The following is a 72,089-nucleotide window of genomic DNA, read 5'->3' as shown; positions in this document are numbered from 1 at the left end:
TCTTGTTTAGTGCTTCTGGGATGGAGCCTTAAAATCTGCATGTATTTTTAGCTCTTTTTGATGCATATGTTGCTGAGATTTGCCCAGTCCTTGAGAAGCAGTGTTCTAGAACACTTCATTCTCTCTTTATCTGTATCTAATGTGCAGTGAAACTCATTTACCAAGTGTGTAATTTGTTACATTTTTGAAGTCTGGAAATTCTGTTTGATTCTTTTTGTGATTTATTATTCTCTGCCCTAGATGACAATCTTATATTTTAATTCTTTGGATAATGTTAAAGACATTTATTTTATATACATGTATATTTATTTCATTGTCTGTACCTCTGCTTTTGTTTCAGAGGTCTTTTTGTTTGTTCATTTTTGGGTTTTTTGGATGTTGTCTTCTCACATACCTGGTTATTTTTGTTTAAATACTGAAAATCATTTTTGAAACAAATGTATAGGTAATTTGGATTTCTAACTGATTCTGGAAAGATGCTTATGCAAAAGTAATCCTTAATCTCCTTAATCAAATAGGAGATTGACACGATTAAAAGCTGGATTTCCATCCCTGTGTAAACTGGTCTGTTCTCCATTTACCCTAATCCATTGTGTACAGTATTCTGTGTGTGGTTTACAAGGGCCATTTTCTTTGTGAAGCTTTGAACACATGGTTTTTAAACCTTAGTTCCATTAATGTATCAGTTCCTTGCTTATCTTCTCAGGATTTCTGCTGCCATTCATAGAATTGGTAAGTTCTTTTTTTCTAGGGAAAAAAAGGCAGCAAATTTTAGGCTCCTGGATTATAGCTTAAAATGTCCTTCTTTATTAGTTCTCTGATGCTTTACAACAGACTAAAAGATTTTACATCATTTTTATAGTAGTTCTCAGTGTGTTTATTGTTTAAAATTACCTGCTTAACCATTCCTAGAAGTTGAACTCATGGCTTCCGTGTTCACTTTTGAAAATGGTATCTTTGGATGAATAACTGCGTTAAAAATTTGTTATAAACCCAAGTCTTCAGTCTTTTCCTTTTTTCATGGTCTGTGGTTTGGAGTGAAGGCCTGGAAATTATTTGATCAATTCCCCAAGTTGAGTGAAATGCACAGCCAGTGTTTAAAACCCCTAGCATAACCATTCTTTTGCCAAATTATCTTCAATGTCACCTTGGTCATACAAATTTCCACACGATTGTAGTTTTTTTCCTTATCTTTTATCCTCTTCTGTTATCCCACCCCTCTCTCTGCTACATTATTACCTCTCTACTCGGTCTTTTTCTCTCTCCCCTATTGTAGGATAAATACTTAAGTTTCTCTGTAGTTGTCACTGTCATTGCTGGAGAGAGTCATTTAAATAAAGTATAAACTTATTTAATGTTGAAGACAAGTAGCTCTGTGAATAGGTGGCCAGAATCCATTCCACTTTGTTCTGCTTTTTTCTGGTCTAATCATGAATTCCTTCCTCTGCCCAAGGAAATAGAGAAATTCCCATGAAAGTGTCCCTGACATAACAGAAGAAAAACTGGGAAATTCACAAATATGTCGACAGTAACAACACAACCAATGGACCCCCCCCAAAAATCGAGAGAAATTAGAAAATACCTTAAAACAGGTGAAAACAAAAAACATAAACATGCTGTACCCAAACTTACGTGATACAATGAAGTATATACTCAGAGAAATGTATAGTTTTAAATGCCCATGTTAAAAATAAATACCTCAAGTCAATTAATCAGGAAGAATAAACTAAACACAAAATGAGTAGAAGGAAGGAAATAGTCAATATTATACTGGAGGTAGAGAATAGAAAGAGAAGAGAGAAAATAGATGGACCAAAATCATTTAAAAGGGTAACAAAATTGACAAAACCTTAGCTAGAGTGATCAGAAAGAAAAAAAAAAAAGGCCTCAAATTACTAAAATCAAAAATGAAAGTAAGGAAATTACTACAGACCTTAGTTCCAAAGATAGCACAGAATTGTACTCTTAAAAATGGTTAAAATGATGAATTTTATGTTATGTAGTTTTACCTCAGTAGAAAAGCCTGTATTTGTGTGGATTCATGAACTGTCTGTTTCCATTGATCTGTATGTCTTTCCTTTCATCAGTACCATATTATCTTGAGTGTCATAACTGTCACTTAATAGTAAGTCTTAAAATCAGATTTTCTTCTTTTCAAAAATATTTTTGCTATCCTAGTTCTTATCACTTTCTGTATAGAGTTTAAAATTAATGTGTCAATATACACAATAGGTAATACTGGGATTTTTATTGAAGTTGGGTTAAATCTATAGATTTTTTTGTTTTATTAAAGAATTGATATTATAACTCTATTGAGTCTTTCAATCCATTAGCATGATCTGTCTTTCCATTTATTTAGACTTTCAGACATCCTTTGTTTTCTTTCGTTAGCTTTTTTTAGTTTTAAGTATACAGTGCCTGCATATATTTCTTAGATTTGTATCAAGGTATTTCCTTTTTTAAAAAAAGAAGCTATTGTAAATGGTATTTAAAAAAAGAGTTGGCTTCTTATTTTTCATTAATATTCTATACATTACAATTTAATTTTTGTACATTAACTTTTATTGTACAACTTTGCTAAATTCACTTACTAATTCCAACTTTTTATAGATTCTGGAGATTTCTACTTTCATGATCATGTCATCATTTCCAATTTCTATGCTTTTTTCCCCCTCGCTTTATTGTACTGACTAGTCAATGTAGGATGTTGAGTAGGAGTGGTAAAACTTTTATATCCTTGCTTTGTTCTTGATTCTGGGATAAAACATTAAATCTTTTACTACTATGTATGATGTTAGCTGTAGATTTTTTCTGTAGATGCCCTTCATCAGATTAAGGAAGTCCCCTTGTATTCCTAATTGGCTAGAGTTTTTAATGATGGATATATTTTGAAAGTTTCAGGTTTCTTTTCTCCATCAGCTGATATAATCATGCGGTTTTGATTTTTTCTTAGTCCAGGGATCAACATACTGTGACCCACAGACCGAATCCTGCCCACTGGCTGTTTGTGTAGAGGCAGCAAGCTAAAACACATTTTTTACATTTTTTAACGGATTGTAAAGAGAAGAATAATATTCTGTAAAAAGTGTATGTCACCCACAAAGCTTAAAATATTTGCTGTTTTGTCCTTTACTGAAAAAAATTGCTGCATCATCCTTTAGTCAGTTAATACAATGGGTTACATCAGTGATGTCTCTTTAACTAGGTTTGCATCACGAGAAACCGCCCCCACCACTTGTTTGTGATGTAGTATTCCTTTTATAAATTTCTGGATTTAATTTGCTATAATTTTACTAGAAAATTGTATGTCTATTTTCATAAGATACTGATTTGTAATTTTCTTACAAGGTCTTTTAAGGCTAATACTGGCCTCAAAAATGAGTAGGGGATTGTCCCTTTTTTCTATTTTTTATTTAAAAATATTTTCTTAAGAGGCTGTGTTTATTTTGTGTTTATTTTTTGTTCATAGCAAAATTGAGCAGAAAATACAGAAGTTACCCCTTGCTCCCAGACATGTACAACCTCCCCCACTACCAATGCTTGTACCAGAGAGTACATTTGTATGTTATTGGATAATCAATCTAAATCGATACATCATTGGTACACTACACCAAAAGTCCATTAGGGTTCACTCTGTGGGTTTTTACAAATGTATAGTGACATGTATCACTATTATACTACCATATGGACTAGTTACACAGCCCTAAAAATCCTTTGTGCTCCACAGAGTTATTTCTTCCTCCCTCTTTCTGAACCCCTGGAAATCACTGGTCTTTTTACTGTCTGCGTAACTACCTGATCTAGAATTTCATATATTGGAATCATACAGTATGCAGCCATTTCAGATTGTCTTCTTCCATTTAGTAACAGGCATTTAAGTTTCTTCCATGTCTTTCCATGGCTTGAGAGCTCATTTCCTTTTAGTGCTGAATAATGTTACATTGCCTGGATGTACCACAGTTTACTTATTAATTCACCAAATGAAGGACAAGTTGGTTGCTTCCAAGTTTTTGAAATTGTGAATAAAGCTGCTATAAGCTTCCATGTGCAGGTTTTTGTATCCATGTGCAGGTACACAAGCTTTTAATTCCTTTGGGTAAATACCATGGGGTACAATTGCTGGATCGTGTGGTAGGAGTATGTTTAGTTTTGTTAAGAAACTGTCCAGCTGTCTCCCAAAGTGACTGTTCCATGTTTGCATTCCCACCAGCAAAGGGTGAAAGTTCTTGTTGTTCCACATCTTTGTCAGCATTTGGTGTTCTCAGTGTTACAGATGTCTGGCCATTCTGATAGGTACGTAGTGGTATCTTACTGTTGTTTTAGTTTAAAACTTTCTAACGGTATATAATGTTGAGCATTTTTTCATACGCTAATTTCTCATGTTTATCCTCTTCAGTGAGGTATCTGTTCAGGTCTATTGCCCATTTTTAAATCAGGTTATTTAATTTTAAGAGTTCTTTGTATATTGTGAATAACAGTCCTTTATTGAATAAATCTTTTGCAAATATTTTCTCTCAGTTTGTGGCTTGTTTTCTCATTCTCTTGCCAGTGTCTTTCACAGAGAAGAACTTTGTTGTTGTTGTTGTTGTTGTTGTTGTTGTTGTTGTTGTTGTTGTTGTTGTTGTTATGAGTGCACCTTATCAATTCTTTCTTTCATGGACTGTGCCTTTGGTGTTATATCTAAAAAGTCATCACCATACCGAGCACCATCTAGAATTTTTTCTATGTTACCTCCTAGGAATTTTATAATTTTGCATTTTACATTAAGGTCTATCATCCATTTTAATTTACTTTTTTTTGAAAGGTATAAGGTCTGTCTCTAGACTCAGGTTTTTTAATATGTGGATGTCTGGTTGTTCCACTGCCATTTGTTGAAGAGATTATCTTTTCTCCATTGTCGTACCTTTGTGATTCATCAAGATCAGTTCACTGTAGCTATTCTTTATCAAGTTGAGGGAGTTCCCCTCTATTCCTAACTTGCTGAGAGTTTTTCTATCAAGAATGAATGTTGAACTTTGTCAGACTTTTTTCTGTATGCACTGATATAATCATGTGGTTTTTGTCTTCTTTAGCTGCTAATGTAGTGGGTTGCACTAATGGATATCCAAATGTTAACCAACCTTGCATAACTGGGATTAATCTCACATAGTCTTGGTGTATAATTCTTTTCATATATTGTTGGTTTTGATTTGCTAATATTTTGTTGATGATTGTTGCATTTGTGTTCATGAGAGATAGTGGTCTGTAGTTTTCTTGTAAAGCCTATCAGGTTTTGGTGATGCTGGCCTCATAGAATGAATTTGGGGGTTTCCCTTATTTCAGTATCTTCTGTGTTTTCATACACATTTCAGAATGTTTTGTTGCAGTTTTGTGAAAAGTGCCATTGGTATTTTGATAGGTATTGCATTGAGTCTGCAGGTTTCCTTTGATTGTATGGTCATTTCAACAATATTAATACTTCCAGTACATTAACACAGTATACTTTTCCACACAAAAGACCTAAATAGCCAGTCTTGATAAAGAAGAACAAAGCTGGAGGTATCATGCTCCCTGACTTCAAACTATGCTACAAAGCTACACTCATCAAAACAGTATGGTAAAGGCTAACCTTTTCAACAAATAGTGCTGGGTCAATTGAATATCTATATGAAAGAAAGAATGTGACTTGACTCTTAACTTATACCATACGTGAAAACTGACTCCATATGGATTGCATACCTAAATGTGAAGAAAAAACAATTTGACTCTAGGCTAAAACATGAGAACCACTTCATGATACACACCTGATAGTTGAAATCTAAAAGATGAAAAAAGCAAGTGTTGGCATGAATGTGGAGCAGTAGCAAACCTCATACACTCTTGATGGGAGGGAGCATAAATTGGTCCAACCACTTTGGAACGTTCTTTGGCGGAGTGTACTTAAGCCAAACCCATGCATACCCTATGACCCAGCAATTCTACTCCTAGGTCTGTATCTATCACCAATATGCACATATACTTATTGAAAGACATGCACTAGAATATTCATAGCATTAATCGTAATAGTCCCAAGCTGGAAACTGTAAATATCTGTCAACAGTGGTGTGGGTAAACAAATTGAGACACACTAAACTACTACGCAGCAATGAGAATCAGATACCTATAACTGCATGTGATATGGATGAATCTGACAAAGACAACATGAAGGAAAATAAAACTACAGTTGATCCTTGAACAACACAGGGGTTAACCTGTGTGTAACTTACAGTCGGCCCTCTGTATCCATGGTTACTCTGCTTGTGTAGATTCAGTCAGCCACAGACTATGTAGTCCTGTACTATTTACTGTTGAAATATAGCCACATATAAGTGGACCCACAGTCCAAGACAGTGCGTTCTAGGGTCAGCTGTGTGTAGTATACCACATAACACACGATCTGATTTCATGCGTGCAAAGTACAAAACAAAGCAACACTAATCTGTGCTCTCAGATGTCAGGATGGTGGCTACCCTGAGAGGTCCAGGCTAGAGGGAAGTTGAGAGGGCTTTGGGGGTCCCAGTATTGTTCTCTTTCTTGATTAGAATGCTGACTTCATGAGTCTGACCAGATTGTGATATTTTGGGGGGCTTTAGACATGCAATACTGCATTTTTCTGTATGTACAGTATTTTTCAGTAGAATGTTTAAAAATGTTTCCACAGCACAGATGTGTCATAATTTATTCAAACTTTTCTGTATTTATTGGTCGTTTAATTGGTTTCAGCTTTTTACTTCTACAAATATTGTGAAGTAAAGATCTCCATACATATTTGATTCATGGTGGTCCCCTTTAAGAATAAATCATTCATATGTTAAGTGGCTGAAGTCTTCATGCTAAAATACATTGTGGTATTTCTTCCCCCCAAAAACGGGAAACTCAGATTTTCTTTTTCACTATCAATGTTTGTATTTTTCCTCTTACAGTCTCATGAGAATGTCTTGTCTTTTTCATTGTGTTTCATTTCATTTCCTCATTTATAATAGATTCAAGCATTTTGCTTTCATAGATGTTGCAGATACTTTCCCTAATATAGCTGCTCTACATTGAATTTGTTTATAGTAGACTTTCTATAAAACTTATGGTGATTTTAATTACACAGATACTTTCATACCATTCCTTTGAAGAGATGGAGGTAAATTCCTCTTTCAGCATGGACTGGGCTTTAATGACTTCCTTTTAATGAATAGTATGTGGTAAAGTGGCAGCCCTATGAAAAGGCTTACATGGAAAGGAGCTGAGGCCTCCAGCCAACAGACGTGTGTAAACTTTCATAGAAGTGGATTTTTCAGCCCCAGTCAAGCCTTCATATGACCACAGCCCTGGCCGATGACTTGACACCAAAGTAAAGCCACCCACCTAAGACACTCCCTAAAGCCTTGCCTTCAGAAGGGTGTGAGATAATAAGTATTTGCTCATTTAAACTGTTAAATTTTGTGATCAAAATTTCTGTACAACAGATAAGTAATACACAATTTTTAAACTTTTTATTTTGAAACACAGTATATGTGCAAAGAAGTAAATGAAACATAGATATACAATTCAGCAAAGTATTATAATGCAAACGTGAATGCAATGGTTATGAAATAGAAAATTGCAGGTCCCCAGAAAGAATATGCATGTTCTTTCAAGTTCAAAACCTCTTACTCCAGTTTGTATGCAATCATATTCTTGAATTTCATGGTAACCATTTATTTGCTTTGCCTTATGGTCATATCTCCTATGTTTATACCTGTGAACAATACAATTTAGTTTTGCTTATTTTTGAGTTGCATATTAATAGGACCTATGGAATCATAGATTTACTTTGTTATACCTTACTTCTTCTGTTCAACCTTCTGTAAGAGTCACCAGTGTTGCCCGTAGCTCTAGCTTGTTTGTCTGCATTACTGTAGAGTATTTCTGTTGTTTGATTCTACCACAGCATATTTTTCCATTTTACCTGTTAAATACTTTCTAATTTGGGATGACTCTGCTTGCTTTTACAATCCTGTTCATATTGTAATGGTTCACATGTGCAAGAGCTTCTCAGTGATATATATTCCTAGGAGTGGTGATATCTTTTTAAGATCTTGATTTCATTTTCCTCAAATCTGTATCCCCAAGTGGGATTGCTGGATCATTTAGTAATTGTAGCTTTAATTTTTTTTGAGGAAACTCCATACTGTTTTCCATAGTGGTTGCACCAGTTTATAGTCCCACCAACAGTGCACAAATGTTCCCTTTTCTCCACATTTTCACCAACACTTGCTATTTCTTGTCTTTTTTGTTGTTGTTGTTCTTTGTTTTCATTGAACTCAAAATAGCTAGTAACAAAAACATCTAAAAATATCTCCAACATTTGATTCTTCAGTCATTTTTGGTTGATGATATTTGATTATTTAGTTCCTGCTTGTTTCCATCATGGAGTAACACGTCTATCAAAATATATCTCTGAGAGTTTGCAGCAAGCTTTAAACCTGTGTATTTAGATCCTAACCCAAAACCATGATTTAGTTGTTAGCTTTAAATCTAAATTTTTTCTGCCACACAGAAGCTTATTAAACTAATAATCATAAATAAGCTAGCTATTAATTAGTTTTCAAGAAAATGCCCAAATACAGCACATACATATAGATTGCATATATCCTTTCATCCTTTACTACTCATATAATATGAATGTAAGGTGTACAGTGGAGTTACATCATAAACAAATTTAATTTACATTAATTCAGTATGTCAGGTCAGTGAAAAGGAAATAATGAGGACTAAGGAAAATAACAATAAAGCCATGGCTAGAAGAAGCTGAAACAAGTTTCAAAGGCGCAGTCAAGGAAATCGATACCTACTAAATTAACCCAAACTCTCTGACATACCGCTCTCACAAGTGGTGAAATTCACAGCCCCAGCTTATTTCTTGTCTTTTTGATAATAGCCATTCTGACAGGTGGAGGTGATATGTCACCGTGGTTTTGATTTGCATTTTCCTGATGATTAGTGATGCCAATTATCTGTTAGTCATTTGTACGTCTTCTTGGGAAAAATATCTACTGAGTTCTTCTCTCCAATTTTAAAATCAGATTGCTTTTATTTTGCTCTTGAATTGTATGAGTTCCTTATTTATTTTATTAATCCCTTATCTGATAGATGGTTTGCAAAGATATCATTCCATTCCATAGGCTGCCTTTTCATTTTGTTGATTGTATCTTTTGTTGTGCATCATTCTTTTAGTCTATTGTAGCCCCACTTATTATTATTATTTTGCTTTTGGATGGAATTTCACAGTGCTGGCCTCTTGACAGTTGAAATATCTTTTTAAGATCAGTAGTTTAAGGCTTAAAATCCTTTTTATGATTTAAGGGGCCTCGCTTACATTTAAAATGATACCCTAGGATACATTTTAAACTTTCACAGTGGGACTTTTCCAGATCTTGGCAAAGGCCTCAAACAGAGAAAGAGCTTTTCCTAACAGATGAGTGAGCTGGAGAGAGAGCAAAGCTGACACTTATCCCTGTTTTATTCCAGACCAGGATAGGCAGACAGCAGAACAGTGTGGTCCTGCAGAAGCTGAAGCCTGACACTCCTTACACCATCACCCTGTCCTCCCTGTGTTGTGATGTGGAAGGAGGTCGGATGACAGGAAGAGGCAAGACCAGTAAGTGAACCTGGATTCCTGTGGCTCTTTTAGTAACCATCATGGGGATGGAATCACATCTTCCACTGGAAAAATTGGGGTGACACAGTTTTGCTAAACTTTTAAAATGCATGTTAATAATGCTTTTCCTTTTTCTTTTTTTTTTTTTTTTTTGTCTCTTTTGGGGGTGGGGGTAATTATGTTTTATTTATTTTTTAGTGGAGGTACTGGGGATTGAACCCAGGACCTCATGCATACACTAAGCATACACTGTAGCCCTGAGCTATACCCTCCCCCCAAAGATCTAAATTGCTTTTAATATCCTTACTGGAGTTATCTGTCTTTGGTCTTGGAGAAAGGTGTTTATTACCTTCTAGGATAACACAGACAATTGAACAAACTCTGTTCCGAGGCTCAGAATGCTCTGAGGCCAAGATAACTTGTGGAGGGATGAGACATGTACCTGATGATCACAGACATTTTTTCCTTTATTCACTACTTCAGCAGGTATTTGTGGGGTGCCTACTAAAGGGATTCTGTGTTCTAGGGCTCCCAGGACCCATCAGTAAACCTGGGCTTCGTGCGTGCTCAGTTGTTAGGGTCACGCGTGGTGTGCTTTCTGTGCATTTCAGAACCTTTGAATACCGTGAGGAACCTTGGTGTATGACCCTTCCACCAGCACTTTGAATGTTCGCTGGGAGCATACAGAGCGAAGTCCTCGCCAGTACAAGCTCTTCTATGCACCCACAGCAGGTGGTCTGGAGGAACTGGTCACTATTTCCTGTAGGGAAAAGTGTGTGTTAGTTTCAGCTGTAGATTGCAAAGTGGAGATCAAGAGTTAACTAGTGTACCGTAGCGCTGAAGGAGTTCATGTTCCTTCTGTAGAACTTGACGGAGGGTAGTCAGTTGGGGCCTCAGTTCCTGGGTGATAGGGGCTTTTGGGGGACTGGGGCTGAGGGATCAAATCATTACAGGGGCTTTTCAAGAAGGAGCTGGCCATGTGCAGAGAGGCCTTCATCAACTCTTAGAACAGTTTGTATGGGGGCACATCCTTAGGTCCCAATAGTACAGAACCTGCTTCTTGACTTGGTCTTCAGTTAGTATTTTGAGTATTTGGTTGTTCAAAGTATTATTTCTTGTACAAGGTTTTCAAATCAAGTGCTTTACAGTTTATTAAAATCTTTAGGTGTCAATTCCTGGGAATACCAATGATACTGTTCTTAGGAATCTGCAGCCAGGTGCCCCAGACACCGTTACAGTGGTTCCCCTTTATCCTGAGGGCGATGGAGGGTGTACACCAGACACTGGAAGGACATGGAAGTAAGAAGGCAGACAAACTTAGTGTTTTCATGATGCATTTTGCTTTTTAGTTTAGCGTAAAGTTTAAAGTAGAAAGAAAGTTTGGGAAATACATAATGATGGAATAAAAATGTAACAATTAGACATAGTTTACCTTCCAACCCCCACCAATTGTTAATATTTTAGTGTATGAAATAAAAATTACATTCTTCTGAAGTGATAACTTCAGGATTTCTAAATGTGTTTACAGTTATCAGTATTCTCTGTCACTGACAAAAGTTCATGAGCTTTGCTTTGTGCTCAGAAAATTTGTACAAAGCAGTGTTTTGTCACTGGCTTTCAGTGTCAGTTGTTGAAATCTGCTGGTCGCGTTACTTGATAGCACATTTCTCTGCTGATGAAGTGCTTTTTGGCATTGAAAATCTCTGCTTTCATTTGCTATTAACATGTTGAGAAACCAGTTTATAGTGGTGTTACAATTCTTTGTAGTATTGTTTAAAGGCTTTGGTGCATACCTTTAAATATTTTTTTGGCTTAAAAATATACGTGCTGATGGCTCAAAGAAAGCAAGTATGGATGACTTCTTTTGGCAAAAGATTAGTGGTCTAGAAAAATGATGTTATTGCTAAAGTGGAGTTTGGAGATAACACATGGATTTAATTTGCATGTTTTTCTAAGTCCCTATTGGGGCAGTTAATTGAGACCTGAGTGTATCTTTGATTTCTCCCTATGTTTGCCTTTTCTTTGAATCACAGAAGACATTCAGTGTCTGTTGAATGAGAAGAAATGAATGATTGAAACCAGCTAATCTAGCTGCCCGGATTAGATGGGCGTCCCCCGTGTTGTCAGCTCTCATTTAGAGGCAGAGATGATAGAATCCTCTTGTCTCTCTCTCCATGACCTGTGCTGGAAAACTGAAGCTGCTTTTCCAGTTTCTCGCTCTTGCCCCTTGTCCCTTGTCCTTTTGTGGCCAACCCAGTATTACTACTTTTACTCCCTTGTTTTTATTGACAACAACTTAGCTTCCATAGAGACCAAGGCCCTAGTTAGCTGAGTTTGGCTAAATGTGGATTTGGAGAGTTTTCATCTGCTTTTGTGTGTAGATAATTCAAAGTTTGAGGAAGTCAGTATTTCTCCTACTACAGATCAGAAGTTTGGGGTAAGTGATAGTTTGCCATGTGTAAATAGGCATAAGAAATATGTGTTGCCTTTTCTTTTCTCAGTGGTGAGAAGACTGGCCAGAAATGTCCAAGTGTACAATCTGCCGAACAGCGGGGGTGTTGGCTGGACCCCGCCCCTGGCTGGTGCAGCAGCACTACGTGTGTGCGCTCCCCTGGCTGGCACGAGGCCCCCAGCACCTGTAAGTACTGTTGTCGGCTCAGAGCTGGGAGAATTTCATAGATTTTATGGCTCCTCCTGCTGTGGTTGCTGGCATAGGGCAGTAGATGAGTTGGTGTGGCCGTGGGCCACGTGCACACTCATTTCCTGATGAACTTAGCCTCATGTTTGTGTCATGCTTGGCAGCCTGTAGGAATGCAGGCCACAAACATGCCCACGTGCAATGCTTAAGTGATTGCTTTTGATGAATTAAATCATAAGGGTATCAACTGTAGGGTTAGTAAGCAAAAATGAATTTGGGGAAAATGCAAATTAGCTATATATGAGTTAAAAAACCCCAGTAGTAAATGCAAATCATTCACAGACCCTGTCAATATGGGCTTTCATTGTAACAGACACATCTTTGTTAGGAACCTTCTTGAAAGTTTGCCTTCATTGGCTCTTAACAGATTGTCAATCTATCTTAGTACTATTCCATTTTCTAAGTAGATTAAAAATACATACAGCAGAAATTACTAGTTTGAGTAGGAAGAGTATCAGAACACCAGTGGGCAAGTAAACTTACAAGGCTTTACAAAAAGAAGCAGGGACCATGAACAAAGATAAACACAACTTGAGCCTGTCCAAATGTTGACTTGCATCCTGTGTGTGGCAGGATGTGTTCAGACACCACTGCTCTTATCCACTGCCTGGAGTAGCTGTTTTAATAGAGAGATCTCTCCCCGAGAAGTGTATCTTAGGTGTACATGTCTCTTAACATTTGGGATGCTTTGGGGTCACTATCATAAGCCCTGGATGTTGTATGTGAGAACCTTCCCCAGGAACCTAAATGGGAGGTTGTTGAAGTTGCTAAGGGTCAAGTGTGAGCTCAAATTGAATGGAGAGGGAATTTATGAGAGTAAATTACATCCAGTGCTGTGGCCTGGGCAGATCTCACGAGGTAGCACAGAGGTTGGCTTCTGCTGTGTCTGGGCTCAGCCCTTTACTATAAACATTATAATACTGACTAATGAAAGACTCGGTAAGCATTTGGGTGGTCGTCAGACAGAATTTGTCAGGTCCTCCCCTCTAGATTGTGGTGCCAGGAAACACCCACACGGGGCACTTGGAGCAGCTGATTCCAGACACACCCTATTCTGGGGACATCATTGCCCACCACTCAGATGGAAGGGGAATCCCAGGGCCAAACACATGAGGCTGAAATCCTTTCGACCCAGTTCTCTTGTGACTCAGTGGGGAAGGCTGGACAGGTGGGTGGTGAGGGGGGTTGCTGAAAGCTGCCTCCACCTTGCGCAGGTGAGGGAAGGGCTCACGCCTACTTCTGCCCGGGTTCCCCACGTTCACATTCAGGCTGAAGGCCCTCTGGGCTGACTGAGTGTCACTGGGCCGTTTTCTCATCTGGGGCCTTTGTTAAGGAGGTTCCTTCCCTTCTCCTGCCCTGCAGTGGGTCTTCTCACCAACTGGGCACTTTTGAAATGGGAGGGCTTGGCCTCTTTTTCATTCAACAGGAAGTGGTCAGAGTAGTTGAAACCCCTTTCTCTCCCAGTCTGTACATTTAGGTTTCAACCTAGTCTCTGTCCCTAAAAGATCAGCATGTAACCATAGCTCTGAATGGAGCACTTTTTTTAACATTTTTTTTATTGACTTATAGTCAGTTTACAATGTTGTGTCAATTTCCAGTGTAGAGCACGATTTTTCACTTACACATGAACATACATATATTCATTGTCACATTCTCTTTTCTTGTGAGCTACCATAAGACATTGTATGTATTTCCCTGTGCTATACAGTATAATCTTGTTTATCTATTCTACATATGCCTGTCAGTATCTACAAATTTCGAACTCCCAATCTGTCCTTTCCTACCCCCCACCCCCTTGGCAACCACAAGTTTGTATTCTATGTCTGAGTCTTACTGTTTTGTATTTATATTTTGGTTTTTTTTTTTAAGATTCCACATATGAGTGATCTCACATGGTATTTTTCTTTCTCTTTCTGGCATACTTCCCCAGGAGAGAGGACAAGACCAGGAGAAGGCAGGACCAGGTGAGTGCAGGCCCAGGAGAGGGCTGGCCCAGGAGAGGGCAGGCCCAGCAGAGGGCAGCCCCAACAGCGTGCAGGCCCAGATGTGGGCAGGCCAGGAGAGGGCAGGTCCAGTAGAGGTCAGGCCCAGCAGAGGGCTGGCCCAGGTGAGGGAAGGTCCAGAAGCTGGCAGGACCAGGAGACAGCAGGCCCAGGGGAGGGCAGACAAAGAACAGGGAGGCCCTGGTGAGGGTATGCCTAGGAGAGTGTAGCCCCAGGAGAGGGCAGGTGCAGGAGAGTACAGGCCCAGGAGAGGGCAGGAACAGGAGAGGCTAAGCACAGGTGGGGGCAGGCCCAAGAGAAGGCTGGTCCAAGTGAGGGTAGGTCCAGGAGAGGGCAGGACCAGGTGAGGGCAGGCTGAGAGGGCAGGACTAGAAGGCAGGCCCAAGAGAAGGCAGGCAGAGGAGAGGGCAAGACAGGTGAGAGCAGGAACAGGAGAGGTCAAGCCCAAGTGAGAGCATGTCCAGGTAAGGTCAGACCCAGGTCATGGCAGGCCTAGGAGAGGGCTGGACCAAAAGAGGGCAGGTCCAGGGAAGGGTACGATCAGGAAAGGGCAGGCCCAGGGGAGGGCCGGCCCAGGAGAAGTCCAATTAAACTTCCAAGAGATGACGTTGAGAGGCAATGGGTATTTGAGTCTGGAATACAGGAGGGAGGTCTGGATTGGAAATAGCAGTTTGGAAGTTACTGACTTGTAGATAATACATAAAGCCCTAAGGCTGATGTGGGTGGCAGCAGAAAATAGTAGAGGCCAGAAGACAGCCTCGGGTGCTGTGTGCCAGCACTCAGGGGCTGGGTCTGAGAAGACTGGCCAGGGCCATGGGAGGAAACCAGAGCAGTCTGAGACCCAGGAAGCCCCATGAAGAAAGGACTTGAGGAAGTCGGGGAGAGCAGCGGTGGGAAGTGTGGCTGCCAGGCCGTGCAAGGAGAGGACAGAGCTCCCCGTGGAGTCAGCACCTGGTGGGTGGTGGGTGACCCTGTCGTGAGCATTTGCAGTGAGTGGACACACTTGGATGGAAAATGAGAGGAATCAGAGGAAGCGAAAGGGAACAGCTCCTTTGCAGAGACAGGAGGAGTGTGTGCTGGAGAGCAGAGAAATGGGGCCGCAGCTGGAGGGTGAACGCATCTTTTTTTATAAGATGAGGGCAATAACAGTGTATGCTAATAGGAAAGATAGATTAAATGGGGAAGTTAGTAACACCACATTCCCTTAGGTCAGGGGAGTTGCAGGTGAGGGCAGGTGGGGGCCCAGAAATGCCCCTGAGAGAGTCAGCTTCAAAACACTTGCCAGGTCCAGTCCACTCAAGACCAGCTCCCAGGAGTGTCAGCCACTTAGGAACTCTACCGCCCCCTGCAGTTTTGATCTTGGCAGGGCCAGAAACCATAATTAGCCAGCTAAGGGAGGAAGGATGGAGTTTGGCAGGAAGAAGAGGCCTGCCCTGCCTTCCACCCCTCCTGCAAGTGGTCAGCCAGCAGCATGGCCTTGCAGAGTAACTGATGTGGTGTTTTCATAGTTACGTGGTTAAAAAGTTCTCAAATGTTATATCATGCTCCCACATAACTCTTGGATTGATTGAAGATTTAATTGGTGGAAATAAAAGCAAAACATAAAGTGAAGAAAGTGTGTAAACATAAGGCTGAGCCACAGAGTAGGGTCAGCAGACGTGCGGAAACACGTTTTCATTTCATCTGGAGAGCGTGTATTGGTTTCTCAAGTTTGTACTTAATGATACATATTGCCACAATCTCTGAAACCATGAAAACAGCTTTCTGCTGTTTGCATCTGCTAAATTCCCTGGAGACTGGCTGGGGCCCAGAGGGATGGGGAAAAGAATAAACTGAGGGATAAGGAGATGTAGAAATTTTTGGTGGGGAGCTCTCTGGGGGACTAGGCCTTCAGCATCCTGTGGTTCCACTCCACTCTAACCACAGTCGCATACAAACATGACTTCCTCAGGGGCAAGCCTAACTTCTGGAAATGTCCCAAAACACTCAGCCACCTAGCACCAACATTTGAAAGGAATCAAAATGGCCCACAAGCAATTGCAGAGATTTGAAATGCCTTAGGCTCCCACGTGCACACCGGGCACACTGGGCCTCCAGGCCTCTGTGCGCACTCACAGGGACACTGGCTCTGGAGGGACAGTTGAGGGACAGTTGAGGGTCAGTGCTGTTGCTAGGCTACGACTGTTCCAGACAAAACATTCCAAGCCGCTGAGCTTCGCAGCCAAGGTTTGGCAGCGAGACCTCTGTGGCTCTTCTGTAGCGCCAGCGCTGAGATCGGGAGGCTTTAAGAGGCCAGGGGGGAAGTGAGCAGTGTCAGAAGGTGATAAGCCAGATGAAGAAGAGACTCGCTAAGTTCGTGAGCTGGGTGGGCTTCAGCACCCATCAGAGAGAGCGCAGGAATCATGAGAACCCCATGCCTGGGTATCCCGTCCGTAAGCTCGAACTAAACAAGTTCCACAAAGCCGCATATTTTGGCGATCTGGACACAGTGGAGGTGTTGCTGATATGTAAGGAAAATGTCATAGACAGGAGAGACAGGAAGAACAGGTAACAGGGGCGGGGTGGGGCGAGGGGGGGCCGCCTGGGAGGAGCTGCCAATTATGGTTTTAAGACATGAATTTTAAATTGCCTCCCCATGTCAGAGATGTTGAAGAGTGAGAAAATGAACATGTTAGAATCATTGAAGTACAGTGTTCTCTCTCATCCTTGCAGCAGCAAAGTAGATACACTATCATTTTATTTAATTGAAATGTTTTTGTAAAATAGTAACGGTAACAATTATAACATTATCTAACAATTATTAAGCTGTTATTTTGTGCAAGGAACTGCCAGACACTTTGCATAGCTTTTCATTTAAGCATCACAGCAGCGTCCTGTAAGATAACTACTACTTCATGCCCATTTTGTTGATGAGGAAATTGGGGCACAGACAGGCTAAGTGAGAGCTAATAAGGGACAGTGTCAAAGTAGAAGTTAGACACAAGGTGAGCTGAATCTCAACGGCATCCCCTTTCTATTCAAACAGGTAGCTCTTCCATTAATGTGATGAGTAATAAGAGCTAATAAATACTGTTCTTTCCCCATAGAAAGAACTAAGATAAGAAGACTAAATGTTAGTTTTAAAGGGGTAGGAATAGCAGGCTGTTGAATGTTTACAATTACACGAGTAACTATACCTTTGAACTAGTACGCTCTAATTTCCTAAAAAGTCCTCTCATGTTCGCAGGACTGCCCTACACTTAGCCTGCACCACCGGCCAGTCAGCAGTGGTGGCTCTCCTTACAGAGTGGCATTGTGATCTGAATGCTCGTGACAAGGAAGGCAAGACAGCTCTCATCAAGGTATGTAGCAGCCAACCATGTCCATGTGAGACTGATTGATTTATTCCTTAGAATGAAAATGAATTTATCTGTTTTAAATATAACGAACTGCTGAAACTTGAGGAATGTTAACTTGGAATGCCTGGCACTTACAGTCTGTTTCTTGGCATGATACCAACAGGCTGTACAATGCTAGAAAGAAGTATGTGTCACTGTCCTGCTGGAACACGGTGCTGACCCAAATCTTGAGCACAACTGTCAAAACACTGCTCTCCATTACACCATCTTGGCTGGAGATATGTCAGTTGCAACAAAGCTGCTCCACTATAATGCAAATATTGAGGTGACAGACAAGGTATAGCTCAACTGACTTTATTTACAAGATATTTGAAATACAGGGTCTTTTCTAGCTACAGGTGTTTTATTTATAGTAATATGTATACTGAATACATCAGGCCCTGTTATCATGGAAACAACTCCAAAGCCAAGGCCAGGGGCTAGAGGTAGTGCCCACAGAAAGGGCAGAGCTCTGTCTCCCAGCCACACTTGTACCCCAGAAGGAACAACTTCCCATTAGGAAGTGCCTGGGAGTGGGTGGTAGGCTCAGAGCCTACAGAAGATGAAGGCTTGTGGAGTGAAGTGATGGCAAGGGCTGGCTGCCTGCCTGGGGATGGGTGGGAGGAGGAAGGAACCCAGTACCCAGCAGGGGAAGCTGGGTGACTGCACCTGGGCAAGGGAGGCAGCAAGCCATAGGCCCTGAGCCCCCCAGGATCCCAGGTTCTAGAATCTGGGCAAGTGAGGTCAGGTCATGTTTGACAGCCAGCAGGGGCATTCACTTGTGCTGGTGGCCACATGGCCCTCCACGTACACCTTCACCTTGGGGTCTTCCACACTCAGCCGGGTGTAGCTCCCCTGCGGGGCTGTGGCTGTAGGTGGGGAGCAAGTGATGGCGAAGCTGGTCCTCCTGCTTTTTCTCCTGGTTCTCCCTTGAAGATTTTGATTGAATAAATGTACTCAGGTCTAGACACAGGTATTTAGAAATACTTCCCTGAGATTCTGATACAACCCTTGGTTAAGGACTATTGAATGGGTACGTGTAATACATGTAAGTTCACAGATCTCAAAAATAAGACATCTCTGGAAGAGCAGGAGTTTGATAGATGCTGATGCTTTCAGTGCTCTCCTTTCCAGCCATGTTAGCCTGACTTTTATCTGTCTCTTCCTCTGTGATTGAGGAGTTTATTGGCAATATTACTGGCAGTATCTATTGCCTTGAAGAATAGCTCCTTTTCCTTTCTAACCACTGATCATTCAGTGGCACTCAGACAGTCTTAGAAACTTGCTTGTGGTGAGTGATTCAATAAGTAGAGTCGGATCCTTTAAAGATTTTGCACCTTTTGTTCCCATCCAGGTCATTAGGTCAACAGGGTTTTTCTGATTGCAATAATAGGAAATCATGAGCCTTCTTTTGGTTAAAGCTGTGTGATGGACTCTTGCAATATATCTGTTAGATTCACTGAGCCCTAGCATAATCAAGATGACTTTTTTTTAAATTAAAGTCTAATTGATTTACAGTGTTGTGATAGTTTCTGGTGTACAGCAAAGTGACTCAGTTATATATATATTCTTATTCAGTTATATTGAGTATAGTTCCCTGTAGTATATAGAGTAGGACCTTGTTGTTCATTTATTTTATATACAGTAATTTGTATCTGCTAGTCCAAAACTGCTAATTTATTCCTCTCCCACCCCCTTTCCCCTTTGGTAACCATCAGTTTGTTTTCTATGTCTGTGAGTCTATCTCTGTTTTGTAAATAAGTTCATTTGTATCGTATTTTAGAATCCACATATTAAGTGATATCCTATGGGATTTCTCTTTCACTTTCTGACTTACCTCACTCAGTATGGTAATCTCTAGGTCCTTCCATGTTGCTGCAAATGGCATTATTTCATTCTTTTTTATGGCTGAGTTGTATTCCATTATATATAAGTATACCATGCAAGATGGCAGTTTTAATCATCAAGACTAATGACATTAGTAACAAATTGGAATTGTTTTAATAATTTAGTTTCAGCCATCTTATGAACTAATTATCCATTTGATTGACAATTGGGGAGAATTAGATACAGGTAGATTGTAGTTTTAGTAGGCATTGGAAAAATTCTTGAAGTGGGTATTATGAGTCTTAATCACAATTTTTATTACATGTTGGGGCCCAGTGTTTTTGTGTGTAAGACTTACGATTCTAAAGAAAGGCAAGGTTTTACATACAAATACTTGATTTATACCCAACTGTTTGGAAACACAGCAAACATAAAAACACAAGTGGGCTATAGACTAAACATGGCCCTGGATGTGTTCAGTTTGTCTCCACACATTGAGTCAACATTTAAAATTTAGGAGACTTGTGCAGAAATCTACACTTCAGAACTTCTCCTAAAGAATCATATCTGGTCCCCCTTGAGCCCAGGCCTATGCGGTCTGCTCTGCAGAGGTGGCCCCTTCTCGGTGGGGGGTGTGTTCTCCAGTTTGCTGTCCTCACTTGTGACCTTCACTTACTCGGGCCACCTATGTTGCCTCTGTAAGCATTTGAATTTACAATTCCTGTGGTATATTTTGGTATATATTTCAAGATTTTAAAGACAGTCTATATTAACTTATAGTCTACTTCATATTTTATAATAATCCCTTAACAGTGGGATGGAATTTTTCAAATTAGAATTTATAAGTTGGTTTTAGAAAAACTTTTTCTTTACATGCAAGTAGTCATATTCCCATTGGAATGTCTGCAAGCTTTATGAGATTAGTCATAGTTGTAATTGGATAGGTTATGCATGCTGCAGACAGTATGGTATCTTTCTCCTTAGTGTGGCTCCTTAGAAATGTAGTTGATTCAGTAGCTGAATGGTTCTCTCTGAAGCAGTGTTTAGAGTGTCGGGAGTAGTAGTTGAGCAGTAAGGTAACTAGAGAATGCCTGATACACACTGCGATAGAAGTGAAGGTTCTTGGAACCAGCAAATGTCTGAAGTGAGTTTCAGAGAATGACTTCACAGGGAAACTTTTGAGGAGGTCAAGGAGGAACCTTTTAAAGAGAAGGAGCACAGAGGGGAAGGAGGAAGGGGCTACTTTTTATTTACTTTATAGTGTATGTTTAAGTTCAGAGACTTAAGTTTTTAAACTAAGTTTTGAAATTTATATGTAATTTTACACATTGTCAACTGTTTTTACTATTTTACAGTATAACTTCACACCACTTTTACTTGCCATCAGGGAGAACAAAGAAGAAATGGTCAAAATTTTGATAGAGAATGGGGCAAATGTACATGCAGTTGACAAGCTGCAAAGGTACAATAGTGTGTTCTCTCTCTCTCTCTTTTATTTTAAATCTTAAAGTTCTAAAGTAGTAACAGCCAATCAGAAAGATTAATTTAATAAGAAGAGGATTAACTTAGAATCAACCCATCATCAGTTAGGTAGAAAAGCAATTATTCTGCCTGGTGTCACAAAGAACGGTATGCAGCAGGATTCATCTTCCTTTATGGTAGTGACTGCTGTCATTTGCAACCTGATTTTTTTTTTTTTTTTTTTTTTTTTTTTTTTTTTTTTTTTTTGGTCATACGATCTTACAATAGTTCAGGGATTTCATTTTAGTTTTATTAGTATGGACTCTAATTTTAATTAACCTTATGAGACAGTGTTGAATTTCTTCATTCTTTTATAATTTGTTTTAACCTCTTCTTGGTATATATATATTTTTTTTTCTTAAAAGATGCATATTAAACAAAGAAGAGTTTGTTTTGTCTTTTGGATGACTCTGCTTTAAATTACTTTCTTTGAAGGATACTGATGTTATTAGGTTATCACTAAGTGAGTATCACTAAGAGTAACTATGACCAGATACTGTGGGCTCATCAGTTTTTATCCTTTTTCATTTCTAGTACATTTTGATGTTTTTATTTTTAATTGATAATGGTAGAAGGAAGAAAAATAGCTTTAATTATTGAATAAACATTCCCTTTAAAGAAGACAACTCATAGGTGGATGATAGGAAAGAGCTGGGCTTTAGAGTCAGACAAGGTTGAATTCCCAGCTCTCCTGCTGACCAGGTGTGTTACCTGGGGGGCATGACTTATCACCAACCAGTATGTTTCCTGACACGTAAAGGAGGGTCGTAGTACATCCTTCAAGGGGGGTTGTGCCTAAGAAAGACCATACATAGACTGTTCAGGTTAGTGCCGGGCACATGCTTCTCAGCGTGATTAACTGCAGCCGTGACTATTTTTATTGCCTTTTTTATTCATATTACTGTTTTCAGCCTGCAAACAACTTCTCCTTACCTGACCTCTAGCTGATTTTAAAGTATTGTATTTCAGACAAGGAAAGAAATGGGGAATCCTTTATTTAAATCTTTACCTACTTCAGATAAGTGACTTCAGCATCCTTTCTTCTCCATCAGAGGACTTTAAATTAGCAACTTCTACTATGTGCTACCCAAGTAGGACAGGAGGCTTCTTTTTTGTCCCTCCATTTTGGTCTTAGAGGTAATTTGCAAAGATGAGCACTCGAGCATGTAAATGGTCAGTTCTCCAGGGGTGGGCAGGATATTAACTTGGTAAAATAGATCAAATTAACTGTTTAAGTCAAGCTGACTAAGTTCCTAAGGGTGAAGTTGTCTCTTTTATTTTAGATCAGCGCTCATGCTTGCTGTATATCATGACTCACCGGACATAGTCAAGCTGCTTCTTGAGAAACATGTTAATGCCTGTTCTCGAGATTTACAGGGATGGTCTCCTGAACAATATGCTCATTTTAACGGTTTTAAACAGTAAGTGTTTCCATTAAAATGCCAATTATCTCTAAACTGAGGTTGGAAATGACCTAACTGTTACTTGTTATGTGACAGGTGAGAGTTCCTAGTTGGGAGCAGGCACTTTGGGGATGGCAGTGAGACCCTCCACATCATCAGCTGGAAACCAGCAAAAGGCCAGACTAGTGAGATGGAGCAGTGGGCACAGGGTTCTTTATCTCAGGGTTTGTAAGATGTTTATCCTTAGGGTCCTTCTGTTCTCCATTTCATTCCAGTGTAACCCCTATGCATGGGGTACAAATAATGTCACATACCTGATTTTTCTAACTAGTTATTTGGGTCTTGAAATGTGTAGTAGAACAGAAAATCCTGTATTTTCCTTTGGGGACTTTCTTCTATAATTTTTCTCTTGAATTTTCCAAGAACCTAAGGGATTCCCTAAGACCACAGTGACAGTCCTCGCCCACAAGGCATTGGGGCAGGGCGAGGGCATGCTAATCTTTCTCTTGTTTCCCCTGATTCTGTTGCTGCAGTGTTGGTACTAAAACTGGTTTTAACAGGATCTCCTCGGCAGCTGGGCCTGGGGTCTGGATGTTACTCTCTAAAGACCTTTAATAAAATTTTAAAAGAAGAAAAGGAAAAAGAAACTGGTCCTGCAGTCGGGTCATGATTGACCTCTGCTCCCGGGATGCCTGTGCTGATCCAGTTTCCGCGGCCTTCGTGGTGATCGACACGTAAACTTCAGCGTGACAGCTTGTTTAGTTCTCATACATATGCTTGTATGAGGTCATATATTTACAAATAAATGTACCTACTAATTACATAGTAGCTGAGGTGCCCTGAATTATAAACCACGAAGAACAGCTAATCACCGTAATTTGTAACATTTTATGAAAACTGCCACATTAAATGTTACACCTAGGAAAGAAAACACACATTGGGTTTTATTTGGGATTCTCAAATAGTTCCAGCATTAAAGTTCAAGAACAAATTACTCTGTTCTTCCACTACTTCTCCGAGCATCTGGGGGATACATTATCTCATTAAATCTTCGTAATACTCTTATGAGTATTACTAACTGCCTAACAAGACAGTAAGATCCCAGTTTTATAAAGGAAGACTTTGAGCTGAAGAGAAGCAACTTTTCCAGGAACAAGTAGCTGTTGTTTATAGAGCTGGGACTTCTGAGTTCGAGACACTTTCCATATGTCAGGCTCGCTCTAGTTAACTTGCTGAGCTGTACTGCCCTCAGTTCATGACTACTTCACCTTACTTTTTTTTCTTTTTTAATTGTACATGCTAAATTTTAAAGTTTGTAGATTGTACAAATTTGAAGTATATGGGACAATGGAAGTTTTGATATTACCTCTGATATTGTCTGAAATAATCTAAGAACTTAATATATTTGGTAATTGTTTTTCATATTAGTATTCAAGTAGTAATATTTATTTATCACTGTTTTTATACATAGCCTTTACCAACTGATTGTCGACTACAGAGACGGAAAGATACCAAATACTCCCCCTCAAAATAGCGACCTAGGACAGAGTTCTGGTAATAAGTTACTCTTGTTGGGCCCACCATAGATAAAGTAAGATTGAGGAAATTTTGATAATGAAAGTGCAGTGAAAAAAGCCAGTCTGTAAATTTCATGTATGTTTTAATTTTTTTAATTAATTTTTTCTTAATGGTCTAGTATCCAGAATTATTTAAGAAGTTAATTGTAGGTAATTTAAAATCTGAGACAATATTGTCTGAAAAGAAATTCATTTATTTAATCATGGCCCCTGAAATCCCATATTATATCTTTGTGTAAATAAGAAAAACAGGTTTTTAACTTTGTTGTACATTTCCCCTAACATAATAAGTTGGCCTTGTTACAGAACTGGATCTTTAATTTTTACAGCAAATGGATCACATTGGGTAAATGAATGCTAGTTATTGCATAGTGATTAGCCTCACTAAAAAGTGATTGTCTTTAAAACTGGGAGCTCGGCAATACCTTCCTGGTGCTATAAACAAATGGCCAACAATTAGAACTGCATAGCTGGGCCAGTGTGCGGCATACTAATAAGAGGTTGTTTTTTAAAGATACCTAGTGATAGTGCAGAAGTCAGGAAAGCAGTGCCTTGTTGAGAAGCACTGGTTACTTTTCACATCATTACACCAACAAGGTCTTACTCTCACCCATTGCATTCCTCAGAAGTGCAAACAGAATGCGACATGTTGCCTTCATGAGAGTCAGATGTATTCTTCTCTTTTTTGGGATACTTGTCATGAAACTATAATTTTGTTAGAACAAGATTTTCTCTTGCCATTAAAGGATTGTCATAATAATGACTCAAATAGCACAACTCAGGACTTAACAAATTGTAATAAAAGCACAGAAGTGCTTCACATAAATAAAAAAAAAAAGACTGTTGCCTAGGTGTGACCCCTCGCGTGCTGTTCAGTCTGAACTGTATGAGGGCACCTTTAACTTGGTAGACCTTGATCAAGCAAAGAACTGTTGTAGGAAATACAAAGATGGAATAGATAGAGTTTTGGTCTTCAAGGTGCTCATAACACAACAGAGTTGTTCCTGGTTAATGTCTGTTTTTTTAAAACAGGACTTTCAAAGAAAACATTCTTATCAGTTAATTCATCCACTTAACAGATGGCTATCAAGTGTCTTTTAGGTACTAAGCACCACTCTGATGTTACAGCATGCAAACAGGTCAAAAGCACAGTTCCTGGCCTCCAGGAGCTTGTTACTGTCATCACCATTTTTATGATTTGCTTTACTTTATTCTGTGCTTACTGTGTCCCAGAGCCCATGAGGACTTTGTAACTGTCTTTATGTATTTTTTATTGGTATTTAATATGTGCCAAATACTTTAAGTCCATGGTGAGGAAAGAAGTTTTTTTCTCACATGACAGTATCCTCAGGTGAGGAGGGCTGCTTTTCTCTACATGTTTTCTGTTAACTAGGAAGAAAACACAGAAGCTCACGGTAGACTTACCCTAACATTTTATTGGCTGGATTACATCACATGCTCATTCCTAAACCAGCCACTGGGAAAGGAGATGTAGTTACTGTGATGACTAGAATAATCATTTCTCTTTTTGCAGCTAAGGAGAGTTTACCTTCTTTGCATACTGGAACAGAAAATACCCAAGAAAAGTTGCAATTGTTCGGCAGGGACAACGAAGAAGAAATGGTTGTCGAGTTGGGAACCAGCAATGGCAGCTGCAGGGATTCACTGAAGAATGTTGAGCAGAAGAGTAAGATTCAATCTGAGTCTTAGGGTTTCCTGGTTATGACATAAAACAGGGATGCACAAGCTTTTTCTATAAAGGGCCAGAGTCAATATTTTAGACCATGTGGTGTCTGTTACATCTACTCATGCCTGCCATTGCAGTGTGAAAGCAGCCCTAGACCATATGTGAGCGAATAGGGATGACTGTGCTCAGATAACACGAGGTTGACAAAGCCAAATGGCAGGGTGGGTTTGTCCCATGGGTATCATCCAGAAATACCATGCTATGTAAGTTCGACGTTGTCAGTTTATGATACTGATTCTACTAATGATTATCATTTTTTTGTGAGTCTCATAAAGTCTGGGATTTTGGTCCTTGTAAACAGCAGTTCACTTCAAGATATACCAAATTTGGGTAAACACCTTTTTTTTTTTTTTGATAAATATAAAGGAGGGGAAGTGCATTAATTACCTCCCAGGAGTATACTCAATATTCGCTCAAGTGTGTAATCTCCAGTTGTGGTCCCAAAGGAATGCTTTTTAACAGAACATTGGTCTTATACTTTTAATATTCTGTATTTTTCTATTGCTGAGATAAAATCTATTTTACTTTTTTCTTTAATAGCGGATTTAGTGGTTGAGTTTTTGCCAAGGTTTGAAGACAGGTAGGATTTTATGGATTTTTAAAAATATGTTGACTAAGGGAACACAGAGAAAATAAACAAGGCTTGTTGAGTGTCCTACTCTGGGTTAGACACTGTGTTGTGTACTTGACATTTGTTACCTCATACAGTCACCACAACAGCTTTGCAGAGTAGCTGTGCTGTTACAGCTTACTGTTAGTTAATTAGGCAACCGTAGTTTAAGGAGGTTGACTAGTTGACCCATGATTCCATGGTTAACAAGTAGTTGACCTGTGACTTAACCATCAGGCAGCCTGGCTCCCAAATCTGCTTTCTTATCCCTCAGCATAGACTTTTGTGACTTTTGTTTGTTTAAAGAAATGAACTCACTCATTTTTTATGTGTATTTTTCCTCCAAAGTAATTCACCCCAACATGATACTGATGATTCACGGTCTCCATCAGATGATGACTTAGATCTTGCTCCCAAGGTAAAGTGTTCTCTTGTGAAATTAATTTTTCTGCTCTGAATTTAGTTTTATGTAGTATTTACTCTTAAAATTTAGTGGTGGTCTGCCTATCATTGTTTTATGTTTGTATTAGAAATTTGGGCAGAGTAAACCATTTTATAAAAATATGACAGGTTGAATTTTTTTTTTTTTTTTTACTTTGGTAAATGCTGAAGATGAGGCTGAAGCAAAATGGACTAGAAAATATATAGTGACAGGAAAACTGTACTGTGAAAAGTTTTCCCACAATAGAGGAAGTGTGAAGCTTGGCCAAGGAGAAGGATTCTTTGACTTTCAAACCACACTGATGGCACTTGTATAATACTCATGCCTCAGGGACATCTTCAGTGCACACAGCTACTTACTGTGATAATCATGGCCTCTTCCTGGGGCCTTTCAGTTCCAAAACTATGTAGCATGTATCTTTTTTCCACCCTTGGACACTTTTTATTTTGGTATCAGAGAGTTGTGAGAAAAGAGGTTTTTTCCCCCTTTATTTCTATCTCTGGTTCTGCATTAAGACTAAAATAATAGTTGAAATTATAGAAATTTAGAAATTAAAGTTCTGCTTCTCAAAATCCATATTATAAAGAGATTCCTCTGTGTTTTCTAAATTATCCCATTAAGAGTATATTCAAAACTCTGCATCTAACTGAAGAATACATGTTTTCCCTAAAATAACAGCCAGCTCCCAAAGTAGACTCTTAATAACAACCATATGATAAAACCTACTTCAGAATTCTTTTGTATTATAGTTTAAAAAAGTATGTCCAGTCCTCGTGTCCCATTCTAAAATTTCAGGTTTCAGATACTTTGTAAAGGTATAGTTATTTACATACTCATTTTATAGGCCCTGCATCAGCATACACCTCTAGAGATTAGGGAACATAATTGTGCATTTCCTGGAGCACCTAGAATAATGTCTTAAATGTAAGAAGCATTTTAGTATTTTTTGAATGTGAATGCATGAAGAGACATGGAATTCTGCATCATGCTGCAGGTAATATAACATGCACACTCTATCATAATGAAATCTATTCGATGGTACAGGTAATATAATATGTGTACTATGTCATAATGAAATCTATTTGAATTTTAAAAATATGACTTAAATTTGTATTCCCTTTAGGCTGTAAAAGTTCAGTTGTTATGAGAGGAAGTATGTCATAAATGCCAAGGAAATAGATAAGTATATGAGAAATAGGAAAAGGTTACAGTCGTTTTTCAGTGTCCACCAATTGTAAGCTTAGAATTTGAGATGAAAACTTTTTAACCTTTTTGCCCCCTCTCATGTTCCATTAAATATCTTTTCAAGCTATATATTCTCCTTAGAATCCTGACCACCAGTTCTTTCTCTAGGTGGAAAGTTGATGTGTTAGGAGCTTTATAAAATCAATTTTTCTCTCTCTCTAGTAATAATTTGCAGCGTTCAGGTAGGGAGAGATGACCATGTTCAATTGAGTGACTTAGAGTGACAAGATTTAACTCTTAATTATAGTGGTAGTTACAAACAAACAGTTGTAGAGTAACACAAGTCAGCATTATTGGGGATATACTATGAGTAAAGGCCTTTGTTTTATATATATATTTTATATATCATGTATTTTGATATTTTTATAAAGTTTGCTGAAGAACAATATATATGCTTGCATATATAACATATGTTTTTATATATATATAGTAAAAAGGTAAAACAGAGGCTTTCGATCATAGTATACCCCTAACAATACTGATACATCACCGATCTATTACATATAAATGCTGAAATGTATATATTTCTCCACATGCCCTGTTATATTTATGTTTTCCTTTTTTTCTTGCTTTAAGTTTGTACTTGACTAGTCATGTCTCATTTTTTCTTTTCCTCCTTCTCCCCACTTTTTTTTTAATGATTTGCCCCAAACCTAATATTTCTTTGCAGAAAACACTTCAGTGTCTGTTCTTTCAGTCCATCTCACTCTGCCTCTGTGAACATATTTAGTTACAGCTTTCTGTTTACTGTGTGTGTGGCTTTCACTCAAGAGTCATTGCCCCTAAGAATTACTTTTGTTTTTATTCCTCTTTCTTAGAAGTAGCTGAATTTGAGCAATCATTTGTCTTTAGCTTTTTGGCGAATGGAATAGAAGTAGCTTATACTGCTTGCTGTTCTAACTCATCCAAATAAGATACTGCTAAAATGTAAACTCTCATATTTCCCCCATGAGAGATCATTCATACATATATAAATCATGCAAGCACATTTCAAAATATAACAATTACTTTAACTTTCTTAATGTTAGTTTTTTCATGGGACTCTAAACTATCAAGGATAAGTTTTTGTTCTAGATCATTTTGGTCAAGAAAGTCATCTAATGGATACCATAGTGTTTGTATAATAATCAATGAGGGGTAAAGAAAGTAACATTTTGGGACCCATGAGGTCATCTCTCGTAATCCTCACCCCATGAGAAGATGTAGGTTGGTAAATGACAGACCCAGGACTTGAATCCATATCTGAATTACTCCAAAGCCAGTGCTTTTTGTGTTAGATCATCTAGGAATGGGGAATGTTATAATTATTTTACTCAATTTCATACTTGTTGTTCTTAAAGTTGTTATTTTCTTCTCTAGAAAGTCCGGCATCCAAGATTCACAGAGCCAATTCAGGCCTGGCAAGAACCCATGAGAAACAGTAAGTTATTTGAAGACTGTCCTTTTTGTGTTTTCACTGATGAGAAATTATAGATAATTTCATCTACCATACCTTGTTTTCACTACAGCAGAGGCAAAAGATAGTGTTTTGAAACCAGGAAGTAGCACCTTCTTTGAGGACAATAATTCTGATAATAAAAATGAAGATGTGGTTACAACCTTTTCCCAAACATCAACCGAAGTTCCAGACTTTTCTCATCCTGCCTTCCCAGCACCAGAACCTCTCATGTCTTCAGCAGTTCTTGGTGTTACAGAGGTAAGTTGTTTTGTTTTTAACTTTTTCTTCCTGTGCTTTTTCACTTACCGTCCCCCTGATTCTCATGGGGATGAAAAGGATTCTACACAGAAATGGAAGTCCTCAAGATCACAATAGAAAACAGTGTGATAACAAGAGAGGTACATGTGCAGGACTGAGATTTGTAAAGGTTGGTGGCAATAAACAGTTCTCAAATATGCCATTAAGAAAAGAAAGAATAAGAAAGCAACTAGAAAGAACAGCTGGATGAATATGAAGATGGGCAGGGGTACAAAGGGGAAGGATTCATCTAATACGAACAAGACGAATATAAAGATAAATGAGTGTCAAAATGAGAGAGATTATTATACAAACATAGCAGAAATAGTGGGGTTAAGTGAGAGCAGGAACTCTACAGTACAAATTATAGAAATTATCTCAAATTCAAATTAAGAGAAGGAAAAGTCAGCTCATGGAAAAAACAGCTCAGACTCTTCTGAAGGACATTTAGCTGATTTTATGAATAATGGAAAGAAAACTTGATCCTCACCTTTTTTCTTTTTGGTTATAGAAGTTTGTTTTTTAATTCAAATGTAGTTGCCGTACAGTATTGTACGAGTTACAGGTGTGCAGTAAAGTGATTTGGTTATACATATATGTGTATATATCTAATTCTTTTTCTTGTCCATTATAGTTTTTTATGAGATATTGAATATAGTTCCCTATGGAAGTTAGTTTTAACTTGAAGTTATTTCTTTTTTTAGAAATCCTCACGTTTAAATTAATGAAGCGCTGTCTTATATTTAATCTAGCAAATTTTGTCTCTCCATTCCATCCCCAGTAACTGAGTTCTAGTTTTCCATGTGACTTCTCATGCTGTTTCACACCTCGACCTTTGGCTCAGGCTGCCCTTTTTAGACTCCCCTTCACGTCTGCTCTTTGCACTGGGTCTCTCGTTTAAGACACAGTCTGGTCTTCCCAGCATTCCTGGAGCTATTGACACGCAGCAAGTCTCTTCTCTCCTTTGTGCCCTTACTGTGTCTGTTCGCTGCAGGTGTAGAGCTGTTGAATGATACTTGTCTGTGTTGATTCATTTTCATGTGTCTCTACCTCTTCTAGAATATAGAGCAGAATCTGTCTTTTATATATATTGCCAGCTTCTCCCAGGATAATGCCTATGATTTGATGGATACATTAAATATATGTTGTCTTCCTGACTGATTGATTGAATGACCAAGTGTAGGAATATGATGTTTTCTGAAGTTGGGTTTTTGTTACATCTTGTTTTGTTTTTATAGGAAGAAGCAACAAAGCCAAAAACTGGGGGAAAAGAGAACGGCACTCGGACTATTAACAGTGTTCCAAAGGAGCAAGCAGATCATAGCACATTGATTTCTGTTGATGGAGCACACAAAAGTGACAAAGGTGGGAAGTCATTGAGCATCTATGGATTTTCTTCTCTGCTTACAAGCTAGTGTGGTTGGAGGGGGGAGGGTATAGCTCAGTGGGAGATCGCATGCTTAGCGTGCACGAGGTCCTGGGTTCAATTCCCGGTACCTCCATTAAAAAAAAAAAAGCTAGTGTAAAAAATCTGAAGTGTGAAGATCCAAATATGATATCCATTTCTTCTTAAGTGTTTTTCTTTTGCCATCTTCCTTCATAAATATCCCAACTACAACCAAGTTTTCTTCCAGAAAATGCTTCAACCCTCTGAAATTCTTTTCTGCCACTTTAATTTATTGACATATTCATGAATCGAGATAGACATATATATATATTTAAACTTCCCAGTGGTATGTGTTCTCATTAGTGTACCTGTGACTGCATTTTGTAGACGCAGCATCAGCATTAGGATTAGAAGAAAAGGAAGATGTCAAATCACCCTGGAATTCTGAGGTGCTGTCTTTTATTATTTTCAAATATAAGCATTGCATGATGTTGAAACATAAATGGAGGTATGTTTTGACTTCACTTTCTCACTTTTGCATTTGCCCAGCAAAATTGTTTCCTCATTTTAACCCACACTTAGTAAAATCGTTCCATGCTACATGTTATACCACTGCAGAATGCACTTCTGTTAATTTTCCAGACTCACCTAATGAAACTGGTGTATGTAGTGCAAAAACCAAGGCTTAGAAGTCACAGGGAATCGGTTTGGGTTCTGAAGTTACATTTTCTAAAAACTAAAGATGTTCTTGGTCAGCCTGTGACCAGATGTTTGTTTCCTTGTTATAAATGAATGTGTAAAACTCTTAGATTCAGAGAGAAACAGGTTGTACTAAAAAAAAAAAAGCCAGAAAAAACCATTGTTTTTGTTTGTTTAACCAATTTGACCTTGAAAAGACAGTGCCTGCAACTTTAAAGTATTATTATATTTGGTTTCTCAAGTTGATCTGCAACAAACATTTCAGGAGAAGCAAAAGCATGGGGAATAGTAATAAATATGTGGGGTTAAAATACCAGCAGTTTGGTTTAGTGATGTTTTAATGAGGACAGCCCATTTTGGGCAGGGAAAATAGCATGCACTGAGTACCTTTATGGTGACCGAACTTGCAGGCAGCTAAGTACAGGGTAGTGATGACCTACCTATTCCAAGGTGATAGCCGTGGAAAGAGGTAAGAAGAGCCTGAACTCTTGGATCTTGGCAGCTCCTGCCTAGTGGCACAGCACTGTACTTGAAGTCAGCAGACATGGTAGCATCCTGGTTCTGACCCACTGTGGGATCTTGGAAAAACTTGTCTGACTTGTTTGAATGTCAGTGACCTCGTTCAAAAAACATGGTACTGATACCTGCCTCTCAGGTTATGTGTCATGAACAAAAATGTGGTAACAAGTGTGAAAACACATTGTCAACGGTAAAGGGTACTATAGAAATGTAAGAATGATCACAGTGGCCACTAGTGACCTACTGGAATGTTGAGGACACTTTTTTAAAATCTGAAGGACAATAAAATGGGAAAGTTAGAGCGGGCACGGGGATTTCTCATTTGGGGTATGTTGAGTATCGGTAGACTATTATCGGAGATCTGCGATAGGTATGTAGTGCTTTGGTACTTGACGCCTTTTGGGGACTTTAGATGTTTTGACCTTAAATAAATTCCTGTTCCTGAACACCAACTAGCACCAGGCAGTTAGACACTGAATGTAGCAGTTGAGGGGTTAGGCTGTAGTGGCAGGAACAGAAGAACAAGTAAACAGGAACCCTTTATCAGGGACAGTAAGTCCTTCACATAAGGAATGTGGAGAGCGTTAGGTTAGACAACAGTGGGGGAGTTTGTAGTTAGGACAGGGGTGGAGTAAGGGTGGAATTTAGGTAGTCAGAAAAGAGCTGAGTGTGACCAAAGCTGCCAGGTGATGGACAGGAAGGAGCCAGTCACACGAAGGTCCAGGGGAGGGATGTTCCGGAAGGACAGAACAGCGGGTCCCATCTGCTCATCACGGTGCTCCAGCATCTTGGAGTGACCAGGAAGCAGCAAGTGGGTAACTGTCCTTAGAATCACTTTTATTATTGTTGTTTGTAGAAAAGAGAATGTGCATGATAAGGGCCTGGCACATGCGAGTGGTCACTGAACAGTGTTCTTATTCTTCCCTAAGTAAAGTAAAGCTTATGGTACTTTTTTGAAGAGCTGCATAGCTACATTTAAATTTTTTCTGCTGTTAATTTAAACATAAATGTTTTTCTTTCAACTTTGGTACTTTATTCAACTATTTTTCCTATCAATTTAAGTTTTATCAAATAATAGATTCTGCTAAGCCTTTGTTTACTGAAATGTAGCAGTTTCCACAGTGTTCTGTTAATAGTCAACATGACAGACTCCAAGGCTTCTTTTCATGCCAAGTATGTTATTTTAATGCTAAAAACAGTATCTGTCCTAAGAAACATTTTAAATTTATAGCACATATACTTATTAAAGAATATATTTAAATATGTATATTTTAAATTTTATTTTTTATTGAAGTGGAGTCAGCTTATAATGTTAGTTTCAAGTGTACTGCAAAGCAATTCAGTGATACATATAAAAATATGTATTTTTTAAAAATGGCCTCTTTTGTCAAGGAATGCAAACTGGAATTAGATGTTTTGAAGTTAATTCTTTGTTGAAATCTGCATGTAAGTCAGTATTTTGTCTGTGAAAATATTTGCTCTGGCTTTCCATGCTCAGTTTACAGAGTCAAAGGCCAACTGAAGATAAAAGACTTGATCTAAAGAGTGTATATGAAATTTTCTATTTAAATGTTTGGGTTTCCAGGATGTGCTTATTTTTTTTTAAGTCTAATTGCTTTTAAAATAGGAAATTAAAAAAATAATAATAAGGTAGGAAACAGGTATTTCCTTAGAAAGGGATCAGGAAATCTTTATGCAACTCATTATAAATATTAATTTTAACAGAGTACCTCCAAGATTCAACTATCGAACTATGTTGATCATTTATCTGGAGCTGCAGGTCTAGGAGAAAAAAATTCATTAAATGGACAAATAGAAAGTAAGCACTGTATTTTATAAAAAAGTCATTTGACAGAATGTTGATTTAAAACATGGATTTGGATCTATTCTCTCAGCCAAAGAAAATCACCTGTTGAACGTATAGTGAGAAAAAAGAGGAGAAAAGGAAGTAAATTGTATATTTTATCAGGTGTCAGCAACAGATTAAACTAGAATGCTGTTTAAGGAGCTCAGTTGTTAGCTTTCTTTCAAGATGCTCTGTGACCTGAGGACAGTCAGGAAATCAGGAGGAGGGAAGGAGGGAGCGAAGAATGAGAGAGGTAGAGAGGAGGGGAATAAATGAAGGAAAAGGAGGGGGGTCCCTGGCAGGAGGTGGTAATGTAGAATAGTCCTTTAGAAGAAGGAAGAGAAGAGTGTTTGAAGTGAGATGGGTATGAAGTGAGCTGCTTCCAGCACCAAAGCTTGTCTGGGAAGCACAGCAGAATGTTCCACTCCCCCATCCCCCTGACCCTTAGGAAAGCAGCGAGGACTGCGGTACCTGATCACGCAGAGCTGGGTGTGCCTGCCGTGGGTGAGCACAGGCGTGTGTGGTCAGCTGTCAATGTCTGGACCTTCATGTTATGCAGCATGTTGCTGCCTTATAGGATGGTGTCTCATAGGCCAACAGAAGAATGGGAAAGAGGAAGAGAGCAGGGTGCATTCCCGGAAGGTCAGGGGAGCTGGGGCCTGGTAAAGAGTCCACTGAAAAGTCTGCAACTCCTGATGCAGCTTTTGGGGAAGTGTTACAGTGAGACGCGTGCGGCTGGTTTCAGAAGGATCAGTTAAGTCCGAGTGCTGTAGAAGCAGACTCAGTATAGACCAGAGTTTCTCACATTTTACTCAGTCACCTGGGGACCCAGTGAAAAGTGCACGTTCTGAGCAGTGGGTCTGCGTTTCTAACAAGCTCTCAGGTGATGCCCTTGTTGCTGGTCTTCAGATCACGCTCAAAGGGTAGACTTGTGTTGAGAGGAATCTGGAAGAAGAGCCACTGGGGAGTTAAAGACACAACAGCATCAAGGAAAAGAATGATTTTGTTTTTCTGAGCACGTTCATAGCCAGAGGGAGGCAAAGAGTTAAAGTAGAAATTAGAGATGTAAGATACTGCTTCTAAGCAGAAAGGGAAAAGAAGTGGTGGGCATCATCCGTCCAAAGAATAGAAAAGGGGAAGAATTAAGACCACAGATCTAGAGGTACCTTTGAAAGGGAAAGTGAAAGGAAGGAGGGAAAAAAGGCCGCAGGTAGGTGATTTTGGAATTGAGGAAACTTGAGAGAACTCCTTTTCGATGGCGTCAGTATATTTGCACTGAAGCCAGGTTAGATCACTGCCACTCCAGAGAATACTGGAATCAGGAGGGGGCCTAGAATTGGGGTAAACCGCAGCCACTCCTCCTATCAGGCTTCAAAGATACATATTGTATTGGTATTTGTTATTTAAGTGAGATTAACTTGAATATGAAGCATTGGCTGTGCTTTTTTTATTTTTTAAGGATACCTAATTTTTTGATAAGATAGTTGTTTCACAAAAATCCTTTTAAACATTAGCCTGATTCACCAAACCAAACTAATTTTGGAAACAAAAAAAATTAATAGGGTTCATTCCATAAATGCTAAGGTTATTTTCAGTGAATACTACACAAGTTTTGAAATATAAAAGACTTTTAATATCTAATAATTCTGTGGCAACTAAGTGTTTTTTTTTTATCAGATTTCAATATTGAAAACTCAGTATACATTCTTTATTGCATGAGTGGATCAAGAAACTTTGATGGCTAGAGGATTCAAGAAATGTAGGCATACCAACAGCCCATGTGGGTATGGGAGAAAATGAATATTTTTATGAACTATTATTCTACAAGTGTGTATCCAAGCTGATCAATTCATAACACTTTCTCTGATGAGAAGTGAATTGCACATTCAAATGAACTGCCATCACAACTGGACTTCCTAAATCACAGGACGAATTGAAGAGCATGATAAATACTTGTAGTCTAATGGTGTCAGTCGCATGAAAGATGTGCTGTTGCATTTTACCATCAGCTTTCACATTTGTCTTCTTGGAGCCGTGACTTGTTCCTCTGATTAAAGATCGCTTTTCTCCTCCTCAGGCAGCATGTTCACATTTGTATATGTGCACATTTCTATTTTATAAAGTCATTTGAAACATAATCATACTTTTGAAATCTTAATTGCATGTTTTGTTAAGCCTTAATTCCAGTTCTTTATTCAGTACCTATAATGGATTAATATTTCTGTCTTGTTGCTGTCCTAACTGCCCCTGAAAAACAAAACACTGAAACCTAACGTGTTCATTTCCAAAGCAAGCATGAGGATTGTGCTCAGTGCTAAGTCTGCGTGAATGGATAGTTGGCCTTCGTATTTACATATAATTGATTATGTGTCCCTTTTGGCTTTTAGATTCGACTGAAAAATATCCTCACTTGAAGGTAAAATCTGTTATACTTTTATCTTGAATTTTTTTTGTTGTTAAATGAGGGTACCAGGAATTTAGCCTAGGACCTCATGTGACTGCTAAGCAGGCACTCTACCACTGATCTAGATCCTCCCCCCTTGAATTATTGCTACAGAGTGTATCAATGTACATTACTAATTGGTTTGTTTCAAAAACCATTCAGCCTGCAGTTGGAGTGAAAGATTCTTTTCCTAATAAAACAGGAGAAATGAAGAATTTACAAACATTCAAATCAGGTAAATTTTGCAATGCAAATTTAACTCTGAAATGAAGTACAGTCTTCTTATTCCTAATTCCTTTTATTTTTTCAAATTTAATTGAAAGATTACATAAGCAAGGCAGATGTTATTATTGGTATCAATGTTTGAAGGATATGTATAAGCATAATAAGTAGATTTTTAAAATGTCAGCTCTGACTTGGATGTTTCTATTGATGTTGGGAGACACTAAAGTGCTCAGTTTGGAGTCCCTATACTTCTCAGGGATTCTGAGAGATTGATTATTAGGTTCTAAGATTTCTTCAGAGTTTTAAAATGCTTAATTGAATTCTGACCTTTACATAGGGTAAAGCTTCACTTGCTAACATGTCAGTCATATTTCACTTTATTTCATCTAGTGCTATCACATTGATGATATCTATTTATTTATGTATTTACTTATTAATGGAGGTCCTAGTGATTGAACCCAGTACCTTGTGCATGCTAAGCATGTGCTCTACCACTGAGCTATTTCCCTAGCCCAAAGATCTTAAGCCAACTGGATGTTTTGATTAGCAGTGTGTGTGTGTGTGTGTGTGTGTGTGTGTGTGTGTGTGTGGTGTCTTTGATTATTAAAAATGATGGAAGTAATTAGTCCTACCTTAATATTTGGTAGACACGATGTTTTAAAACAATAATCCTAAAAGTTTTTGGGTTTAGGATATTTTTTATACTATTAAAAATTATTGAGAATTCTGAAGAACTTTTAAGTGGGCTGTATCTATTGATGTTTAGTATATTAGACAATAAAACTGAATTTAAAAGACAAGCACACGCAAACTTTCCATTAGCCATTAGAGCTATGATGCTATCGCATGTCATGTATCTGGAAACCTCCACTGCACGCTTAACAGAGAATGAGAATGAAAATAGCGTTCAGTATTATTGTGAAAATAGTTTTGACCTCCTGGACTCCCTAGATGGAGGGAACTTGGGACTTCAGGGCTTCTCAGATGACACTTGAGAACTGCTCTTTTAAACAGGATTCATGGATGTGAAACGATAAAGGGGACCTTGTGATGAAGTGGGCTTTAAAGTTCACGTCTACATTTCTTGCCTTTTTTCCTTTAACTTGTCTTAAAAAGCTTAAATCTGACAACTTAATTCTTTTATAAAAAAAAAAAGGAAAACATTTTTGTTATATATTCCCATTCTCATGGCACTCTGTACTCTTTGGATCTAGTTTGTACCTAGACTTATCCTATTTTTATATGGAAAAAATTAGTCACTCAAGGCTATCCTTTCTTATATAAGTTTATGATGTTTATCCAAGGCTTAAGGTAAGAATTCTGAAGATATTGGTACATTGAGGAAAGACTGTCTCATTGTAATTTAAGTAGTACCATTCAGTAAAAGTCTTCTTAAAGCCCGTGTCTCTAGGACACAATACTGTCATGCATATTTAAATGCCCAGTGAATGGCTGGTTAGACATAGATTTTGTTACTGAAAAAATTCATATGTTGAAGAGTCATAATTATTCATAAAGCTCTTATGGAATATAGACTGTTTTATAGAGAGTGATGAGTGAATCCAAATAAGTAATACTAGAAAATTAAAATTAGAAAAAAGAGAGACAGTGGTTCCCTATATGAACAGCAGTGGCATGTAAAGTACAACCAGCTGGGAAGGAGCAGTGTGTTTGGGGGGAGAGGAGGACGTGGGGCTGCTGCTCTGGAAAGAGAATTTGTACAAGTTAGTCAAGTTTATATTGCTATTCACATCCTAATAAGTGGAAACTTTGTTTTCATATTCTTCAGACTGGGATTCTACTAGTTTGAGCCTCAATGATGAGGCTGGTCAAAGAGCTGAGCATTTGAAACTTGATAAATGTCCATTGGTATCACAATCAGTGACCACAAACCAGTCATCACCCACAGAACTGAGGCAGATGGCCCTAGTAGATAAAGACCAGACGAATATTGGAGCCATGTGTCTTTCAGAAAATGCAGCGCTCCGTGGCCTGTGTGAGTCACAGCTGCCAGAGAACAGAAGCAGCAAAGAAGGTAATAAAACAGCATAGAGAACTAGCCATAGTCTACCTGTGCATGGCTTCACCATATTCTGACTTTGCAGAAATCACTTTGTGGCAGGATCGCCTTTGTGTTTACTCCTTTTATGCAAACTGCAACCAGACAAGACCTTTTAGCATGACATTTACATTCATCCTCTGACCAAAGCAACATATTAAATAGCAAAGAGAATTAGGTGAAAGTAAACTCATTCAGAATAGTATTTAGCACACTCCTGAGAGTGGGTAGGAGAGTGATGTCTAGAGCTTTGTGACTAGTTGGGGAACCTAGGTGGACATCCAAAGATTCCCTTCTGAAAATATGGTTTCTTAGCTTTATTTTTATCTAGCTCTGAATTTATAAATATTTATTATAGCTATATTCAGTGTAACTGCAAAGCACCTGTGCAACTAAATATCAAAATATTTCTAGTATATTCTCTGCCTTTCTGTATTTTAGAAGTGGCTTTCCCAGCAGTAGTGGCAGTCATTGGGAATTTGCTACACCGGACCTCCTTCTTAACCATGTCCACATAGTATATCAGCTTGTTTTATTATTTTTAATGGATTGATAGGTCGAAAAGGATATTGGTTTTTAAGGAGTGCTTTATCCTTAAAAATAATATATGGAATATCAATTCTAATTCTAGGATACCCAGTCTGTTGACTAACCACATATAATATGTGTTCTACTTTATATACCAATTAATTTAGTGCCTTAATCAGTGATATAATCAGAGCTGTAGTAATAAGTCATACAATATTTTTTCTGCTCCTATAGTTTTATCTTTTCTTTCCTTACCTGTAGAATTAATTTTGTATTTAAAAAAGATTTTCAGTTATCTCCTGTAGTAGTGACTACAAGCTCTAAACTCAGTTTTTCTAATAAATACTGTTTATACACAGATACTTTTAAGAGTTTGTCCTCTACAGCATAGAAGCAAAGAGGATAGACATGTAAAGAAATAGTTTACAGTTCAGCTGGTGAAGACACACTAGAAAAATCTGTGAAGTACCAAGGTAGCTCCAAGGAAAGAGATCCCTGTGTCTCCGTGGAAAGACAGCTGCAATCAAAGAGGACTTCACAGAGCAGGCTGAGTCTTCAAAGAGGAAAAGGAATCTGTCAGAACAATAGAGGGAAACATTTCAGATTAAGGAAAGATAAAAGCATTAAAAAGTAACAGTAATTTTGGAAACCATGAATAACATTGCTCTTGAAGCTTGGTATGTTGTTAAAAAGGTACTGTTAGGAGGTAGAGAATAGAGTCTATCGTGACTTTGTATATTTCTACTGTATTTTTAAGTTTTGTTTTATTTCTCTTTGTTTTGTTCATGTCTGGTGAATCAATTTGTGAGTGAAACTTTGAGGTGGTTGTATACTTTTAATCTGGCAACATCTAGTATTTCCCACATAGTTTGTTGAAGTTTTAGATAATTAGAAGTATTTCTTGAAGTAAATATCCAGCTAAAGATTAAGCTTAAATTAAAGTGTCAATTGATTAAATGTTTTTTGTGTTTTTATAAAGATGATGCCTTTTATCTAGCTGTTCTAAGTAGTGAATTTTAACTAAGCATATTCATTTTTCAGCAGACCCAGACTTCCAAAGGGCATCTGAGGAAGAGCAAGAAAGACTTGATGGGAGTGAAAATAACCTCTCACAGGTATGTGAAAATGTAAATTTAAATTTCTTGTTTAATACCGTTTTCTGTGTTTTAATAACACAGTTCAAAAGAAATTGCCTTTCAAACTAGACTTTTAGAGTCAATAAATAATTATTTAATATTTAGTTTTTAATAGCATTTTATCTAATTACAAAACTTAAAGTATTGTTAGGATCTATAATAATTTATAGTTAAACTTTATCCTTGGAATTGAGGCAAAAAAACTTCCTGAATATTGTTTACTTCTTCCATTTTTATAACTTCCTCACAAGATAAAGAAGGTGATATCAAATATTAAATCATGTGATATAAGCAGTTGAAATTGTAAATAATATAGCAGTGATGGCCACCGAGTTAGTTTTATGTAAGGAAAAGTCATTCCCAGTAGTCCAAAATTTGCAGTTTCAAACTGCAAGTCATTAATGCCAAGGTGAAAGATTTCTTCTGTCTTGTGATCTCTATGTAATCGATTTCAGAATCTACAATCAGGGAGAGAATAGGGGTCATAGAGTCAGCCCAACTGCCTAGTAAGAGAATCAAACTTTCCAGGATTGGAACTTTGCTGTTAGGGAACAAACAAAAACTTCCTAATTTATTTCATTTCAGGGTAGGAAATCAGTAAATATTATTAAAAAATTCTTTTATTCACTCTCACTAGTGAATGTTAGAGTATAATATAACTCAGTGGATGCAGAGAATATATATTGAGATAGATCACAATCTTAGTATATCGTTTGCATTAAAATTCAGAAATTTGTTCCTCTTTCTGATTGATGTTAATTGATTTTGGCTCCTAATAATTTACAGTTTGCTTATTCTCCAGTTATTAGTCCTTTAAAAAAAAATCTTTACATGCACTGGAGGGGCTCACTATTTAAGGTACGAGAGGTAAAATATTTTTTAGTGAGGAAATCTTTGTAATGTTAAAAATCTAATCTCTAATTCTTGGTAGATTTAACACGTGTGAATTGTTTAGTGCAAACAAACAGTGACAAAGTTAGGTTTCTGAGTTCCTGTTTTTCTCCTATTTCAAGGCTAAGGCAAGTTATGTTTCACTTCTTAGTTTGTGAGTAGCCAAACATAGATTAAGAAGTTTGTTAAATTTTAATTATTTTCTAATTTTTCTTTATCCATACTTGACTACTTAAGGATAAATGTGTTTTACAAGCATGTACTGTGAAAGAAAAGAAATCTGAAGATAACATCAAGCAGATTAATCTTTCACTTGTGCATCTGCAAAAAATGCCTATAGAACCAGAAATGAATAAGGAACATGACAGAAAGGACATACCTGTATCTTCAAAACATTCTTGTGTGGAGAAGCATGAGGACATGTGGGTCAAACAAGGCAAATTCGACTGGAAAAATAATTCAGAATTTATCACAAAGAAGTTAAATCAGAAAATCAGTAAAATCCACGAAAAATGCAAAATTACTTTTCATCGTAAGGTAGAGCCACTACATGACAACTCTGAACTACATGGTGACTTAAAGGAACTACCTTCCAATGTGACAGATAATATATTTGATTTAGGGGAAAATGATGCACCTGGAGCCTCTGTCTCTGTAGGATTCCAGGCATTCTCTGAACACAAAGAGTCCAGTCTTGAAAATGTTTTTCCATCTTATTCCAAGTCTGAGTCAAGAAAGTATGGTTGCCAGTCATCTTCAAAACTTTGTTTAAATGAAAATAAGTTGGATGAAAATGATAAACCAGACACTGAACACGTTTTTAGCAAAACTGAGGAGAGTTTTTGTAATGGTAGAGAAAATGAAGTAAGGAACCGAGTTCCATTTAAAGTGAAAGAAGACCAAGAATTTGCTACAAAAAGAAAACCTAAAAGGAACCAAAATACTCACTGGAAATCAGACATTGGACGTGCACCTCAGGTAAGTGATCCAGAAAGCCTTTTTGGTTTGTGGCTTGCCCACTCCAGTGAGGAGAAACACGTGATTCAAATAAAAAGTCATGATATGTCTGCTGTTTCAATTACTTGTAAGAAAACCAAACCAATACAAGACCACCTCCAGAAGCCATCGCTTGCAGATAACTGCAGTGCTGATAACTCTAAAAACATGGACCCTGAATTAGGAAATGTGAGTTCTTCTCCATCAAATGGTAACAGAACATCCAAAGTATATCTAAAAGAGTTACACCAAGGTATGCAAAGGTTTAAGAATGAGGTAGGCATGTTACAAGTAGAATTCCTGGCTTTGGAAAAAGAAAATTCAGCTTCAGAAAGAGGTAGAGGTTCCTTTGCTGCTACTCTTATTATCAATAATCTTCTCCATTCTGATCCATATTTGATCTGATTTTCCACTTATGAAAATAGCCTATGTATAAAACGGGGTCATCTAAATATGTAATTGTGTAGAAACAGACTATTTCTGCCATCTAAATAACAGGAACTCAGGGAAGTATTTTCCTGGGTTTTGTTCCTTAACCAACCTAAGTCTCTGTGCCAGTCTTTCGTATGAAGTGGGAAAGTAATTCAGCTGTGTGCCACGTGACCTTCTGAGCCGGAATAAACGCAAGTGAAATGGTTTAGGAAATATAATAAGCTCAAGGGTTTTGTTTTTTTGTTTTTTTGTTTTAATCTGTTGGCTTAAATGTAAGTTGCACTTCCATAGCATGGGAAGGAAGCAGTGACTGAGAGAAGGGATATAAGCACACGCTTTCACTAAACTGATCCGTGTATTATTTGTTAGTGAGTGTGGGCTTATCTGTCTTACTGATCACTGGACACTTAGAATTCCATCATGGCCACTTTGAGATATTCTTAAGAACAAATACATGTGTTCCCACATATTCTTGAATCACCACTTTCAGGTGTTTCTGTTGAGGCAGACACCTACATTATATTATTTAATAAAATGTAGTAAGTTTTGACATGTATGACTTTATCATATAGGTAGTATGAACTCTCAGCAAAAAAAAAATTCAGTATTTATCTCCAAAGGAGAAAACTTGAGTTTTGAGATGCACTGAATGATTTTTTTTTTTACTTCTAGTAAAATGTGTGTGTTTGTTCTTTTGTGTGAGGTGCAAAGAGTGTTAAAGATAGAAATCTGAAGGTGTTCTCCTTTAATAGAAAAACGAGATGAGCCCTGCCCCCAACTTTGCCAAAGTCACACTTTTAACTTATCTGATCAATTTGATGAATTTATTTGGTAGTTTATTAGATTCAGTGTTACAGAATTGTATCATCTTTTCTGACACCGTAAAATACTGGGCAATACTGCTTTAGGGACTTTGGACAAATCACTTAACCTTTCTTGGTTGTGTTCCCATTATCAGTAAACAGTGGGGCTAAAGTAGATCATTCATTACTCCTATGCCGTCGAGCTATAAAATGTGAAATTGGGAAGCATTATTCCTTTTGCAGAATTCCACACTTACTGGCAATTCATCAGTTTCACTCTGCTCCTTTTGGTAAACTTGGGTTTATGTATTTTATTAAACACCACTTTTTTGATACCCCAGGATCCAAATGAAACAAGAATTATAAAAAGTAGTGGGGAAAGGATAGCAGTAGCACAGAAAGAAGGATGTTTCCTTTCTGTCACTGAAGCACCAAGGTGTGACATCTTCTAAATCTGGCTGTTTAATACAAAATCTAGGTGGTAAAGACAGAAGAGGCCAAATTTTATGCCTTTGTCTTTCTATTTCTCTGTCTCTGCCATTCACATGGGAAAGAGTGGATGTAAGACCACAACATTTAGAAAGTCCTTTTTGAAATGTTGGAAATTCTGTTTCTTTTCCTCAAACAGAAAGAAGCAGAATTTAGAAGCATTTCAATGACTTGAAATGATAAAAATTAAAGAAAGCACAAAAATATTTTAATCAATTGAAATCAGGGCAAACTCTGAGTCAAATGATAAAATGAATGAAAACAAAGTGTTTATAATGAATAAAGTAATAATTACCCTTTTTATCAAACTTTTACTGAAGGTTGAAGTAGAAGAGAACAGGAACAAAAGCAGTGAACTGAAAGGATCAGAAACCATGTGTGATGGCAGCTATCATAAAGGATTAACTCAGCAGAGGAAGAGGAGAAAAACTGATGACCAGCAGTTTCCTGCTCTACAGAAAGGTGATTCTGATAGGTAAGCCTAGATCAGTATTCAGCAGTAGGTAATTACTATTTTCCTAGATATAGACTTGGAATTTTACAAAAAAATTTTTTTAATTTATCAGTAGAATTATTTTTTAAAAGTTGGCTTTTTTATGGATTGTTTTAAAGTAGCTGTCCTGGCTTGTGTATGACAGAAGTAAAGAAGAACGAAAGTGGAAAACGGACATTAAAAGCATCTGTGACTTCACATGTATTTGCGAAGACTGCCTCGCTGGCTGGTGGTCTCCAACACATGAATGACAACAGCAGTTTAAGTGAAGGAGATCAAGGTTGTGGCAGGTAAAATGTGCAAATTCTTTATTTCTAGGTGAGGGCATACTAGTAGCGGTTACCTTCTCTGGAAATAGAACAGCAACATATAGTGCAAAGGCCAAGGCAAGAGAATTCTCAGCTGTATCAGAGGAACACTGGCAAAAGGTTAAGATGAGGACAAGTGCCTTTGACCAGAAGTAGTTTCAATAATGCGTCCCCATGGGAGCTGGGCTGCAGTGAATCAGTGTGAACAGCCCCCCAGAGGACATTACCTGGAAAGGCAGGAGAGGGCTGGGTGATAACTGAAGGGGAACGTGGAACTCGTGGGGGTTCCCTTTCTTTTTTTAATGATGAGATGGTAGTTTGTAGAGCACGTCTGTATGCTGCTGGATGTGATTCCATAGAAGACGTGTTTTTCAATTTCATCTTGTTTGCGTTTCTGATATTAGAAAGTGTATTGATTGTACTGTGTTATCTAAAATATTGTAGTAAACTTCTATTCATGTATGGTTTTGTTGTAAGGGCTTATTCATTATTTTTGAAGCGTAATATCCTTACACAATTGAATATGCATATAATGACTTTAAAGTTACACCATTGTCCATAGATTTTTAAAAATTTATACTCATAATAACTATACAAACACTTAGGCCATACTGAATAGGGTTTAATCATTCCTTGATGAGTCTAGATTTTATAGTGTCCTTGACAGTATCATCATGAGTGGCTATGGTTTTGTATGCTATTGTAAAATACCAGATTATATTAACTTAATATTTGTTTAGATCCTAGGAAGGAGGAGAAGATTTTGTTTATATACTATAGAATAATAAACTATTAACAATCTATCACAGATGATTACTTTTGGATTACTAAGTTCTAAATTAAAAAAGCCATCATGCTCCATAAGGACATGTCAAATGCATGAACAGCTGAATGGATAATGAATGCCCGCTGATTAATGTCTTTAGCAAAAGCAAATCTTTATTAAAAGTAGATTTCCAGTATTGCCTAGGTCTAAAGTCTTTTTATTTAAAAAAAAAAAAAAGGTGTTAAGATTCAGAAATTATTATTATTTTAACTTCTTTTATTGAAACATAGTTGTTTTGCAATGTTGTGTCAAATTCCAGTGTAGAGCACAATTTTTCAGTTATACATGAACATACATATACTCATTGTCACATTTTTTTTCTTTTTGCTGAGCTACCATAAGATCTTATATATATTTCCCTGTGCTATACAGTATAATCTTGTTTACCTATTTTACATTTTGAAATCCCAGTCTGTCCCTTCCTACCCTCTGCCCCCTTGGCAACCACAAGTTTGTATTCTATGTCTGTAAGTCTGTTTCTGTTTTGTATTTATATTTTGTTTTGGTATTGTTTTTAGATTCCACATATGAGTGATCTCATATGGTTTTTTTCTTTCTCTTTCTGGCTTACTTCACTTTGCATGACATTCTCCAGGAGCATCCATGTTGCTGCAAATGGCATTATGTTGTTGGTTTTTATGGCTGAATAGTATTCCATTGTATAAATATACCACATCTTCTTTATCCAGTCATCTGTTGATGGACATTTAGGCTGTTTCCATGTCTTGGCTATTGTAAATAGTGCTGCTATGAACATTGGGGTGCCAGTGTCATTTTGAAGTAGGGTTCCTTCTGGACATATGCCCCAGAAATTATTTATAATTATACCTAGACATAGAATAATAAGAGATTCATTTACTACATTAGTTAAAAATACTTTAAAAAATATTACTTTCTTAGCATATTGTGAAATGCAATTATTGAAGCCAGATTGCCTGGGTTGGAATTCTAGGCAGACATAGGGGATTTGACAAGTGACTTAGCCTTTCTGTGCCTCATTTTCTTCCTGGGTAAAGTACCTAATATATTACCTACCTCCCAGGATTGTTGTGAGGATTAATATGTCTTCAAGACATGTAAAGTGCTGATAATAATGCACAGAAGTTGCACACTAAGTCCTCAAAAAAGCTAATATCATGATTATTAGAAAAGGGTTTCTTTCATATAAGGACTTAAGTAATACTTTCCAAATAGGTTTTATTGCCATAAATGCCAGTTTTTATTGAAAAAGACAACAACAAGAAAATCCTGGTATGTTTTTTCCTATCAAATAATACAAGTAATGTTGTGTTCTTCCTTTTCCTTTGCTTGTCTGCTTGATCTAAATTTAATACTTTGTTAATAATATAATTGATATACTTTCTTTGTCCTTTAATGTTGCTGTTTCCATTTTTTGTTTAATCCCTTTTATTGAAAATTAATTATCAATGCAATGATTTTATATAAAAAATAATAGATTTACATATTTCTTGTGTTTTCAGTATTTAGTATTTGGCTTAAATGAATTGCTTTTTTCTTTTTTCAGGTCTTCAAAGAAAACGTCTACTAAAAAGGACAAGGTATAGTATGATATTATAAAAATATTTTCCTGTAGTAAAAAAAAATTTATAAAAGATAGACTGGAAAAACAGAAAATCCTCCTTTGTTGTAGAGACATTTACTTAAAAATAATTGAGAAACACTATTGATAAAGTTAGCCTTTTGACAAACATCAGTTCTTTCGAGAAGTGTCTGTGTTTTTGCTCTCATAAAAAGATGGATATTTATCACCTCTGTACACTGAGCATATTTTCTAACTATGTTGGATACACTGTGAAATAACATTATTTATCTGTAGGTCAAAGAGCAGATTAATTCTGTGGATGGCCTCGATGACTTAACTCTGTCACGGGAAACAGCTTCCGAGGATTGCAAGTCGCTTTACCCTAACTGTAAGAATACCCTGAGGCTAATCGAACAACTTGGCCTTGAGAGTAAAGGTAGGGCCCCCGTATGACTACACAGCCTTTTTAAGTATCTCGTGGTAACGTGTGCACACCTAGTACTGCCCCAGGGAGCACGGATACGTTACAGTTCGCTGCGTCTCAGAAACCTGCTCTGTGTTAAAGCAGGATCAGACATGTTGTGCGCTGCCAGCCAGGGGCTGTGACCGTTCCCACTCCCTGTGCTTTCTGTTGGCTCTGCTGCTCCTACGCCTTCACCCAAGGTCAGGTTATCACTGCTTCCCTCCTAGAACGCTGAAATCACCTCAGTACTTTCTTCTCCACCGTTCCACCTCCTGGAACCTTGGTCTACACCGCAATCATGATTACTAGGTAGTTTTTAAAATTCAGGTCTTTGTTACCTCCTTGCCTAAGATCCAGCTCCTGCTTCTCGTAGCTCCATGGTTAAAGGCCACAGTCCTCTGGCTTCATCTTGTTTCCTTTTGTTACCCTTCTTCCCACATGAATTTTAGAATCATCTTGTCAATGTAAAAAAAAAAAAAAAAAAAAAAGTCTGCTAGTGTCCTGGAAATTAGATGTAGATTATGTTGAATCTGTAGATGAATTTGGGGAGAATTGACTTCTTAACAATATGGAATTTTTAACCCTGAACCAAGTTTATTTCTCCATTTATATAGGTCTTCCTTGATTTTCTCAGTAATATTTTAAGAGTTTTTAGTGTCTGGGTCTTTCCATCTTTTATGTTTACCTGTATTTCTTATTTTTCAGTGTCGTAAGTAGTGTATATTTATTTGTTTGTTTTAAAATAATATGTTTTAAATTTTAGTTTCTGATAGGAATACAGTTGATTTCTGTATGCTGACTTTGTGCCTTCCAACCTGACTGAACTCATTGATTAGTTCTGGTAGCGTTCTTAAGGATCTATGAAACCAAAGGTGGTCAAGCTTTTTCTTCTTTAAACTACTGTCTTACTAAAGATAGTTCACATTTAAGACTTGCAGCCAATAAATACATTCTCTATCATAGCTAATCAGCTCTGTCACTGTTGCAACAAGAATAGCCAAAGAGAGTACACAAGTTAATGGTGTGGCTGTATTTCAGTAAAACTTTATTTACCAAAGCAAGCAACCCAGCCCACAGGTTGGAGTTAGCTGACTCGCACCATGTAATCATATTCCCCGCTGATTAGCGGACAGTTTTACCTCTTCATTTCCCATCTAGATGTCTTTTGCTTCTTCATTTTGCCTGATGCACTGGCTCCAGTACAGTGCTGAATAGAAGGAGTAAGAGAAGCCATTCCTGTCCGGTTCCTCACCTTCTGGGAAAAGCGTTCCATTTTTCACCATTGCGTATGGTGCCAGCTGTAGCACAGATCTTTGACATAGTGAAGATGTTCCCTTGGTTCCTAGTTTGCTGAAAGTTTTTATCAGAATAGATGTTGAGGTTTGGCAAGTGCCTCTTTTTATCCACTGACATGATCATATGGTTTCTTTTTTAGTTTGTTAATATGATGAATAACATTGATTTTTATGTGTTAAAACAGCCCTGCATTCTTGGGATACACCCCACTTGGTCGTGATGAATTATCCTGTATTGTTGGATTTAACTTGCTAATGTTTTGTTTAGAATTTTTACCTCCATTTTCATGACATTAGTTTCCTTTCTGGTAATATCTTTGTCTGGTTTTGGATTCAGGGTAATGTTAGTTTTACAGAATGAGGACATATTTCTTCCTCTTCATTTTTTTGAGGAAAATCTGTGTAGAATTGGTATTAAACTTTCTTAAAATATTTGGTGGAATTCACCAGTGTAACCATTGGGACTGGAATTGTCTTTGTCATAAGGTCTTCAAATAGGACTTTTGTTTCGGTGTTTAAGATACAGGGCCTTTCAGCTTATTTGTTCTTTCTTAATTGAGCTTTTGTAATTTCTCTCTTTCAAGGAATTTTACCCACTTCATCTGAATTGTCAAGTTTATTTGCATAATGTTCATAATATTACTTTGTCATTCTTTTAATATCTGCAGAGCTTAGAAGAATGTCTTCCACGTTATAGATGCTCAATATCCATTTTTTCAATGTATGGATGAATGAATGTGAAAATGCACAGTCCTTTATACACAAAAATTATTCATGTATTTTGTTTCTATTTTTGTTTTCTTCCTAATGCAGATTCTGGTAGGTTATTGAAAATTCAGGATCCAGTTCATTCATTCAGATCAATAGAACTGAAAGAATCTCACTGTGAACTACTTAGAGGAAAAATTAAAGAAATGGAAAATAAGGTGAACTGGCTACAAACAGAGCTGTTGAAAACAAGAGAAGCAAAATCACAGTTAAAACTTCAAAATGTGGAATGGGAATGAGAGCTCTGCAGCATGAGGTACTGAATTTCTTGGTTTTAAAGAAATATTGGAACTCCTTATCTTTAACACTGTAGATATGTAGGAGAAGTCTTTATCATTGCTAACTGACATTTTGGGATTTTACAAGGGAGAAAATTTCATTAATTTTGTGGAATATGAGACTCTTGGAAATAACACAGCGAGATATATATATATATATATCTCCTCATTCTGTATTTCTTTAAAAAAAAAATCTTTGATCCTTATCTCTCAATTGTCCTCCAGAAAGTTTATATTACTTTACATTCCCACTTGCAGAATTATGAAATGACCATTTTTCTCAAGGCAGAAACTTTAAAAAATTTTTATGCAGTTTGATTCTTAACGTATGAATGGATGGACTAAAAAGTAAAATGGAAAGTGATTACTGGTTAGTTTATTCAGCATCTCTCATACAGAGATAAGATTAGTTCAAAGGTCTATGCTGAAAGCATGGATTACTCTTTATTTCTTAATTACTTAATATGGATCCTGCCTTGTACCAAAAGGGATTTAAAAATGATTTACTACATAAATAATATTCAACAAGGTAAGTTCAAAGTGTTGCAAAAGAAGAAACATAAAGTGTAGGGCATCAGGGCGTAGACTCCCCAGCCTCGCCTTGGATTATGCTAATTAGTGGATCTGTGTTCTGGAAAAGACGTCTGTGGATGTTACCTTCCCCTGGAGATCATTTAGGAGTCCCTGTAATACTTCATGAAGTTGAAATTTTATCTCTCATGAACTTACAAACTTGTTTCTAAATAGCAACTTCTCTTTTAATTAGTAACTAAATTCTCTGTCCTAATGAAGGAGCAATGTTTGACTATGTGGGGGACAAGGGGTAATTTTCAACTCAAACCTTACTGAATAATTGCAAAATTTCTTTCCTACACTATTTACCAGAGTTACTCTTTACTGAAACTCAGTAGCATTATGTGTTTTCATTGCTACTTTTCAAATATATATATATTTCAAATATATATATATATATATTATATATATATATATATATATATATATATATATATACTCATATATCTTTATGAAGAGATTGAAGTGAGGAATTTAAAATGTGAGACTTAGAAATGAAAAAAAAAAACTGAGAACATAGAAATTCCATTAGGGTAGTAAATCATCATGTGAAGAACCAGATCATAAAATGAACTTTTTATTTTCTAACAAAATAAATTTTAAGGTAAGCATATTTCACTGCAGATTCACGTTAAAACAAGAAACAAAGAAGAAGAAAAATGCTTATATATTATATGAGAACACTAAGGATGATTTAAAAAGAAAAGAGAAACAATACAATGAGCAAGTTTACCTGAAGCAACAACTTGAAATCACTGCCCGAGCACTACAATGCAAACTGAAGAGCATAAGAAATAAACTGAATCAGGTAAATCAGTCTTAGGTGAAAATTTCATATCTCTCACACTGTTTCATCAATATTATTTATAATATCCCTTTGAATTAATCTATATTTTCATTTAAAACAAATAAAAGTTATTTCATCCTAAATATGAGCTATGACATTTAGAGCTTAACTTACTAATTTCTTGGTGTTCTTGGCATCTAATAGATGCTCTGTGTCTTTTCTGAATGAAGGAATGGAAGTTAAATTGAGCTTAATCATTAACATAAGGATTGATGGTTTTGGTCCATTCAGCAAAGTAACAAGTCTTAATTCAAATCCATGTGTTAATTTTGGCTTTTTGAAGTTAAAATCCAGGCTAAATTGCCTTGAGACTGTGATGGAACTGGTTAAATGCCTTATACAGAAATTTTCTTTCACTGGGATTTCAAAATTTGTAGATACTGACAGGCATATGCAGAATAGATAAACAAGATTATACTGTATAGCACAGGGAAATATATGCAAGATCTTGTGGTAGCTCACAACACAAAAAAGTCACAATGAATATATATATGTTCATGTACAACTGAAAAATTGTGCTCTACACTGGAATTTGACACAACATTGTAAAATGACTATAACTCAATTTAAAAAGTGTTTAAAAAAAACTTTTTCTTTCATGATACTACATCCCTTGTGTTTTTGGTCTGTGATTAATTTAGCTGTCATACATACTAGAATTTGAGTTATTTATGTGCATTAAAGATCCCTGTGCTTAAAAAGGCTACTTCTTTTTCACAGTTTTTAAAAAAATTTTTTAAAGATTCCCCTCCTAAGCTTTTTTTTTACTTTTTTTCATGGTATAAAACCCAAAACCCAATGAAATATGTCTCCAGGTTGAAGAAGAGAGAAATGACGCTCAGAGACAGCTTTCTCGAGAGCAGAATGCCAGAGTAATACAAGATGAAATCCTGGCCCATCATCTTTCCCAACAAAAGGAGGCAGAAAAGGCTAATGAGAAAATGAATGCTGAGGTATTTTCTTTAGTCATTTTCAAATGTGTGTGTATGAATTTGTATACTTACATAGTTTAAAAACCAATACTATAGGTACAGAAAGCATAGAGGGCTTTAAAAGCCTATATATGTAAATAGATTTTCTGGGGGTTTCATTTCTGGTCCATTGGATAAAGCAATATTTTGAATTCAAATCCATTTGCCGGCAACAGTGATGTAGTGACATTCACAATGGCCTCATCCAAGGAGAGGCTGTTCATATTTTCCATAGGAATAGATGAACTTCCCATTATCTCAAAACTGTTGCTACTAATGGCAGGCATTCTAGTTTCTGGCAGAGATCTCACTCCTTTGATAGATGAATGGAGAGGTTACTTTATCATTTCCACTGATGGTAAGGAGGAAAAAGTATAGCCAGTTCAGAAACCGTAGTCTGGGTGTCATTCTCCTACGTGTGATAAAAAGTAACGCTCTGCTCCATGTGGTATCCGATTTCAGTACAAGGAGCTTTTGAATATAGTGATAGATATGCCGTAATCTATACTTAGTGATAATTTATTGATCTGTAGTATATTTTTAATAAAACAGTTCACTGTGTTTCCCTGCTGTTTCACATCCATTACTGTTATAGGCACCATGAAGAAGAAATAAAAATTATTGCAGAAGCAAATTGTCTCCTGATTTTCTAAGAAGAGCTCTGTAAATTTGACCTTCTTTACCTTTAGTGTATTCAGCATTAGGGAAATACAAGGCTTCTCTTGTGTTTATGTATTTATCCTAGAGAAGTAGCTTTGGTTTGGTGTAAGAGTCAGAGAGTCAGAAGCCCTGGGGGAAACCCTGCAGCTTGCTTGTGTTTTTAACCCTTTATTCCAGAATTGTCACAGCTAAATGAGTTAACTGATGTTTGTAGACGTGCTTAGTACAGTGCTTAGATTTATCACTTCTCTGTAGGAGTAATTCTTATAACTCGCTCTAAAAATGTTAGAAAGGGAGAATATTTGTGGAATATTCTCAGGAAAAAAATTTTTTTAGGAAATTTAATCTGTCCAAATATATACAGAGCTAAGGCTCTTACTTTGGGGGTAGCTGTAAAGGTTCTATGTCAGATACAATTTTTAAGTGTAGTCAGATTTATTCATTTTTTTATTTTAAGCCTTTTGGGTTTGTTGTATTTCAGAGAAAGAAAGGCCTTTCCAATTCTGAGCTTCTTAAACATCCTTTTGTGGTTTCTTTTTTACTTTCATGGATTTACTGTCTTAAATTTTTGAACTTTTGGGGATTTCTGCTTGTCTAAAGTTTGAGATTTGTATCCATCTTAAGTTTTTCCAGTTGGATACCCAGTTATTGCAAACTTTTTGTTGTATAAACTTAGAGATTAGTCTTTCACTTCAAAGGAAATTATGATATGTCAGTTTATTGAGTACAGTTCTAAGAGTAAGAGATGAGGGGTTTCACTTACAGGACACAATGGATTTTGAGCTGTCTGACCCAAAAGATAACAGCGAGGTGCTTCCTCAGCAAATTCCTGAAGCTGGAAGTCAATTCCGTGACCAAGAAATTGAGCTCCACCCCAAGAGAGATGCTCTTAGACCAACGACGTTGGTATTAGAATGTGTGTGTAGAGACCAAGGCCAAGCCCAGTGTTCAAACAAGGAAACTGAATCCTTGTCTCAGAGCAAACAAGGGAAAGTGAACCAATACATCGGAAAGCAGGCATTCTTGAAGGAGAGAGTATGTGAACTATGAAGTGAAAACATGTTGCTTCAACAGCAACTGGAAGTTGCTCAAAATGAGGCCAAAAGTAAAAAGACAATACTTAATATCCCAGAGCCATTTCTGGATCACATGGGAAAACTTGAAGCCATGAGCAAACGAGTTCTGATGCTGGAGGAAGGAAACAAGGAATTAATCAATGAATACATATGTTTAAAGGACAGACTGTATCAGTATGAAACTGACAGAGCAGAAATGGAAGTAAGTACCCAGCAGGAGAACTAATTTTCAGACTTCCTCAAAGAAAATTCAAAGTAGTATCCAATGAAAGCTGAATGTTGAAAATAGTTGAATATAAAAAATGTGTGGGCTATAAATATATACACTGTAAAGCAGCCTAAAGGCATTTCTTGCATCCAGCAAACAAAAGTTAGGCCTGAGAGGTCCTTTACTTTGAGTAAAGATGCCGTGTCACCTGAAATTCTAAGAGATTAAGCTGTAAGTTGTTGACAGATATAGGCAGGTCTTAGTAATTTACTCTTACACTGCCCAAATCATTTTAATCTTCCTGTCACCACATTTTAGTGTCGTGATGAAGCAGATAAATGAAATGCTCAGACCTAAAATAAGTATTTTGAAATTAAGATTCAGTTGTGTGAACAAGAAAAGTAAAAGAAAAAAAGAGAGAAAAGATTCAATTGTGTGGATTACCTTGACAGTCAAATCCAGATTTCCCAGATGAACTGATGTGTAAACGCTGTATCTTGCAGTACTTTTCGTTCAGTAGCTTTTCATATGTTTTTAGTTGATATAATTTTATTTGTATTCATGTCAATTGGAATTAAATTTAGAAATATTTCCATCTCAAATTATGTATTGTTATGACCTCTCCACTCCTTAAAGGCATCTACTTTTCATTCAGTCATAATTTGAGACAAATGTAAATTTTAGCAAAACTGTTTGACTTAGTCTCCCCTGTTCTATTTATAATTTACTTTGAACATTTTTTCAAATAGTTTGCTCACAATTCTCATTTCAAGGCTAAGTTACTGTCATTTGGATCTAAGTTTGTCCAGTACAGAGGAACTGGGGCGCTCTGTGATGTACGAGTTTGGCACTGGAGTCCCATTTTCAGACTGAGGAGGAGCAGCCAAGAGTCCTGAGTGGCAGGAAGGGAGTGAGTGGGAGGGGTGGAGGGAGCTGTAGGAACTGCAGTCCAGGAGGCAGGGGAGGCCAGGTTGTCGTGGGTCCCCAAAGGCCATTGGAATAACCTCATTTTTATTGTGAGATGGGAGTCTATTGAAAGGATTTAAACACCAGATTGAATATGTGAAGATCTCTGAACTTAAGCCTCTAGTGAGAAAGAGGGAGAGTGTTCCACAGTGTGGAATTTACCACCACTCATCCCACCCACACACCCATTTTTGTTTGAGACTTCAGTGGGGGTAAAGCTTGGCCATTTCCTGGGAGGGGCAGGGAATCGCTGGTGGGGCTGCATCCATTGTCTAAGTTAACTTACTGTCAATAAGGCAGGAGGGTCACGCCTTCTGTGTCTTTAATGAAATTCAGTAAGCAGGAATGTGTGCCTGTGAGGAAAAGAAGGTGAATTGATGTCTGTGGGGATAGTTCTCAAAGTCCATATGTTGCAGTTATATATTATTAATGTAACTTAATGATAAGCTGACTTAAAAATCAGTAACAGAGTTATCTTTTTAGGCCTGTATGAGACAGCTTCAGCAAGAGCTGACTGACACCCGAAAGAAAGTGTCCATGTTGGAAGCTTCCCTGGAGGTGAGAGCACATCATCACACTAACTCAGAAAATGAGAAGCAGGAGTCAGAGAGGAGGTCACATCAAACTGCGAACCCAGTACGTGTGAAATCTAGCACGTCGGCCGTGAGTGTGCAGTGCAGTGTTGCAGGACACTAGCTTTTCAGGGACAGCTTTCTTTTGTATCTTCATTATAATTACACTTTTATTATCTTTATAATGCACTTGTTTCTTAAACTTTGACTTTCAGTCTACCATTTCTTTATATATTTTTTCTTATAACATTTACCCTTAGAGAAGTTGAAAATTATACATCTTTCCTCACAGAAATTAAATTTTTTTCCTATTAAACAGTATTTTGTAGTGATCTCTCACCACGAGGCAAGCTAGATAAAATCAGACGATAATGTTTCATGCCATGTTCCAGAAAATTGTCATGTCGCATCTTCACTTTTGTGAATGGATATAGAATCTGTGTGTATTTATTTCATGGATTTCAGAATACCTTCTGCAGAAAGGTCATACAAACCAGTTGAAGTTAGACATTGCCTTCATTTTCTCTTCATTTTAGACATGTTGTCAAAGCATGGAGAAGTTCAGACCATGAATGTACACCCAAAATAGACAATTAAGAAAATTGTCTAGATCCTGCCTTTGGATTTTTTTTAACTTTATTGAGATATAATTCACATATTATAGGGGGGATTGCATAACTCAAGTGGTTGAGTGCATGCTTAGCGTACACAAGGTCCTGGGTTCAATCCCCTGTACCTCCTCTAAAAATAAAGAAGTAAAACCTAATTACTTCCCTCCACCAAAAAAAAAAAAAAATCACGTATTATATAATTCACCCATTTAGGATGCATAGTTAGTATCTCCTAGTATATTCAGAGATGTGCAGCTGTCACCACAATCAATTTTAGAACATTCCCATCACCTTAAAAAGAAAGCCTGCATCCCTTGGCCGTCACCCCCAGCCCCCTGTCCCCCTCAGCCCCCGGCAGCCACCAGGCTGACTTCTATCTCTATAGATGTGCCTGTTCTGGGTGTTTCACATGAGTGGAATCACATGCTGTGTGGTCCTTCATGGTTAGCTTTTTTCATTTGACAAAACGTCTTCAAGGTTCATCCATGTTACAGAGCTTGTCAGTATTTCCATTTCTGTTTATTGTCAAACGTTACTCGGTTGTGGGGCTAAACCATTTATCCATTTATCAGCTGATGGGCCTTTGGGTTGCCTCTGCTTTTTGCCTGTTGTTAATAATGCTGCTGCGAACATTTCTGTCCAAGTTTTGGTGTAAACATGTTTCATTTCTTTGGGGAATAGACTTAAGGATGGAAATGCTGTCGTATGGGTCATACGGTAAGTCTGTTTAACGTTTTGAGGAACTGCCATACTGTTTTCCAGATTGGCTGCACCATTTAACATTTTTATCCAAAGTGTATAATTCTCCCAATTTCTATGCATTCCTGTCAACACTGGTGATTAGCTCTCCTGATGGGTGTGAACTGGCATCTCATTATGGTTTTGATTTGCATTTTTCTGATGACTGAGAATGTTGGGAATCTTTTCATGTGCTTATCCATTTGTGTATCTTCTTTGAAGGCCTGTCCAGGTTTTTGCCCATTTTAAAATTGGATTGTCTTTTTATGATTGAATTGTAAGAGTTCTTTTTGTATCCTGGGTGCAAGTCTTTGATCAGTTGTAGGATTTTCAAGTATTTTCTATTCAGGAGCTTGCCTTCTTACCTTCTTGATGGTGTCTTTTGAAGAGTAGAAGTTTTTAATATTGATGAAGTTCAGTTAACCTATTTCTGTCTTTTACTGTCCTACCTAAGAAACAAGTGCCAGATCCAGTCATGAAGACACATCTGTCTTTTCTTCTAAGAATTTTGTAGTTTTAGCTCTTTCATTTTTAGTTAATTTTATATGTATTGTATGAGGTAGAGGTCGAATTTTGTTCTTTTGCATGTAGATATCCAATTGTCCCAGTACCATTTGTTAAAAAGACTATTATTGTCTCATTCAGTTATTTGACACTCGTATTGAAAATCAAATGACCGTAAATGAGGGTTTCTTTTAGATTCTCAGTGGTGATGCATTGATCTATATCTATCCTATGCCAGTTCCAAGTCAGATGTTATGAGAACTCTTTCCGAGTCATCTTGCATAGTATCAGTTTTTTTTACATGGTAATAAAAAGTCAGTGTCGTGGAATGTCTGTAACTCTACTTCTGTGGAGATCTGCTGCTTCCTGAAGGGGTCTGTGGCCAGCTTATGCCTTGCTGACTCTGTGACAGAAAGTAGGCTTGCAAATATAAAGTCCATTCCTCCCCCCCATTCAAACCTTTAGTTTCTCACCCAGTGCCTCCCACTTCACTCCAGTTTCCATCAAATCATGGTCATGGGATCTGCTGACTCAGTCTGCAATATACTTCATTATGTTGCACTCATTATAATTCATAGACTCATCCATAGATTTCACTATCTAGAGGCAAAAGATTAAGCCTGGAAAAGATTAATTCAACCTTCCTCTTTGGAAATCTCTCTAATCCATCATCTTGCAGTTCACGATGAGGTCCTCTTTTGGCTTGGTTCTTGTGTGTAACACTGGTGCCAATCTTGTTCTTGGTGTAGATCCTGTATTCTCAGCTCCCTGTGTCTACCTCCTTTTACTTAAAAAGAGAGATGCCTAGCTGTATTCTATAGCTTAATGCATAATTAATGAAATAAATATTTCATCCCATCCAAGGAAAATTTTTCAAGAGTACAGCTGTTAAAAATTAGATAATATTCAATCAGTTTATCAGAAACAGATAACAGATTAGTAACTTGAATTTCAAAAGTTCAAAGCCAATTTGTGTGATATGGAGAAGCATTGTGCTACAACATAAAGCTGAGACAGTCTTACCTTCCCTTACCAACCAGCTTTGAAGTCAGGTAAAGGAAAAGTTGTATTTAATTTAAATACTGCCAAAGGACACTACATTTATGGTTCCATAATATTTTATTTTCTCTCTGAGGAAAGGAAAATGAAGAGTGAGTGCTAGATTAATAAATTCTCAAAGCTGCCTGTCTCTTAGAAGTTCAGTTAATTGAAATGAGGTAAAAAGGCTGATTTTGGTAAACTATTTCTAGTTGTTTTTCAGTTATTAGACTTCAAATCCTGTGTCCCCTTGCTTACCAGTCTTCCTTATCCTCAAAGCTGAGGGGAAACTGTGAAATACATGCCTATGTGTAAGAAACTGTAATTGGTGGGAACTCTGAAGTACCTTCCTTCTCACTAGTTCTTAGGTCTTTCTTTCAGTTATCTGCTGCTTCTCATCAGCATTTTGTCATTAATAAGTTAATCTCAACATTTGTTATATTCCAGTTTATAGGAGACCAATTTCTATATTCAAGTTACATTTCTTACTATCGTTTTTCATCCACTTTTCTGTTCATCTGTTTTTGCCTAACAAAATCCCCAAAGTTCAGTGGCTTAAATAAGCATTTATTTTGTTCACAATCTACACTTAGGAAAAGTGTGGCCAAGACAGCTGGCCTTTATTCCTCTCAGCTTCAGGTGGGGCAGCTCGAAGGCGGGGGGCTGAAATCACTTGAAGTTTCATCCATTGATGTCTGATGGTTGATGGTGGTGGGCTGTGGCTTTGGTGGGGCGGGCAGGTGGACCACCTCCCCTGGAACACCTAAGCTGTCTTTGTGGCCTGAGCGTGCCCACCTGAGACTGGGTTCCAGGGTTAAGAGCGAGGCAGAAGCTGAACTGCCTTTTCAAACCTGCCCTGCAGTTCACTCGGTGCCCCTTTCACCGTTTTCTGTTCATTAGGAGCAGGGCACTTAAGGTTGGCCCCCATTCTACCTTTTTTATGGAATTAATTTTGAAAATTTATGGAGACATTCAAAAACCAGCATAATCTACTCAGTAGCCGCAATGTTTTCTTACTGCTTCCATACAAGAAATCCACTTACCCGACTCAGTCCCCGAGCAGGTCTTGGTCGCTGTGGTGTTAGGCTCAGGCTCCAGTCCAGGGTCTTACTTTCCCATCTTCATCAGGGCCAGATGGGGCTGAGGTTCCTGGGCACGGTTTCTGGAGTACAGCCCCTTGGGTACACTCCTTTCAGTGCTGGGGCTTGAGGATAAGGAGACATGGGTTATTTACCGCCACACACCCGACATTCTGCTGAACTGCTAAGGACTCACTCACAGATGGAAGATGGGAGGCACACTGGTCCATAGCAGTTCTGAAATGCAGCCTGATGCTGCTAGCTCTTTGATAAGGACTTAGTCCTAACCCTGGGAGGGGTTCTCCTTCGCTGCCCTCTCTGAGCTCTTTGTTCTGTCCCTTTCACGAACAGTGACCTGTGTTTGCAGCTGAGTAGTTCTCTCAAGCCAGCTTCCTCCTCGTAGACCTTCTAAGAAAAACCCAAAGGCCTCTTCCTATTTTGCACTGTCTTTGTCTTTTTCAGTCCAACCTAGCAAGCAGTGTTTTTGCTACCACAGTTCTCTTTAAAACCTTGAGTTTCCTGTGAATTTTATTGGGGTTCATGCCATTGGAAAAGCTGCTCTCATGTCTTTTTGAGATAAACTCTTCACCTTGGGCTTCCTGTGAAGCTGTTGTGGGACCATGCCTTTGAAATTCTTATGCTTTTAAGATCTTTAAAGGAATTTGAGGCAGCACCTTAAATCTTTCCAAGGTCTTAACAAAGTTTTGGCTTCATCTTTAGATTGTTTTCCTGGCAGCAGCCTAGATTTGATCTTAGCCCGGAAGCCATTTATCTGCTTACCCATTATGTGACAGTTGGGCATGTGGAGATGCTTTAAATGGGATACAGATATTTGAACCCAGTGAATCCTGGTTCCTTTATATTTAATAATCTTTTTGTTTGTTTTAGCTTATCTCTCTCATCAGTTTTACTTTCAGCTGTTTGGTAGCAAGAGTCCCATTGCCTCCGGTTTCAGTGTCATTTTCTTCCCTGGCCTAGAAGCCGTCACCCTCAGCCCTTCAAGGGCCCTCAGGCTTCCACTCAGTCTCGGGGACACTTTGGGTTTTCACTCTTACTCTTCTCTACATCTGTTCAGGTTTCACCTACCTCCAGGTTCAAAGGCATCGTCACATTTTGGGTTCTTTTTTAATGGCTGTTACTCATTTTTAATATCAGTATCTGTGCTAGTTATTTATTGCTAACAATTTATATAACAAACTGCCTGAAAACCTAGTGACTCAAAACAGCATTTGCTTGGTTCACAAATCTGTGTTTAGACAAGGCTCAGTGGAGCCAGCTCATTTCTTCTCCACTTGGCATCAAGTGGGCACTAGAATAATCTAAAAGCTTGTTCATGCACATATCTGGAAGTTGGAGCTGGCTTTGGTTAAGGACATTCCCTGGGGTCATCAGCTGGGACAGCTGCGTGTACAAGGACTCAGTAGGTGGCCTGGGCTTCACAACGTGGTGGCTGGGTTCTAAGGGTGAGCATCCCTACAGAGTGAAAGTCAGAAGCTATTTAGCCTTAGAAATCACACAGCAGGGTCCCCACACTCTGTCCCCTAAAAACCAGTTGACTGAGGCCAGTACATAATTCACGGGAGGGAATTTCATAGGTGAAGAGTCAGAGAACTTGTAGAGATGTTTTACAACCACCACATCTGCCTGCCTTGCCTTACCAAATAATCCTTCTATCTGAAGGAATGTAGTTCTTCCCAAGTCAGTGTCACTGAAATTCCAGCAAATTTTTTTTGTTTATTTTTGTTGATGATGTTCTCTTGTTTTGTGGAGAGCCACAAAGGATTACAAGAATTAAGGCTGTTTGTTTAGAAACATGTATGGATCACCTTACTAAACCACTACACTAGGAGATGGATTTCTCCTTAACCCTGCGAATCATTCATTGCTCCTTGGAATGCAATTCAAACTAGCATAAAATATTTGTAGTTCAGAGAAAGGCTTATGGCATAAGAATCAATATTTGTAAGATGTATTAATTGCAGTCGTTTTTTCAAAGTCTTGTTTTGGGAGGCATTTATTAATTCAGCCCTAAGTAACTCAATATGATCTTCCTAAAACTTCAAAAATCATGGAGAGTTAAGACTTGGGGGAGGAAGGGGTAAGAGACTTTCTACTCAGAGGTGCCTTATAGTCATTTTATGTAGGAAAGACATGAATCAATTACAGAAAAATGAGTGTAAACTCAAGTACAAATGTATAACAAAGGTGATGACAGTGAACAGTATATTTTTGTGACTCTTGGTGGTTTGAACTTTTTTCTTGATTTTCTGAGTAATTTGAGTTTCTCCATTCCACAAGGCAGATACCATTTTATTGTAACTGAATTTATTTCAACCTTTGATGCTGGGTTAGTGTTAGGCTGTTCTCAGTCTCTAACCTCATTACCAAACAATTTTATCTTCATGCAGAATGCTGATCTTCCAGCAAAAGTGAAATCTACATCTTCAGTACTTCTCCATCTGAGTGCAGAAACTCAACTTTTTCTAAAGGAGTTATTATCTATGAAAGAATTGCAAAAGAAATCGGAAACACTAGAGGAGGAGAAAAAGAAGTTGGAAGAAGTAGTAAAACTCAGACATCACCTAAAAATGAACGCAGTGGAACGCAGTCCAGTAGAGCAGTACAAATGGGAGACTGAAGAGCGAGCAAGATGGGATGTAGTAGAAAAACTGAAAGAACTCAGTCAAGTCGTGCAGTACAAATGGAAGACTGAAGAGCGAGCAAGACAGGATGTAGAAGAAAAACTGAAAGAACTCAGCCAATTTTTACAGGTGAAGCATTGATCTGTAACGTGCTCTAAGTCACTTCGCTGAGAATTACAGTTCTGATGTGTACATTTTATGTGTTTCCTCTACTTCCCATGTAGCAGTTTGTTTTGTAGATTTCTGGAAGGAGGGCCTCATTTGTTACTCCCTTTAAATAATTCAGTTTCCGTCATTACTATCACTAAATTGATCTTTCAGAACAACTCTCACTAGAGAATCATTTTTAAGACCAATTGGTGTAAATCAAGACCACTAGGAGGAAAAGAATATATTGCGATTTAAATACTGTACCACACTCTTGGATTACTCCTACGTTGTATTGTTCAATTTTTAAAAGTTCAGATTGATCCTATTATTCTTTGAACTATCACATTACATGAGTACTAATATAAGAGTGATTCAACTTTAATTTCATAATTCAGATTTAATTCACTTGACATTGATGATAAGTATTTTAACGCTCAGCTTTTTTTTCACACTTAAAATTGCTTTCTGAATCATTGACTCAAAGCCAAAGGGAACAAATATACTGTAATTACTCAGGTTATAATTATTTTTAAAATTGTGTCCTTTTAATTCGCTGTAGGCACAAGCAGTTTCTCAAGAAAACTTGTTAAGAGAGTATAAACGTGCTTCAGTAAGTCAAATGGAACACAGAGTTAAAAATCCAGAAACTGAACTGAAAAGTAAAACTTTTCAGTTTGATTCTAATGAAAGGGAATTGGAAAAATATAGACAACTGTACCTGGAAGAGCTAGAAAATAGAATGTCATTGGAAAGTCAACTAAACTCGTAAGTCAAAACATAGAATTATAGAAAATAATTTAGGTCGTTAATTTGCCTCTAAGGCACCATTCTTATTGAGCCAGGTTCATGAGGTGAGTAGCAAGTGAAAGCTGACTAGATAGTGCAATTTTGGGACATGGTGTTAGTAAATGAACTCTCCTTTAAAATGTCAGTCCAGGGCAGTTTGCATCTCGCTGCCTTTTGTTGCTTTTACATGACTTTATGTTTTATATTTGCATATATTTAACCTGATCTAGTCTTTAAACTAGGGGCTTTGCAAACTTTGTAGTTTAGACAGCCATATTATCACAAAATTTCTAGCTGGAATTCCCATAAATAGAAATGTTAATGAGTTTAGAATTAACTGTGTTTTGGAAGAGTACAACTTAAACCCAAGGGTCCCCATGCTGGTGTTTGGTGAATTTACTTTTTTGATTGTAGTATTTGGTGTCACCGCTCGTGGGCACCCTGAGGCGAAGTACTGTGTCCTTCTGAGTTTGTCTCCACTACATAAAGGCATGCTTGGGGAATAGGGGGAAATTCACATAGGGGTGAAGGGCAGAATAGTGGTTCACAAAGTGGCTAAAAAGCATATGGTGGCCTGCCCGTGGGGGTGTGTGGAAGACAGAAAGGGCAGGTCCCACCTCTGGTGCCTGAGTAACAGTGTTACAAGCTACAGGTGTCCCCGCTATCCGAGAGGAGAGCGTTCCTATGAAAGTTGTCGGTGTAAAGCAAAGGGGCAGTTACCTTAGGACACGTCTTGCTGGTGGGTGCACAAAATAAATATGCATAAAGCACAGGCGCTCACAGACACAGTCCAAAGCCGTGGCGGCATGACGCCGGGACACTGAGTGTGGTTCTGGGGAAGGAGCTCGGTGGGGCCCCTCTCGCTGCTCGGGGTGCTCACTGCCCCTCTGATGGCTCGGGCTAAAACAAGCACCCAGTGCTATTCTGGCTTTTTGCTTTTTTTTTTTTATATATAAAAGTGAAAATCCGCTTGAGTTTTTTTTGGTTATGGAAAACAGGTGCTGATGTAGGCCTCTGGTAAAAGCGAAGTAACAAAGTGAGCTTTGTGACATTGGGGGACACTTGAAATTGCCCCTGGTGCTGTCGGAGTTCTTTCCCACCAATGACTCTGCCGCCTGGTGCCCCCCAGAGGTGGTGGCTCTAAACTGTTCCTCAGTGCCACGTGCTTAATGTCTCCCAGGTAGTGAGTGGAATGTGTATACAAGGGGGGTGAAAGCAAATGCTTGAAAATGGCTTTGAGGGATGTTTTATTTTTTTTTTTCTAAACTGGTTTACTAAGGGTGAGTATGTCTAGATGCAGCCAGTGCAGAAGGCAGCGGGGATCCTCTGTGGGGGCGTCTCCATCTCTGACTCCCCCCACTCTGAAGTACTTGTTAGTTAAGGGCCCCCCCAGGCACATACATCCTTCTTTAGGACAGTTTTAGACTGTAATTGTTTACAGTAGGTCTGCGCTGATGTATTTTTGGTGTCAAAACAGTTTAATGGGAGAATCTGTTTACTATTATAGCAACTTTAGAAATACACATCACTTAGGAAGAAAATGAAATGAATGGAATGTGTGCTTTGCCACCCTCGCAGGGCTAATGAGAGGCTGGCAGCGGTGAGCACTGAGCTTCAGCAGCACCAGAGCTCCCTCCTTGGCTCTGTTCCTGAAAGGCCTGTTGACGGACCACCTTCTGCTGAAAGTTCTAGTACTAGCGTGGAGCCCGAAAGGAGTCTTAACTCAAAGAAGGAACTTCAGGAACTTTTCAGACCCTTCAACTAGCATGAGTGGTCACTTGTTCAGGGTTAGTTATGTTATCTTTTTTCCCTTGGGTTTCAGATTTCTGATATAATTCTTGTTTTTAATTTGATGAAATTCTGAGTTGTTTATTTGACTTATGCATACTAAGTAAAAGCCATAATTAATTGTGCTAATAAAGGAGGCAGAAATTTTATTTTTAAAGTCCCTGGACTTGTAATTTTCAAGAGATACCTGTCATTAACTTTATTCAATAAATGCAACTAAACTGACAAATTTTAAATTTCTTAAAAAGCTCCATTTTAAATTCTATTTTAGAAATTAAGTATTATTGCCTAATAACTAGAGATACACTTTCCAATGTTTGGCTTAGTTTCTGATTGATTTCGGTTTGGCATTGGTTCATAGTCATTTTCAAGTTTTGCTGCACCCCAGTTTTTCTACCCCTAAGCATAAGTAAATGATTAGCATCGAGATACTTAACTACATATGGATGTTTTTTATTTAAAGGAATCCAAGATAAATTCTTTTTATGAATTCAGTAAACTTGTAACACTAAAAACATTTAAGTTCTGTTTATAAGTTTAAAATTTTTATCATTTTCTTCTGTAAGAGTACATCCTTAATTGCTATTTTACTTATAGCAGTTATTTTAATTGTTATAAAATGTTTTACTGAGCAATTGTAGAACATTTCTAAATATGTAGTCAAGTATAGCAAATACTTAAATTTTTAAAATGAAGTTCACTTATGTCTCTGTCTTGCCCTCACCTGTAGGAATATCGAGGTGGCAACGATAGGGAGTCTTTAAATTACAACCAGTTTTCATTGTGTATCATTGTTAAAATAGCCATTGAAATCGGTGCTCGTTGGTTTATGGTTTGATGGTGTTTTCATGATCTTCTTGATGCAGAGAAGGGTAGCACGGACCCTTGTTAAGTGAGGTCTCAACCTGTTTTTTCTCATTTGGCTTCATGTCATAATAAAGAAGAAAAAAGCTCAGGTTTCGTAGACAGTGTTGTGGGTAAATTAAGTCTAAGTGCTTCAGAGTCATGGAACCGGACTGCGTGGTGTTAAAAAAAAAATGCATGGCTAAAACTTCTGTCAGTGGCTAAGCATGATGCAAACTGGAAATGTTTTCATTAGTTGTCACCAAAAAATCGCCAGTGTGTCACTTTAAAGGATGATGGTGGAAGAGTGTGAGTGCAAAAGCAATGCAAGAGAGATTTCCTGAGGACAGTTGTTTCCTTTAATGTTTTTGGAGGAAAGAGTTGTCTATTCTTTAGTACTTCTAGATACACTGGAAAATAATTTATTTTATACTCAGTGTTGTAGTTCCAAGGTACACGTAGTTCTGTGGGGCTGAATCATGCTAGATTTAGCAGGGAGGTTAACAAGCCCCACTCTGTCCAGGTGCAGAGACTTGGCTTCCTCAACACTACAAGGCACCTCACAGGAGCTATTGTACACTTACTGTTTACAGATTTCTTAGACTTAGAGAAAGAAGGTGCCTCCTGGAATTGCTAGGGATGTAATTATTTCTGCTGGGAAAACATAAAGTAATGCTATGAGAGGTGTGAACATACTGTTTAAAATGACAGGAAGGGATGGGTTTTTGCATGGGGCTTAACAAAACAACAGACTTCCACAGCTTTTCAGCTATGGTTCTAGAAAGCAAAATGTTTAAAATGGCATTGGGATTGACTTTAACATTCTCCTTTATTTGCAAGGTTTCAACATTTTGGACTGTTCCTACTGTGAAGTTCCAGCTTACTCAGCATTTTTTTCTAACTTGACAGAAGTATTGCCCTAAGTCTGTGATTTTAGTCGTGCTGGTGGTTGAAGCAAGTTTTTTCCAGTTCATAACACTTGGGTTTATTGCCTCTCTTACTGCTGCATGAAGTATAGCCTTGTCCCTTGACATCGTTGTAGTGGTAACAGATGGACCCCATATCTGTTTTGCTAATTTTTACCCTCAGATTTCACATTCTAGTTTATTTCTGGGATGTTTTGTCCTACATGTCAGAAGCAATTTTACAGTTTTACTCAGTTGTGTTATTTGATTATATTACTACAAAATACAAAAAATTAAAATTAGCCTGAGCATATACATCACTGTCAGATTTTCTTGCACATAGAATGTTTTTCTGAGAACTGAAAACTTAAAAATTGATTCCAGACAATATTATAACAGACAAAAATTCTCTGTTTTAAAGATTTTTTTATGTTCAAGGGTTCTTAAGTATTGGTGTGCCTAACATGAAGCATGGCCACGATAGTTAATAAATGCCCTTCAAATCTATTTTAAATAGGAAGACTAAATTTTACACTCACTGATTTTGGACTTTTGGTGTATTACTGACACTTTCAAACACTTTCTAATGATTTATTTAAGTAATTTTTAAATTCCTCAAATGTCCATTCAGTTTAGCAGCCCTTTTTCTAAATGGGATTATACCAGTGCACCAGAGCTAAAACGGTTAATATTCCTAAGACTTTAAGTTTCTACATGACACAGCACTGCATCTCAGCACAATCTGATCACGTTTCTTTTAAAAGTAGGCTTCCAAGGCAGGGCACCTCCACTCTGAATTTTAATTCTAATCAAACTATCGCAGTAGTTAAGCTCACTTCTCATAAGGCAGAGACAGAGTTTAGTGACCTTGTTTCTGGTATCAGTTCTTTGCTCTGTGGACTCCCTCCTGCCCTCATTTCATTTTGTCTGAATGGACAAATGAGGAAGCACGTTATCTTTTGAAAGCCAATCACTCAACTTCTTCCAGTTCTTTTTCTTTCATTCACTTTTTTCTCTGTACTTAATTTTTTAGCTCCTTGATCAACAAATTCTTTCTCATTTCTTTTCTCTGCAGCAAAATACATGTATTTAATAGTTAAAAACTGACAAGTGTCATTTCCTTCATTAACGTATTTACAACAGGATGATGAATCAGAGTGGTTAAATGACTTGATTTTATTACATTTCTGGAATTGTACTTATTTCTATAACATTTAAAATAAGAATGATACCAAGTTTTAACTTAAAAGTATCAATAATCTGAAAATATATTCACTTCAGAAATGAACGTGTGTGTATGTGTGTGGCAAGTGTCTTTTTATCAAATTGATCTCTGAAAGAGAGGGCAGCATTATCTCCCAGCCTGTGACCTCAGTTTTGACCTCAATCCTGCAGTGTCTCCAGTGGGACCTTCCATTTCTATGGGACATAATCTGCAAACTGCCAGTTATGAGAGAATCCTCCTAATTAAAAATCATTAGAATTGAAACTGGCTGATACATTGTCTTCCTGTGTATAATTTTCTCACCTTTCTGTGTTTTTGTTAAATGGAAAAGTAAGTAAAACTGCAGGTGACTTCTCCTTATTAATGTTGGACTTCAGACCACTTCCACCATCTGGACATGGGGGTCCTCACCTAGAAATAAACATAAAGGTCCCAGAAGTACGTGTTTAGAAAAATAGCTTTGCAGAGGAAAAGATAGTAATTTTACATTCAACTCATGTAAAAGTGTGATCTACATTTTGCATAGTGTTTATTAATGGTTATATGAAATTATTTCAGTCAAGGCATCTCCCTTCATCTGCTAAGTGTTTTTCACTTCACAGGACCTGCCTGGCACTGTTGTCACATTGTTGATGGCATAGGCCTCTCTAGAATGCTCTTGTCAGACAGTGTTACGGAAAACAGTCTCTGAAAATACTGGCAAACGGTAGCCCCAAATTTTGCCTTTGCACCTAACATTTACAGAAGCCTTGGCTCTCGTGTCGCTGTTATCACCACAGTGTTTATTATGTCTGGTGTACTATTTTAGACCCTGTTTAGTGAGCGGGTGACTTTTATAAGAAAGATTTTTAAAAGAACACTCTAGATGGGGACACTTGTAGTTTGAAGTGTCCCCAAACATTTTGTAATTAAATATGTAACTAATTAAGTCAAGTTTCAAAAATTGGCCCTACTCTCTAGAATGGAAACAAAGTTACAGTTAAAGAGTTAGGTACTGTTTTCCTTGTTTCTAACTCCTAGGAAGTTGTGAATCAGAAACCAACTTTGAAAACTGGCGCTAGCCTCTCCTTTTCTTTTCTTCAAGCAGGTTTTCTGACATAAATATTTTAGTCATCTACAGAGAGCAAAATACATTTGCTTAACTTGTTTGCCAGTAGAATTTTCACTTGACATTATAACAGAACTCCTTTCTTCATTTTATGTATCTACAATTCTGTGCTAAAAACATTAGCATAGAACAGACCTTAAATTTTTAGTTTTCTAGAAGTGCAGGAATGGAAAGTTCATTTTAAGAAAAAATCCATTAAAGTTAAAAAAGCTAAACTTTTACAAAGGGCAGTTTTTCTAAGAACTGCAGAGTATTGCATTCAGTGTGAAACATGACTTGAATTGTTGAAACTCTTTGTGCCAATAAGATCGGGCTTCGCCCTCTGAGATTATGTGTATCCGACAGGGCAGTGTTTACTGTGATTTTCATCAGGGGAATCTAAATAGCCTTACAGATATATGTTCTCTATTATCTAAAATCAAAGTAAGTAGGAATTTATTTTATTTTATTCATGTGATTATTTTTCTATTTAAGCAATCCCCAAGTTAAGTCAAGCCTCTAAAAGTATTATTTAAAGGCCACATTTCATAAGCTAGCTGTCATTCCTATGATAGTGTGTCTTGTTTAACTTAAACATTAAAAATAATACTTGACTTATTTCAGATGCAGAAGAAGGTGATGAATAATATAGCTAGAGAATTAAAGGAAGGTATGTTGCCAACATTTCAGAATTAAATTTAGACGTTGATTTCCAAAATACACTGTAAACAGTAAATGGCACCTCTTTCTATTGTTTGAATAACAGATACTATGTTAAATTTTTCTCTTACATGTAGCTAATGAAAACTGTGAAAGCACAATTTCGTTCAGAATGATACAAATATACTTATTCCTCATTTATTCATCGTGATCCACAGCTTTAAAAGAAATCTCAAGAAGTCTGTGTTCTCTCTCTGTTTCTGGCTGTGCCCTTCCTCTCCTGCTCTCCCCGTGGGCCTGTCACCTGCACACGGACCTGTTCTCAGAAAGCATGGAGGTCATCAGCTTCTCGAGTTTCTGGTAGTGACTGAGGCCAAAAACCCAGACTCAAGCAATCTCAGTTCATGTAGCTGTCACCTGGTGGATGACAATTAAATTTCCTGTCACTTTGTCACTGGTTAAACTTTTACCCTCAGGAAAAATCCCAAATTCCTTAGCTTGGAAGAAAAACACCCACATCGATCTGGCTCTTGCCAAAGTCTTCAGCCGTATCTCTTTCCTCCCCTGCTCTGCCCCTGTGCTCCAGCGGCTGGGCAGACTGCGTCCAGCTCCGCGGGCGCCCTTCCTGCCTCTGCTCTGTGTGTTTGCTTCTTGCCTCTCCCTCCCACACTTTCTCCTCCTCCTTCAGGTATCTGCTTACACATCACAGCCACCAAAGAGGGGACAGTATTGACACAAAGCTGGACGTCCCTTCTGAGTGTTCCAACTGTGCCCTCTTTTATACCTGTCATGGTATTTATGTCTCTGTACCGAAACTGCCTGTTCATCTGTTTTTCCAGTTTATGGTACAAGATCTTTCAGGGTGGACTCTGTCATCTTCATCTTGTGGTTCCAGTGCTTGTCACAGTGACTTAGCACATGGTTGCTGAGTAAATGAATGAAGAGTGAGAAAACCAGGCGCTCTGATCCTTAGCCACAAGGGCAGTTAATTCAACGTGCAGCCTTGGGCAAAGTCTAGAGTAGTAACCTTGTGTTTTGTGTTGTAATCGTATGTAGGTATTTTTCATTCTTCTTAAAACTTAGAAGAGTCTCAGCTTTTCTTAAAAAATAAACTGACATTTAGTTACCTATGAAGTATTTTAAGTAGAGAATCTAATTCTTTCATTTTCTTTCCAGCTACTACTGAACTTCAGTCTGAGTCCTACAGACTCTCTTGTAGGCTCGATGGATGAATCAAGTCTAAGAGAAGATCTGGTTTCGAAAGCATGTCAAGAATATGTGGAGATTTTGAAGAAAAAGTGTACAATCTACAAGATAAATAGTAAACATTTTACCTGCTGGGCTGTTTGCCTAACATTTTAGTTATTTCCTGTTAAGTAAGATACTGGCAATGTTTATTAAAGGAAAATATTTTTGTATTATATGTGCATGATTAAAATTGATGTAGTATTTTAAACCACGTTTCTCTGCATCTCATTGACTTTTAAGCAGATTTTGGGAATAAAACCCAGCACTTTGGAGTATTATATACTCAAACTGAGCATGGATGCCAGCTGTTTAAACAGCACCCAACCACCCGCCAAACTTGTCATTATTATTGGGCAGTGTTGATTGGTAGCTTTTTTGAATTTTCCAGTGTTAATCACTGTCTATAGACCTAAAGATTTAGACGGACAGCGTTTGGATCTGCTGTGGCTGTTTCAATGTTCTGATGGATCACAACAATTGTTACAGTGCCATCAAACTTTCTGCATGTTACCTTAAACACTGATTCACAGATGTTTCCTCATGGAGAAATGAAATCTGCCTCAGGTTTTTCATTTTCTCTTATTTATTTACTTACTTTTTGGAAACAGTCTTAAAATCAGAGACAAGTTCCGAGCACCAGACGCAAACGGA

General features: G+C 37.7%; 1 protein-coding gene across 1 annotated transcript; it reads left to right on the top strand.

The window, feature by feature from the left end:
* The first annotated feature begins 23,527 nt into the window (after positions 1-23,527).
* LOC105104839 (ankyrin repeat domain-containing protein 26) lies at positions 23,528-71,607 on the top strand. The gene is given in 25 exon segments (XM_064478086.1): positions 23,528-24,032; positions 25,590-25,742; positions 26,761-26,830; positions 29,459-29,519; positions 29,608-29,795; positions 31,073-31,199; positions 31,609-31,670; positions 34,165-34,258; positions 36,673-36,701; positions 36,891-36,963; positions 38,743-38,988; positions 40,582-40,655; positions 41,805-42,545; positions 44,608-44,762; positions 44,900-45,070; positions 47,440-47,473; positions 47,752-47,893; positions 50,029-50,239; positions 51,459-51,642; positions 52,497-52,634; positions 54,078-54,590; positions 56,046-56,198; positions 62,513-62,875; positions 70,155-70,200; positions 71,367-71,607. Coding segments are annotated over 22 exon segments (3,810 nt in total). The 5' UTR covers positions 23,528-24,032; positions 25,590-25,742; positions 26,761-26,830; positions 29,459-29,509; the 3' UTR covers positions 71,423-71,607.
* The last annotated feature ends 482 nt before the right edge of the window (positions 71,608-72,089 follow it).

This window comes from Camelus dromedarius, chromosome 23 (genome assembly GCF_036321535.1).
Source record: "Camelus dromedarius isolate mCamDro1 chromosome 23, mCamDro1.pat, whole genome shotgun sequence".
Lineage (NCBI taxonomy): Eukaryota > Metazoa > Chordata > Mammalia > Artiodactyla > Camelidae > Camelus > Camelus dromedarius.
Note: the sequence above shows the minus strand (reverse complement) of the source record. Positions and strands in the feature narration are given on the sequence as shown.